The sequence below is a fragment of the Cricetulus griseus genome, chromosome 8 (genome assembly GCF_003668045.3).
Source record: "Cricetulus griseus strain 17A/GY chromosome 8, alternate assembly CriGri-PICRH-1.0, whole genome shotgun sequence".
Lineage (NCBI taxonomy): Eukaryota > Metazoa > Chordata > Mammalia > Rodentia > Cricetidae > Cricetulus > Cricetulus griseus.
The window spans coordinates 82415901-82487989 of NC_048601.1; the positions used below are offsets into that span (position 1 = coordinate 82415901).

A 72089-nucleotide genomic window follows, 5' to 3' on the forward strand; every position below is an offset into this window, starting at 1 on the left:
GCCCATCCATGTACCGGTAAATGTTCCTCGATGGTAGACACCAGACAAGCTACAGCAATAAGTAGAAGAATCTTCATCTTTAGAAGTTTCTCTTTCATCTGAGGTGGAAAACCAGGGCTTTTCACCTGCCAGTGAAATGATGTACTGATGACAAATGCAAAGAATTTTAGATTGCACAATGTGTGATGATCCTGCTTTCACTGAGCCTTTTATTTATTTCTTTGTTTTTAATTTTCAGAACAGTCTGATTGTCATTATTTGTATGTGTCTAGCATTGCTTTATTGAAAACCATGCTATAAGAATTTAGTTGAACATAATGTTCCCGACTATACCAGGAACACTACCTTCCACTGAATTCTAATCCCATGATTATGACAAGCTAGTTTGTTGACATTTTATGCATGAATGAACACAGCATGACATATCCAAGAACAGCAATGTTGACTGATTATATTTCCTTGTGTATGTAATCTGGTATTCCTTTAATCATCTTTCAATAAACATCTTAAACATACATCTGACCAACAGCAATTCTTTGAATATTATGTTAATATAAAATATGCAATAGCTGAATAGTGGTTAAATGATGAAATTATCTATGTTGAATTTCAAGATTAACTGTATGAAGTTTAATTGAAAAAATTCTTTTTGTAACAGAAAACCAGACGAATATTTCTCTGAGATATATTCTCATGTGTCAATGGGTTGGCTTCAACCTGTGAGGCTGTACAGGGTTTCTTCATATTTCTATGCTCTCTGATCATACCTGGGAAGTGCTGATACCACAGAGTGCCCCAACATACCTAGCATAGACTGGAATTGCTAATATATAATAGAATGTAGAAAAATAAAAATAAATAAAATAGCAAAATGGTCATATACTAAAACTTAAAATATTTTCATTTGTTTCACCTTTGTGCTTTTCAAACATAACCCCCATTTTTCTTATGTAATGTGAAATAAATTCAAAAAGTAGTGTTTTTTGTTAGATATACAATACATAGTAGACATTAAAGATACTCAGAATAGTGTTGCCCCTTCAGAAAGAACATGGCCAAATGCAAGCATAATAAAAAACCAAAAGAATGAGTTGGAATGCTCTATTATATACTTCTCTTGATTCTTTGGGAAAATTGAAATGAAACTAGAGAATTTTACCCCAAAGACATTGATACTACATAACATGGAAAGCTTTTTAACCCATGGACTATATATAAAAATCTAAAATGTGTGATAAAATATCTAATATTGTATGCTTTAATGAAAATATCTGAGTGAATAGAGGGGCCAATAATGAAGATATTCTAAGAAAGAGGTCACATTATATGTCTAATTCTGAAGATGAACATGAATACTATAATTTATATTTACATATTGTTTTGCACATTAATTGAATGAACTCTTCTGTTCTGCAATTGAATTGAGAGCTTCTTTATACAGACCAGAATCTTAAACATGTAGGGAAACAGATACATATCTGATTTACATATGGCAATGATGAACTGCATCAAATTTATGAGATGTTCTGTCTTCATAGCATAGATACATGATTCAAAGCAGTATTCTGAAACATTGATCATATTTTCTATTCAATTTAAAAAGATTCATTTTGTCTGTTAATAAAAAGCATTTTGTTAAACTAATTTCACAGCCCATGTTATTTACATATATTATCCTAAGCCATAGCCTGTTCTCTTCTCTGGATTTACTGTTCGATGTTTAAATGTTTGGATTGACTTAAAAATATGCTTTATAATTTTGGTTGTGAGCCTAGCCTTTAACGGCTGAGCCATCCACAGACGCCCATAGCTAAGCATTCAACCATACTACTGGAATTCAGTTGTGGAGAGGGAGGAGGGTTGAGCAAAGGAGCCAAGACAGGGATGGAGAGACCTGCAGAAACAGTTCACCTGACCTACTGATAGAATAGAAACCATAATCATAAAGCTGGGGAAAAAGCATTGGACCAAACTAAATCCTCTGAATGTGGGTACCAGCTAGGAGCCCGAGACAGTCTATGGCTCCTCTGACAGTGGATCCAGTCTTTATCCCTAGAGCACAAATGGACTTTGGGAGCCCATCCCCAATGGAGAGATACTATTGCAGCCCAGATGCAGCAAGGAGGGTCTAGACCCTCCCCCAAACCATATGACAGACTTTGTAGGTCCTTGTTAGAGGGTATCACTATCCCTGGAGAGGAGTCAGGGGGTGGGTTGGGTGGGGAACATGGGAAGAGGGGAGGGTGAGGGAATGGGGGGATTGATATGTAAATATGAGTGATTAAAAATAAAAAATGCTTTAATTCCCATTAGCATAGATTATTAACTATCAACTTTGTTCTCACAATGTCAACGCTTTCATTTAGGCCATAGGTCTGTGAGGGGAAACTAATATATGACTACTTAAAAGTCCATTTAATTTCATTAGCACTTTTTTTTGGTATTTCGAGACAGGGTTTCTCTGTGGCTTTGGAGGCTATCCTGGAACCAGCTCTTGTAGACCAGGCTGGTCTTGAACTCACAGAGATCTGACTGCCTTTGCCTCTGCCTCCAGAGTGTTGGGATTAAAGGTATGCACCACAAATATCTGGCCCATTAGTACTTTTAATCACTATTTTTCTAAACTAGCTTTGGAATCAAGAATTAATGAACTTCTCTGACATCAGTTTATTTGGTAGAGAAGAGCAGTGGTATTACCTGTTTTACAGACATTCATAATGTTTTAATAGGAATTTTTGGATGTACAGGGCAATTTTACACATTCTGCCCTCATTTCTTCAGGAGGCTTTGTTCCCTCTGCTGTGTTTGATGGAGGAGTTAGAAAAGATAGCCTAGAATCATGCCTGGTGTACAGGTTGACAAAGTTGGCTGTCAGTTTATAAAAAAAATAATCATCTTTTAGATTTGGAGCCTATCCTGGCACTCACTCTGGAGACCAGGCTGGCCTCGAACTCAAAGAGATCCACCTGCATCAGCCTCCCAAGTGCTGGGATTAAAGGCATGCACCACCAACACCCGGCTACAATTAACTCTTTCTAAGCCACCCATCAAAACACTGGGGAACGTCTCCTGAAAATAAGGGGACATTATATGTTTGAACCAACAATGTTATGTGATGTGAATCAATTTTTAAATCAATTAATAATACAGATATTTAAAGACATCTTTTAATGCCACATTTTCAAGTCCACAGATGTTTTTAAAACCCATTAAAGGTTTGGTGATGTTTTTATCTGGCCATTTCAGATGTTGCACATTTCTTTTGTTTTCAATCATAGAATTATTTAATTCATCATCGTTAAATGTATAACATGCATGGTTCATAACCAATATTTTTTGGAAAGCCTACATGTACTCATATTTTAATATTTAATATAACTACCTTTAGTTGGGAACTCCTCCAAAGTTGTATATACATTGTTAACATCAAATCCCTTTCCATTTTTATAATTCTTATTTTTTCTCCATTTTTTATTTAAATTAGAAACAAGAATGTTTTACATGTCAATCCCAGTTCCCTCTCCCTCCCTTCCTCTCCTGTTGCCCCTAACTAACACCCTACCTATCCCATAAGCTTTCTGCTCCCCAGGGAGTGTGAGGCCTTCCATAGGGGGGGGTCTTCAGAGTCTGTCATATCCTTTGTGATAGGGCCTTGGCCCTCCCCCATGTGTCTAGGCTCAGGGAGTATCCCTCTATGTAAAATGTTGTACCTTTTAATTTTACCTGTTTTTGAGTTTTAGAATCCATTGGGTGATAATCCTGTGAAAAATCCAAACATGAAGTATGTGTGTTCTAAATGGTTCACCTAGTACATCAATCACCCATGTTTCCTTATGAGCTACACAAAACAAATATTCCAAATCCTTCCCTTCTTCTTGGTCAGAATAAATTTCTCTCTCAGTGTATCTAAAATGTTGATTTAATATCAGGAACGTTAAATTTATTTGATCAATGAGTGCTTGGAGATGGAAAAATAGACCTCAGATCTGAAGTAGAGTCTAAAGTGAAACAAGTTATATTTGTTATTGCCCAACTAATTTTCTTGACATAAATGGATATTTCATTTTGTTCCAGATGTGTGATGGTGGTGTAGTTAATTAAACTCAATGTCATATTCTGTTATATTCTTTTATATATAGCATACATAAGCAACACTCTGTCGAGTACTCCATGAAGGAGGTGCATACACATTGAAAATAAAAGGTCCTTTTATGAAGCATTATGATGCTTGAAAATATACAAGTGAATACGTCTCTTCACTAGTGCAATTCATGCAATAACAAAGATGAAAATTATTTTCTTTCATATTAAATTGATAAACAGAGTAATAAGAAGCCCCAATAAATATGGCTGTGTTTTTGATACAGAATATCTTATAATGTCAAGTAGGAAGAAACAGGTTTTACTTGCTTAGATCACAGTATGGATTCTACTGTTTGAGTTTTCTAATTTTAACATACCATTGTCAACATATTGATAATAGTCCCTAAATTGCTACTGGACCTGATGATAAACTTATTTTTTATAAAGTTAAGACATAGGGGAAATTTTTCTCTTATGTGATGTAGACCACACTGGTGATGTATCTTCCCAGATCTGCCAGACTGCAATGAAACCTATGTAGATTCACCACTGTAATGTACAAAGGGGCAGAAATTACGCTGACTCAGGAAAGGTGAGTATTTTCTGTTAATATTCATATTATTAACAGTTTAATATTTATCTTATTGTAATAGTTAATGAGTTTTCAATATTTTAATTAGTTGTGAGAATTTTTAGATTATTGAATTATATGATAAATAACAGTTACCATTGCCATGAACAGGAACATCCAGTATGATTAAGCATACTTAATATAAAATTATTTCATATCTTGCTTATTATCACTCAGGGATAATAGCAGTGAAATCATAGTTGATATTCAGTACTGAAAGATTCTCCATAGACTTGTAATATAATTTTGGTATGCTTAAACAATGAACATTCCAGTGTAACATGTAAAATATACTGAGTTTCAGAAAAAATCATGAAAAAAGCTGATTGTATTTGGTAAGTTACATTACATACTGTTTTGTGTTTTCTTCTTATATATTCATGCTTACAACATTCATCTTTATTTTACAAATGTATTTATCATTAAAAATTTAATTTTTTTACATGGGACAAAATATAGAGTGAATTATGAATAGAATTTATAATTATGATATTATTTTTCAATTCCCAGCATTATGTGGTGGTTGTATCAGATATTCCCAGTTATTTATTACATATTTATTTGTGTTTTATGTGCATTGTTGTTTTACCTGAATATATATCTGTCTGAGGGTGTTGGATACAGTGGAAAAAGAGCTATAGTCAGCAGTGAGCTGCCATATGGATGCAAGGACTTGAACCTTTGTCTTCCGGCAGAGAAGCTATTGTCTGGCTGATAGATTCAGATATTGTCCACATGTAGGTATGAAGGACATATTAAAGCATTTATTATACCTAGCTGGCTCCTAGGTTTCACCCATCTACATGCTACTATAAGCATTCAGAGCATTATTATGACAGGCAAGGATAATACAGTAAACAAGCATTTTACATCGAGTTGTGCCTTATGGTATCTTCAATTTATCTTGTATTTGTTGGGATATAGCCCTATTATAAAGCAAGAATTATCACCATCAATATATCAAAATACAATACAGTGATCTAAAACCACATAGAGAGAACTATTGTCAATTTTGAAAAATGGAGGCAAAATACAATGTAAATAGAAGGTTTTTCTCATTATTTCAAGGTTCATATTCTCTCCCAAAAGCACTTCTAATACATGTCGCAACTCTAGTATGACTTCCATGACAAAACACCCTTGCTTTTATGAAAATACTTTTATATATGTAGACTCTAAATGTATAGCCCTAATTTTTCCAATTTTAATTCCCCTTATTTTTTTAGTTGGTATACAAGGGGGAGGCCTCATGCTGCCTTTATTCTCCAACACTAGGCAAGTCTCCTTTCTCCCTCCAGAGAGTCCTGCTTCATGTCACATTCTCCCTTGTTCTTCTTCCTTCTTACAGACTCTTTCCTCCCTGTTCATAATACTAACTTCAACTTCCATGTCCTAGTTCTATACAGAAAGAAAGACAGAGACACAGCAACAAAGACAGACAGAGAGGCAGGTAAAAAGATAGAGTCACAGACAAACATGCATATATACTTCAACTTGCACTCTGTATTTTGAAAGAAATATAATTCTGTGCCAAAATCTAGCTTACTTCACTTAACATGATAATCTCTAGATAGTTCTATTTTCCTGCAAATGCTGAGAGCTTTTTTTCTCCACAGTTAAATGATAATCTGCTGTGTCATTGTACTATATGTTATTTATTCAATCATCTCTTGATGGACATCTTAGCTGATTACTATTGATGGGGGATTCCTTCTGTATATATGTTTCTCTTATAGGTTGATGAATAAAACACTGATTGGCCAGTAGCCAGGCAATGATTATAGGTGGGACTACCAGACAAGGAGTATTTTGGGGAGAGGAAACACAAAGAAGCTGAGAGGGAGATGCCATGGAGCAAGTGGGAAATTAAGTCCTGACATTCTCTTTAAGAGATGACCAAGTGGAAAGTCTTAGATTAATAGAAATATCTTAATAATTAAGAAAGAGCTATTGCATAAGAAGCCTGAGCCATCAGCCAAAAAGTTTATGATTATTATAAGTCCCAGTGTGTTTATTTGGGGTAAACTGCTTCAGGACCAGGGAGAACAGAAACCCCCTCCACACCCTATGTTAGCTACTATGAAGAGAAAAGCATCCACTGGAGTCCTGATCTGCAGTGAACAGCCATATGTGTAGAATACAGAAGGCATATTCTGATTCTGGACCTATCAGATACAAGTGGTTCATTAAAAACAACTGAAACCACAATGATGAACACTTATATTGTGGTTTCATTCTTTCCAGTTAATTTATTATACTTCACATTTATATGAATGAGGCTTTATATAAAATGAAGCCACACATAACATACTTCAGGGTAAACTCCTATATATGATTTAAACTTTCAAAATTGTCAGGTGAGGAAAAAAATAAAAAAAATCAAATTTCCTCTCTTAGTCACTAGTTTTCTTGCAATAGGTTTTGACATTTTTATGTTGATTAATTTGTATCACTCCTTAGTATGCAACCCTGATGGTCTTATTTCACACCAGTTAGTGCTACAATATTGATTCTCTGTATCACTGTCCTAACAATTGTTTAAAGAAATTATAGGATTTCATTGATGTGTTAAAGAGTAAAGAACTGCAATCAATTACATTGTAAGGAGAAACTTGATACCTTCTAGCATGTTTTATTTACAACAAAGTGATTCATAGGATAATGAAATACATTTTTATTCTGTCAAAATTCAGGCTTCCCATTAAGAGCTAAAAAGTGGGAGATCATCTGTTAAATTTCCTGGAAATCAGACTGTGATTACAGCAAATGTTACAATGTTCCTTTGGCAAGTCTGCAAGTTGCCTTAAGTAACAAAGTAAGCCTGACACCTCAGGGTACCTGAAGCCAGATTTCTGAATGTAAATTAAGGATGGTCCACCATGGGATGAAGGGACCTATGAAAGGCTTTCTTGGAGACAACTTTGCATAATGATAGAAACTTAGACAAAAAACAAGGAAGAGATAGTTTAGAAAAACATCTTATGGTATGGTCTTCATCCGATTGAAAATTTCAAATTTTAATTAAAAACCAAACTATTTTACATACATACTAATCCCAGTTCTCTTTCCCTTCTATCATCCCAATTCCCCCACCATTTCCCCATCCCACCCTCCATCCACTCCTCAGAGAGGGTAAGAACTCCCATGGGGAATCATTAAAGTCTGTCACATCATTTGGGGTAGATTTATCCCAGGCAGGTTCACTGTATATTTATATTTTGCCAATGCTGTTATTGTCTCCTTGGTATATTCAGAGTAGAGTAGCCTCAGCCTGAGTTGTGTTCCTGACTTCAGCACAACTGAATGCTCTATTTTTCTACAGTTCAAGAGAATTGGCCAAATCTGATTGAATCCAGTCATAATTAGAAGTGGTGGTGAGACAAAAGGACAGAGTCTTCACTTAAAAGTCAAGATTTACTGCTCATTCCAATCTTGACCCCAAAGTCTGTTTCAGTCATCAAAATCTTGTTTATTTGCCCAAATTCATATATTTCCCCAAGGGAGTTAATGCTGCACACACAACAAAGAAACACTATCAACCCCAAAAAAGTAAATTCAGAAACATGGCTTGGTTTTGTTTTAAGGGAGGAACACTAGTGCCAGACTCACACAGCTGAAGAAAGAAAAGATATAGATGGCCTGTGAATATGTGATTACTTAACACAACGGATAATTCAAAATATGTTGTCTGTCTGTGTGTGTGTGTGTGTGTGTGTGTGTGTGAGAGAGAGAGAGAGAGAGAGAGAGAGAGAGAGAGAGAGAGAGAGAGAGAGAGAGAGAGAGAATATGAGTACTGTCATCAGCCCAGGCCACATGCAAAGGGGCAAGGGTTGAAGAATAATTTAATCACATAATTTCTGGTGCAAGTTTCAAAATTCAAATGAAACTTCCAAACACTTAAAGGAACATGTGAAGCTAAGATGAATTACATGTTCTCCTGGGAAAAATTATTATGACAGACATCTTAAAGTAAATCATAGCCTATCATTGATAGGGTGAATCTTTAATCCAAGCACTTGAGAGGCAAAAGCAGGCAGATCACTTTGAGTTCTATGCCAGCCTGCTCTACAGAGTGACTTCCAGTATAATCAAATTGAACAGAGAAACCCTGTCTTGAAATTAAAAAAAATCCTAATAATTAAATCTTTCCTATGGAGCAATCATGAAGAGAAAGTTTTGCTGCTGTCAATCATTCAGGGAAACTGGAAATGAACTTGGAAGTAGCAACTGAGCCTTACTAACTTAGTCCTCATGGCTTGCTCAAATTGCCTTCTTATAGCACCCAGGACCATCAGCACAGGAATATCACTGCCCAAGTAAGCTTGGCCTTCCCACATGAGCCATCAATCAGGAAAATACCCAAGAAGATGTTTCAAAGGCCAATTTAATGGAGGCACTTTAAGCATCTATTTAACTTTTTCTTTTGTTTTCTTTCATGAAGTTAAAGTGGCTTGTCTGTACTCAAAGGCACATTCCATTCTTATAACCAAGAAGCATGAATATACCCTTATTGGCAGACTTGAATACTATTGTACCATGAATATTACACCTTATGGGGGCATTCAGTGTTCTGGATTTTATCTCATATTTAGAGGACAATAAAAAGTGATGTCAAAAAAACAAAACAAAAACAGCTTGCAAAAGCCACACCTCATACCCATTCTTGTGCTGCACTTTGAGGAAGGGTCTACCAGTTCTCTTTCACAAGAGAAATGTTATCAATCTCCTGATTTTAAAAACCAAATAAAACCAATTACAAGGGAAAAACATATTATGAAAATAAAGTCAATTAACTCAAGAAACAGATGCTCCCCAAATTTTCCCAAACCCATAGAGTGTAGAGATTTGAAGTGTCCGTATAGATGAGTTGGTATTAGGTTATGATATCAAGGAAAAATCTGCATATGTATGGGTAGAATGCTTAATCATCTATAAATTGTTAACAAATTATATTTCATGCAGCAAACCGAGCCTTTTCAGACTAACACAGTCATATATCTGCAGAATGACACTAAAGCACACACATAAAACTGAAAAACACAAAATATTAATTATTCAATCTTGCTACATTAGGCAGAGGGCCAAGACCTCCCCATCAATCTGTCTTTAGGGACCTAGTATTAAGTTTAGTTATAAATACATAAATAGCATGCATAGCTAGGCTTTCTCAGTTCAGGTGTGAATGTCTCAATGTTTATAATCTCAGTTCCAGACTCTCCTGCAGGTTGGTCTGATACGTTGTCAAAATTGTGTGTACACTGTCTGATTGGATTCAGGCTCCTCTTCTCTGGACCCCGGGATCCATTCTTTTTCTTTGCTCATCATGCAATGTCTGAGGAAAATTTTTAATTTCCTTTTTTTATTGATTATTTTCAAATTTCTCAACTTGCATCCCAAACCCACTCATCGCTGAGTACTCCTCCAGTACCTGCCATTCACTCTTGCAGTGTCCCCACCAAAGGAAAGCTGAAAAGAATGAAAGTAAGATTAAAAAGACACAACAGAGAGAAACATTTCATCCCCCTGTCTTTCCCACCACTGCTTCACCTCTTCATTCATGTTAGTGCTATTGAGATCTGCTGTGTATCATGGAATATACCGGTTAGATTTTTGTTTAAACCATGGAATATACCTGTTAGATTTTTGTTTAAATTAAAGATAAAGAAAAAAAGGAGGAAGGCACAAGAAGAAACATAGGGTGAGACATATTAGACATATTAACCAGTTTATTATAGGCCCAGCAGAGTAGGGAGACTAAAGCAGAAGAGAAACAGGATGAATGGTTGATCGCCATGGCCAGTCTCCAGAGAGAGAGAGAGAGAGAGAGAGAGAGAGAGAGAGAGAGAGAGGGGAGAATCAGAATCAGACAGAGAAGAGAAGAGTAGAGAGTGTAGAGAGAAAAGAGAGAGAGTAGAGAGAGCATAAATGGGCATGGATCTATCTTTTAAAGGGGTCCTCTGTACCTGAGTGCAGAAAGGTTCCTCATATAATCCCCTGTGCACATGGAGCCACAATAACATCAAAACTCAACTCAAAGTGCATGTGTCTATGAAGATAGATTCTGTGATGTTAAGTGCCTATGATCTGGTGTGGTCTCTAAACCTAACAGCAATGGTCAGCGAGTTATATAGTACGTGTGAACTTCCCCCTAAGAATGGGTTCTATTCACCGAGAAACAAATCTAAAGATAAAGGTCTAGGAACAGAAAGTCCAATAAACATTTTGGTGAGTTTGGGTGAAATCTGGTGCTGCAGATAGCAAATGTCACCAGGTCATTAATGGCAGCCACTCCCAGCCTTCTGGGTAGAAAAATGGTATTTTTTCTTTGAGAAAGCAACCCTGAGGGATTAACATTCCTTGTTTCTCTAGTGATCTGTGGGTACAGGGACCTTTGTGTTTCCAACACTTTTACATGGACATAATTTCTTAGCCACCAGACATACTATGGGATGTTTTTGGTGTCTTTTTAGGAGTCAGTCAGATGTGGCTAGTGGGTTTATTTCTGGGGTCTCTATTCATTAACCAACATGTCTGGTTTGGGGGCATTGCCATAATGGCTCTTTACACACCTTAAATGATAATTAATCAGATTCTGTGACTCCTACAACAGCCCAGCTCTTCTACTCAGGATTGCTTTGGTTATTTAGAATCTGAGAGTTCCATACAAACTTTGGAACTATTTCCTATTTCTATGCAAAAAAAGAACAACTGCCATTTGATTTTTTTTATTATTATCCAAACGAGATTATCTGTATTTTTATATTGTAGAATACATTATATAGATCTTTTTGATATTTAGTGAGTTCATCACAACAAATAGGAGATATTTGCTTATTAAGTATTAATTTTATAATTTATAAATGTAATTCTTACATAAAGTTTAAACCTAGGAAGGTTGCCTAGCATGTAGGTTCCTCCAGTTGCACCCTCCAACAAAGATAAGCCATGAATTCTCCTCTCTAATGGTCATATGAGAAGATAAGGAAACAAATAATGCAAGCTCTGAAAACACTAAGGCTGCAGATGATCCAGCAAGCTGTGTGAAGAAAACAAGGCACTGGTGGCTATTATCACATGGTTAATTTAGAATTCAGGAATATAAAAGATGTTTGTTAGCATTCTTTAACACACTTTCATCACAAATTCTCTCTGAAAATAGGAACGATTTCATTTCAGTAGCAAATTCTGCTTAAACGTGAGTTTTATGATTGCTCACTTTCTTTAGTCACTCCATCTCCCAGATGTAGCCAGCTGTCAAAGAAGTCCATGAGTGTTCAGTCTTTTTCCTAAGCCTCAAGGCTATTCTTCCAGCTGTTCTGAGCATAAGATGACTGCATCAACATGAGCTGTATTTACAAGTGAAACACTATCAGTACTATAGATGACAGCAGAAGGAATTTCTGAAGGCATAACATGCTCAATGACCATATCAATATTTGCAATTATACTCATCAGTTTTTTGTGTGTATGTGTTTATGTGTGTGTGTGCATATGTGTGTCAGTGGATGCCTGCACACAGTGTGTGTGTGTGTGTGTGTGTGTGTGCATATGGAGGCCAAATGTCAACACTGGGTTATCTTTTTCAGCTTTTTCAGTCACTCTCCTCCCTATTATTTGGGACACTGCATCACTGAACTGGATCTTACAAATTGGTAAGAGTGTTTACACAGTGAATCCCAGGTATCTTATTATCTCTACTACCCCACTGCCTATGCAACCAAAGTAGCTTATGCTATGAACCCAGGTCCTAAGGATTGCACAACAAGCATTTTCCTAACTGAACCATCTTGACAAATCTCATATTTTTACACATTGAGCCAATATGGATCCGTGTAAGATCTAGCAACCCTCAGCAATCAACCTTCTAATTCTCAGCTGTCAGATCAGAAATAGAGATTGTGATTTAGAGTCTTATACACACAGACTGATAAAAGTAGTTAGGCTCTAATAATCAACATGAAAAATATCAGTTTCATTAACATTTTTTAAATTTCTTGTTGATTTATTTTCTTTTTTAATGAATTTTGTTTAAATTAAAAACAATCTTTTTCAAAAGTTTTTGAAATTAGTAAAAAGCTTGCATCACACATCAATTCCAGCTCCCTCTCCCTCGCCTCTTTCCTTATCCCCCACCAATGCCCCCAGCCTCCACCCCATCCCCGCTCTGCTCCCCAGTGAGGGTGAGGTCCTCCATGGACCTCACCTCATTACATTTTTAAAGGTTTGTAATTATGAATAATAACATATATAAAAATGAAATAATCCTAATTTGAACTATGATTAGAGAGAGCCTCCAGTGGTTTGTGTTTGCTTGGACACATAGCACTGAGTGACAGAGTAGAGGTTGGATTTTCCTTGTAGTCTATAAAGAACCAGAAAGAATATTACATGGCAGGAAGAAATGATCTTGTGGAGGTCAAGGCTATCCTCTCAAGGATAAAGCCACCCCTTCTCCCAGAAATGCATTTTGCTTCATCATTCTGGAAGAAAGTTTAAGTGTCTCTAGAAAGAGTCAGAATCCAGGTCAACTTGAGAAGAAAGCACAATTTATGCTTCTAAACTGGAGTGTCAGATGCTCACAGGCTCACATATACATGCTTATATTTTCAAGGAACATCTCTGAAATTACTTTTCACAATCAATTGCAATCTTTGTAAATAAACTATGTAAATCCTCCTGAGACTTCCCTCTCTTAAAGAAAAATGACTCCATCCTATTTCATTCTGAAATATATCCAAAGAAGAGTTTGTGGAATACAGCTGCTGTTTGGGGGGAAAGAGAAAAAAAATGGAAGTTGTAGCTCCAGCTGAGAGACATGATTCTCACCTCTCAGTTCATTTCACATGCAGCTTATTCCTTAGGGGGTTATTCAATAACCACTACTTTTCAATCCATCTTTCTGTCTTCAGTTTCTCATCATCCCCAAATGCTTTCACAATCTGGACCACTTTTGGCTTCAATGTAAGTTCTGTTATAGCATGCATCTTGGAGTCACAGAATTCATAGTGTTCTGTGCCTCCCAGATATTGAATATTTGACTGTATAGACTAGACTCTAAGTGGGCCTTGCCATACCTGAATGCAAAGATTCCACTTAGTGACATTTCATCACAAAGAAATTTCCTAATGTTTATCTTGCTCTCTAGTCTGAAGAACTATGGAATCCATAAGGCAAGGAAAATATAAATACTAACTAATGTATTCTCTAAATGACATTAAAATAAATTAAATGGATACATTAGTTTAAGGCTTTCCAAAAGATGAATGGTTATATTTAAAAGCTTCAGGCAAAGGTAGCATCTTATAAGTTAAGACCTAACTGGTGTTCTTCAAAGACCCCTCTACCATGGATGAGGAAACATTGTGTGGATGCCCATCACATGGGAGAGTGAGGAGAATATCTTCACCAAAGCTGAAGCCTTTGCTCAGTCACAATTGAGAAGCCAAAAGAATCATCTTCCCATGAGACAAGAGCATTTCCACAATTTTTTCCCTTAGCCCTTATACTTTCTCAAGTTTCTTTCTCTGAGCTTTCTTCTATGCTCTGTCTTCATATAAATCATCCACATTCAACTTCTACTACCCCCATTCTTTAGAATACCATCATTTAATCCACTACTAATTATTCCCCATCGTAGCTCATTTTTTGTATATTACACACAAATAAAAAGTGAGGGGAATTGATTAAAAATATAGATACACATAATTATAAGATGGAATATACAGATTTCTACACACCAAGGAACACCAAAAATTTTCAGCAAACACGAGAAACCAGCAGGAACAATATGTCTTCTATGTTGCCTATCTGATATGAGGACCCTCATCCCATGTAAGTGGGATACCTTCTTTCCTGCCATCGGTCCTAAATGTTGGGTCTGCCTTGAAATTACCAGAAATTGATCACCACACATGCAGGTCCTCCATATAGGTCATACTAATTAAGGAAGAGATATTCTTACTACCTCTAGAAAGAAGCAAGGTGCTGATACCTGGGATTCTGACTTTTAGCCTCCTCTACACAGAGACTATGAATTAGTGTTAATTAAGCTATCATATGTGGTTATCTGTCAAAGCATCTCCAGATAACTGGTATAATAGTCTTCACATTCTTTTTATTACCTCAGATCCTCATACAGGAACCAGTAACAGGGTACAGATTATTAAAAAAATAGATATTTATCCTAGAAGTAGTATGACTGCCCTTACTTCATGCCTCTTTATGAAGTTTAGAAAGAACTCTAGCATTATATATTAATATAAAGGTAACCTCAATTTTAAGCTAATATTCATATTAGACTTATTTTCAGTAAACCAATTTTCCACTAACTTTCAATTGATGAGAAAACAAATTTATTTAATGTTTGTTCCATACCATATTCATTGATTAATATGGAAACGCAAATATGGTAAAGTGAAAATGAAATCATGTCTTCAAGGAGTTGTAATTACTTGAAAGTAGTCAATGTGTAAACCAACTTATAAATTGATCAGATTCAATTGCTAGTGGATTTTTAAATAAATAGATTCAACATGTCAGTGTACATGCCCACGTCATATTCAGTATCCAGAAGAGAAACCAGCCCTAAAAATCCATTTGACTGAAGTGTCTGCCTGTCTGCTCTACTTATTTTATGCATTAGGTACTTTTTTAATTTTTGCAATCTGACTGGAAAATGTAATTATCACCCAAATGAATTACTGGGAAATCAAACAGCACACTTTTAAACAATCAATTGGTAAAATAAGAATGCAAATTTACTAGTAAAACATATTGAGATAAATGAAATAAAAAACACACACAAACATTTTCATGGTTCAATTTACAGACTTTTGACATCACAAAAAACAATGGTAATTGTTTAGTGGAGGGTATTCCATCAGATTTGAATTTGGATCATTTCCTGGCATAGGGATTTGATGAAAAAAAAAAAAAAAACCCTCTTGTGATGCCAGGAAGCAAGAAGCAACATAGCTGTTGTAAGACATGAGGGCATGCATCATCACATACCATCCAGAATTCTGTTTTGTCTATAGACCCAAACATTTTGCTCACATCTGTGGTCATGTAGGACATATAAAAAACATCTCTCTCTCTCTCTCTCTCTCTCTCTCTCTCTCTCTCTCTCTCTCTCTCACACACACACACACACACACACACACACACACACATCAATCCCTAATTGGCTATCTCTCTTCTTTATTTAAGATGAAATCTTATAAAATTTTCCCCATCACTAGTGATATATCAACTATGCCTGATATTATGAAGGCCATGTTTAGGCAACCATATTGTTGAGATTTCACTGGTGCAAAACCTTTGTCGTATGAAGAAAATGCAACCTCAGAGCTCATGTCCTGGTTATTTTTCTCCTATGATGATTCTGCTTTCTGTTCTGTAAGATTCCCTAAGCCTTAGATGTAGGGATTTTGTTGTAGACATATTATTTGGGTTAAGAGTCCCACAATCACTTGTATTTTTTGAAAATATATATATCTGTGTGTGTGTGTGTGTGTGTGTGTGTGTGTGTGTGTGTGTGTGTGTGTGTGTAAATAAAGTTAAAGAATAGGCAATAAACTTGAGAGGGAGTAGGAATACAGAGGAGATGCTGAAGCGGTTTGAGGGTGGGTATTATGTAAATAGATAATTCATATAAAATTCTCATTAAACTAAAACAGCTATTGGTTACACAAAAATAATTTGCACTATTTCACCTTTAGGGCATTTTGCCATTGTAATCATTGTGATGTCTCATTGGTTTTATAGCTGGATAGGACTATTGATGTTTTTCTCACTTGAATACTCCATAATTTTCTCACTGGAACTTTAACAGCATCTTAGGATACTATGTGATCCAGTCCTTAGGGAAGAAGCTTCTGGGTTATTTCTATTCTGATGACTTTAAGTGCTGTGCACACTGTGTTGTCAGGAAGAGTTTCACCTTTAAGTTCAGAACCTAGGGATGAGTATGGAGCTCTTGGTTAATGGTCCCGCTCCAGGAATGCTGCCCTGGTCCCTGCCATGGTTATCATAGACCAAATATCTAAAACTTTAAGAAAAGCCACAATTAAACACTTTCTCTTATAATACTTGCCTTGGTCATGGTGTCTCTACACAGCAACAGAACTGTGAATAAGAGAGAAGGTGAACATCAAAAGTTAATCAAGAACCTATATGAAAATCTCATCACATTAAAATATGCTGATAAACTGCAGGAAGGCCAACATTATAATCCCTGTCAAGTAGCATCTCTTCCTAAAGATCAAGCATGGAAACATATAAGCCTATTGGCTTTCATTACTGTTCAAACAAATACAGTACAATTATATGTTATCTATAAAGACATATAAGATATGTTTAATTTATTTATATTAATACCTAAATATTAAACACTATTTAAATGTATATGTTTTATACAAATAAGTAAGAATTAAATCTATTACCCAAACATAAATTCTTTATATAATATATAATAAATATATTATTAGAAAATGCATGTTATATAATAATGTTATATATTAAAACATACACTTCAAAATTATATAAGATATTCAAATATAGTTACTTCATTGATCCCCACACTCTCCTCTTTCCAAATACTCATATCCTGCTTATTCCTATTCACATTCACAGACTAATTATCATTGCTACATTTATAGACATAAATGCTTATGTAAATATATCAAAAGTACTAGCTGCATCCTTTTCTTGTTCTCTGGGTATATATGATTTCAGGGCTGATCATTTTGTACTGGATAAAAGACTAGCAATCTTATCCCTGAGGTGACAATTATTCCATACTCAGGGCTCTGTATTTGTTTATAGTTCTTTGTATATTAAAATAAGCCTATGGATCCACACCAAACAAGAAAAATCTTGAAGTGTCACTGTGCATTATTAAGCACAACACAGAATGACATAGAAGTAGAGGCAATGTTTCTAATCATGACATTGGGTGGGCTGGACCCTGTGAGATGAACACACACACCCACCCCCACCAAAATTCAAGTTTGCATGACCAAAACTGTTGTAATTTTCCCACTCTTATTTCAGCCTCAGCCAAAATTATGAATGTCTTATAACAACTCACATCAATAGGACACTCTGTTGTATAGCTTTTTATTGTTTAATAAAATTTACTTTATATTATAGTGTGAAAGAAACTGAAACGGTGTGGATTTGGGTGGGTGGAGAGGATCTGGAAGGATCTGGGGTAGGGAAAGCTATAATCAGAATATAATTTTTGAAAATATCAAAGTTGTAATGAAACTTCTTTAATAATTGATGAAATTCTTAGAATTTCCTCATAGCACTGGGCATGCCTACACCAGAAGCAGCAGCACATGTCTAGTGAAGACATTCTATCTCCTGTATGTGTGTACATTAAATGATCTTTTCAGGGAACTCCCGTCCTGGGGTCTGCAGGCAGATTGATTTGGCCTTTGAGGACCAAGAAACCCTGAGTCCTCTGAGATTGCTGGGCTATTCCTACCCCCACTGAGGGCAGAGGTGAACTGGTTCAACCCCTGCCTTGGGCCCAACTTGTACCTGCCCACTCTGTGAACTCCCATCCTGAGGTCTGCTGGAAGATCCACTAAACCCCTGAGGACCAAGCATGCCTGAGTCTGATGACATCTCTGTGCTAGTCCTGCTCCCACCCACCTGGAGAGGAAGTGCCTCAGATGGGCCTACACCCACCCAAAGACCCCACCAGAGTATGGGACTCTCTTGCCCTGATGGGAAGACAACCTTGGACCCATACACACAGGAAAGGAAGAGACACCACCTGTACCCACTGGAAGAAGAGATGGGAAAAGAACAATATAAGAACACATCCAACAACAGGAAAACCAATATGACATCACCAGAGTCTAGGGACTCTACACCAGCAAGACCTGAACATCTCAACACAGATGAAGCAGAAGAGAGAAATCTTAAAAACTACTTCATGCAGATGACAGAGACCTTAAAAGAGGAAATAAGAAAGTCCTTCAGTGAAATGGAAGAAAACACAAACCAAAAGATGCAAGAAATCAAGGAAAGACATGGAAATACAATTAAACAGCTGAAGGAAGCAGTCCAAGACCTGAAAATTGAAATAGAGACAATAAAGAAAACCCAAGATGAGGGAATACTGTAAGTGGAAAAGCTGAGTAAACAATCAGGAACCACAATGCAAGCATAACCAATAGAATATAAGAGATAGAAGACAGAATCTCAGATGCTAAAGATAAACTAGAGGAAATAAATTCATCAAACAAAGAAAATCTTAAGTCCAACAAGTCCTTAACACAAAATATCCAGGAAATATGGGACACCTTGAAAAGACCAAACCTAAGGACAATAGGTAGAAAAGAAGGTGAAGAAACCCAACTCAAAGGTGCAGAAAACATTCAATAACATCATAGAAGAAAACTTTCCCAACCTAAAGAAAAACATGCCAATGAAAGTAGAAGAAGCCTACAGAACACCAAATAGATTGGACAACAAATGAAAGTCCCCTTGTCACATAAATTTTAAAACAGAAAACGTAAAGAATAAAGAAAGTATATTAAGAACAGCAAAGGAAAAAGGTCAAATAACATATAAAGGCAAACCTATCACAATTACACCAGATATCTCCATGGAAACTCTGAAAGCCAGAAGGACCTGGATAGATATTTTAACAACTCTAAGAGAACACAGAATCCAGCACAGATTATTATACCCAGAAAAGCTTTCAATCACTATAAATGGAGAAAACAACATATACTATGACAAAACCAGATTTCAACAATATGTAACCACTAATCCAGCCCCACAGAAAGTACTGGAAGGAAAACTCCAAACTAAGGCAATTAACTACACTCACAAATACATAGGGAATAGATAATCCCACTTTACCAAAACCCCAAAGAAAAAGCAGGGTAAATCCACATACAATACCACTAACAAAAACAAATCAAAAACAAAAATGAATAAGCCCTCAATGGTCCTTAATTTCTCTTAATATTAATAAAATTAAGTCACCAATAAAAAGATAGAGGCTAACAGAATGGATATGAAGACAGAATCCATCCTTCTGCTGCATCCAAGAAACACACCTCAACCTCAAAGACAGACATAACCTCAGAGTAAAGGGTTCAGATACAATAATCCAATCAAATGAACCCACAAAACAAACTGGGGTAGCTATCCTGGTACCTGACAAATTAGACTTCAAACTAAAATCAATCAAAAGAGATGAAGAAGGTCATTTTACACTCATCACAGGAAAAACCCATCAGGAAGAGGTCTCAATTCTAAACATCTATGCCCCAAATACAAAGACACCAACGTTCATAAAAGAAACATTATTAAAACTCAAATAAAAAATAAGACCTCACACAGTTATAGTAGGAGACTTCAACACCACACTATCACCACTGGACAGGACCAATAGACAGAGACTTAACAAAGAGACTAAGGAAATAAAAGAATTTATGTCCCAATTGAGATTAACAGATACCTATAGAATATTCCATTTAAACACAAAAGAATATACCTTCTTTTCAGCATCACATGGAACATTCTGTAAAATCAATCACATACTCAGCAACATAGCAAACCTCAACAGGTACAAAAATATTGGAATAACCCCCTGTGTCTTATCAGACCACCATGCTTTACAGTTAGAATTCAAAAATAAAACAAACTGCATAAAACTTACCAACTCATGGAAACCGAACAATGTGCAATTGTATCACTACTGGATCAACGAAGAAATAAAGAAGGAAATTAAAGACTTCCTAGAATTCAATGAAAATGAAGAGACACCTTACCCAAACACGTGGGACACATTGTTAGCAGTACTAAGAGGAAAGTTCATTGCTCTAAGTGCTCACATGAATATCCTAGAGAATAGTCACAAAAGAATTGACATCACAGCAGAAAGCTCTCAAACAAATGGAAGCAAATTTCCCCTGGATGAGTACATACCAGGAAATAATCAAACTGAGGGCATAAATGAAATGATAAGTTGAAAAATCACTTCCATTAAATGCTTACAGTTGCTGTGGATAATTAGTAAAGTAATAATAATTGAATTATTGTACTTTATTATGTAAACATTAAATATATATATCATTAAAGAATATTAAACATATTTTTTGACTTCAGTGTCTATCTCCTTCTAACAACAAGAAAGAAAGCAATGTACTTGCCTAATAAAACTTTAGCATAAAACAACAATCTTTCAATAATTGTTGTTTCATAGATATATAGATATAGATAGTTGTAGGATTGCCTCTAGTGAAACAACTCTGAAAACATCTGTTATAAATCCTGGTCAGATGTGTACATATGAGAATCCACCATTTGGGGGACACTTTACACTGTGTGTTCCTATAAAATACTTTAGAATTTTTTTCTGAAAAATTCACATAGATAATATAAAATACATGACATGCTTAGGAAATTTATAAATTTCTACCTGCCAAGTTTTAAAATTTACAGTGAGATGATTGAGGCAGCCACTATTTTGGTTCTTAGTAGAATCCACTGCATGATGCACATTGGGTACTTTTTGAAAACACTTTTGCAATATTTGAAATCGATGTATTTAATCAAAGATGAAATCAGTATTAATTATTGATAAAAGGAGTATACACAGAATTTCCAGAGTGACAATATGAATACTTTTAGATTACATGATTGAATAGACCTCAAAAATTGATTTCAATGAGTAGCCAACAATGACATGCTCCATGCTTCTGCTGACTGAGTCAATGCTCCCACTTAGGACATGCATCTGTGAATTGAAACAAAAAAGGAGAAAATTTAAAAATATTACTGTATTTCTTTCATATATTCTCCAAGGATTTTACATTGCTAAGACAAAAAAAGAATCTTTGTGATTTGCTCTAATTTCAGATCAGTTTACAGAAACTGAAATACCTGCTTCATAGACATTCTCAATATTTTTTAAAGGGATTTTGTAGTCCTGTGTCAGCTTCACATATCTTTTCCATGTTTCTTCAGTAATATTTGTTCCCTTTGCTTCATTTCATGGAGGAAAAGTTAGAATACATGTTTGTTATCATCAAACCTAAAAGTCTGAATTCATCAAATTGTTGGTAAATCCCATTACTTTGTTATACCCACCTGAATGAGGATTACATTCAGACAAATCATTCTGATGTCAGGCCAAACATTCTTTCTGTGAATGTATCAATAAATTTCTACCCCCTCATATCTAACACTCTTATTTAGAAATCAAGAATACTAAAAGTATTGTTAAAATTATTATCCTGTACAATTCCAATCAACTTTACACAATACTGATCGTGTTTGAGAACACATGTGTGGACATCTTCCTGCATGAATGCATCACACAATGAAATGTTGGACCAGAGTTATGTTGTAACTAACAAACAGAAAAATACTTTCTCCCATATGAAAATTACCAACCAAATACTCCAGTCAGCCTCTGTGCGAACCCCAAATCATTAACATATTCAGCTTCAAATATGATGGTGGTGTTCGAGAAAAAATGTATCGAAATAAGAAATTTACTTGGATCTGGGAAGAAACAATTTGTGCTTCATTAAAACATGATATAGAATCTCTTATTTACTTATTTATTGAGATTTTAATATAATTACATCATTTTGCCAGTTTCCTTTCTTCCTTATATTTACAGTGTCTGCCCCTCCACAATCTCCTTGAAATTAGTGTCTTTTTCAGATTATCATTGCATGCTTATATAAATTATATATAATATAGATTACATAAAATATTACTGCATAAAATAAATACAATTTATAATTTTTCATAAATATAATTTTTTGAGTCCATATAATGCTACTCATTTGTATCTGGTGGTTATTTTTAATTATATTATTTCTAAAAAACATCAAAAATTCTTTCATAATAATCGCAGGTTTGCTAGGACAATAAAAACTATAAGAAATTTTGCATCAAATTATTGACAGGGAAAATTCCATTATCTTGTAACACAAAATACCAAAGTCATGTATATGACTGTACATGATCAACTTTAGAATCACTTGTAATTATTTATTAGTTTGTTTGTTAATTTTTTTTACTACGTAATTACTCATATGTGCATTTTATTTCCTCATGGTTGTGGAAAACAGATAATGGAGACTTTACTTACGTCTGATTAACCCCCCCTGTAGCTGTGGCTCATAGTAGATTTTTGGGAAATGACGAGGGACATCACGCAACACCCAGATCCCAACGATTTTCTCAGCCCCAACCTTTTCTTTGTGTTTTACAAAGAAATCTCTCCCTGTAATGTAAGGTACAACAGAATACTTCTCACCTGAAGATACTCCATATAAAGATGGGATTAGTTACAGAAAATGTAAATAACACCACCAATCCTTGTCCAGAGACACTCACATGTCCGTAAGTAGCAAATTTGTGGTGGTCTCTCGGCCCAAACTGTGTGTAGTTGGCACTTCCTATTTTTCCTAAACAGAATACAATAAATAATAACCACTAATTATTTAATATTCATTATCCCACATGTTTCTGCCTCAATAAGTCTATTCTTGCTGAAAGGAAGACATATTCATTGTCATGTTTACAGTTTCTTTTGCTATGCCATGGTTTGTAAATTTTTTCATTAATAGTATTTTTGATATGTTATTTCCTACACAAATTGGGATGTGTGGATAGGAATGTGGCTCAAATATAAAACTGCTTGTTTTCCCAGTCACATAAGTGATGCCAGTGACCATGTTAATTCCATAGTAAGTGTATAATTTTCAGGATGATTTTCAAGAGAAGGAACATTTTTCACAGTGAGGTTGTACATACTACTTTACTGTTACTATCTCATATTTTCCTTTACTTATATTTACATTTATTAATACTTTACTTTCTGCAAGCATTGGTTTTTTCCACAACGTAGTTTTTAATCCCTGAGTTCAGTGTTTTAACTATTTTAATAGACTAAATATTAAAACATCAAGATATTAATGCTAAAACCCAATATTTTTGATGCAGTGACTCTCAACTCCAGCTTTATTTGAATTATTATAAGATCCCCATAATCTCATTTCAGAAATATATGCTGAATGCTTTGAATCCCATTTTAACAAACCATTAATTCTACTTGAATAAAAGGTTCTTACCTAACATAGAATGTCATGCTCATGAGTGTGTAATTCTCAAAATACTTCACTTCACGCATCAAAATCCTCACTTGACTATTTTCTTGTGTCAAGATCACATGTTTGGCTGCTAGGTAGATGGTATAAAAACTCCCTGAAAACTAAGTATCAACTGATATTAGATTCATCACTCAGAGGATCTGGGATAGAGTCTGGGCATCCATATGTTGGCACACAACCTCTTTTGATTTTATTGTTCATAATATCAAATGGCCTTTGTGAGTGCTGCATAAGTATAATGCAACATGCAGCCCAAGTACCCACACACATACAATGATAAAAAAATTAATAAAAATTCTAAGAAAAAACAATGGTTAGGAAAACTAAGTAAATTATACTATTTCAACTAAAGAAGTAGACAGCATTTTATAGCATACATAGTGTGATAAGAGCATTATTGTGTATTTCTATTTATACCTTAAAATACCAAAATGTTATTTGAAACATATATATGTATATACATATAAACTTAATTAATAAAGGATAATAGATTTTTATCATACAGAATAAGATGGAGAAAATGTAAAATACAGATCAGAGCTTCCTATTATAAAGCATCTTCAATGCATATAAATAATGCAAAAATATAATAAAATCTACCTACAAATGCATGCAATGCATATATGAATGATAAAATGTCTGTATGTCAAGGCATTTGGCTTTATTTTCCAAGGAGAAACCACTGTAATCTGAGGAAATATGAGGTAAAACTGTCCTGCTAGTTGGTTTTGCTCTGATTACTATACCCTTGCTGCATTTTTATGAACCTGCAGTTGTCATGGACAATTACACACACACACACACACACACACACACACACACACACACACACACACACACACGCAAACTTCAAAAATAACCAAGTCTTTTTATTGGATATGTAACTGGATTATAATTCATGTCAGTGATATCCCACACATTGAACATAGTAGGATGACTTTCAAACATAAAGAGACCGAAGCATCAAATGCATAATATACAATGTATTTGTCATGCAAGTATTAGATTGATTAAGTTTTTCTATGGTGTTTATCAAAATTCATCTCTGACTTATTTTAAGACAGTGAAATACTGTATGAAATTATGGATGAGGTTTTAGCTATGAAAATATTATTAATTGTGGTAAAGTATATATGGTATGTAAAAAATGGTATTATAAAAGGTGATTTTCTAACCTTTACCCAAGAAAGGAGGCAATATAGGAAGCACAAATGAAGTAATTGTATCCTTAAAACAAGAAGTTAGGCAATAAAGGAAATGCAAATGAAGTAATTAAAATCTCGAAACTAACACAAATAATTTTTAAGACATGGAGGTGCACAAATTCATAGAATCACATTGATCATCAGTTGTAAAATTTGGAAATTCACCACAGCACCCTTTGCCAGTGTATAACCCCCTGAAAGCCCATCCTTGTACCAGTAAAGGCTCCTTCATGGAAGACACCAAACAGACAAGAACAGCAAGCAGAATAACCTTCATCTTCTAGAAGTTTCTCTTTCATCTGGGGCTGAAAAATCAGTTTTTCATCTGCCAGTGAAATGATGAACTGAAAGAGAAACACAAAGGATTTCAGATTCAATAATGTGTGATGAGCCTGCTTTCACTGAGCCTTTTATTTAGTTCTTTGTTTGTTTTTAATTTTCAGAACAGTCCCATAGTCATTATTTATATGTGTGTAGCATTGCTTTATTGAAGGCTATGTTATAAGAATTCAGTGGAGCATAACATTACTGAATATGCCAGAAACACTGTGTTACAATGAATTCTATTACCATGATCATGACAAGCTAGATGGGTGACATTATATGCATGAATGAGCATAGTCAGAATGAGATATCTCAGAACAGAAATATTGACTGATTGTATTTCCATGAGTATGCAATCTGGTTTTTCTCTAATCATCTTTCAAATAAATATTTTAAACATATTTCTGACCAACAGCAATTCTTTGAATATTATATTAATAGTAAAATATGCAATAACTTTGTAGTGGTTAAATAGTAAAAATGTCTATGTAGAGTTTCCAGTTCAACTCTATGAAGTTTAAATGTAAAAATTCTTTTTTAACGGAAAATCAGATGCATATTTGTGTGAGATGTATTCTCATGTGTCACTGGCTTACATGAAAGTAGTGACTTTGAACAGAATTTCTTCATGTTTCTACACTCTCCGATAATACCTGGCAAATGCTGAGACCACAGAATGTCCCAACATATCTAGGATAGATTTTGTAACATCTTTATAATTGAATAGAGAAAAATATAAATAAATACAATAACAAAGTGGCCATATACTAAAACTTGAAGTATTTTTATCTATTTTTTCACCATTGAGCTTTTCAAACACAACCACCTTTTTTCTTATTTAATGTAATATGCAGAAAGCAGTGTTTTTCTTTGATATAGAACACACAGTAGACCACAAAGATACTTGAAATGTGTTGCCCCTTCAGAAAGTATATGCCCAAATGCAGGCAAAAAAAAAAAAATCTAGATGCCTCTCAATTTAAGAATAGATAAAGAAAATGTGGTGAATTTACACAATGGAGTACTACTCAGCAGAAAGGAACAATGGAATCTTGAAATGCACTGGCAAATGGATGGAATTTGAAGAACAATCCTGAGCAATATGACCCAGTCACAAAAAGACGGACATAGTATGAACTCACTCAAATATGGATTTTAGACAACCAAAAGATTACTAGCCTAAAAGCTACACCTCCAGAGAAGCTAGGAAACAAGGAGGACCCTAAGAAAAACATACATGAAGAAAGGGACAAGATCTCATGACCTAATTGGGAGAATTGTGGGAGGGGAGCTGGAGCTAGAAGAAACAGAAGGAGAGAAAAGGAGGGGAGAGGAGGACATGAGAAAGCAGGAAGACTGAGTTGGGTGAAGATTAGAGGAGAGCAAGATAAGAGATACCATAATAGAGGGAGTCATTATTGGTTTAAAGAGAAATCAGGCACTAGGGAAATGTCCAGAGATCTAGAAGGATGACACCAACTAATAATCTAAGGAATAGTGGAGAGACTACCTTAAAAGACCTTCTCCAATACTGAGATTGATGACTACCTTATATGTCATCCTAGAGCCTTCATCTAGTAGCTGATATAAACAGAAGCAGACACCCACAGCTAAACATTGAACCGAACTCCGGGAATCCAGTTACAGACAGGGAGGAGTGATGAGCAAAGGGGTCAAGACCAGGCTGGTGAAACCCACATAAACAGCTGAACTGAACAATGGGGATCTCTTGGACCCCAGACTGATAGCTGGGAAACCAGCATAGGACTGTTCCAGACTGCCTGAACTTGGGTGTCAGTGAGAAGGACTGGTCAATCTATGGAGCCTCTGATAGTAGATCAGTATTCATCCTTAGCATAGGAATGGACTTTGGGAGCCCATTCCACATAGAGGGATACTCTCTCAGCCTAGACACACAGGGCAGGAATTAGGCCCTGCTCCAAATGATATCACAGACTTGAAGATCTCTCAGGGAAGGACTCAGCCTCCCCGGGGACCAGAAAGCAGATGGGTTAGGGGGATAATGCAGGAGAGGGGAGCAAGGTAGATAGAGGGAACTGGGTTGACATATAAAACAAGCTTGTTTCTAATTTCAATAAAAGTAATAGAAAAAAAAGAATGAGTTGGAATGCTCTACTATACAGTTCTCTCTGATATTATAAGAAAATTGAAATGAAACTAGGCAGTAATACCACAGACACATTGATACTGCATTAATGGTAAGCTTTTTAATCCATGGACTATGCATAAAAATTTCAAATAGGTGATAAAATTTCTAATGTGTTTTGATGAATATCTCTGAGTGAATAGAGGGATCAATAGTGAATATATTCTCATAAAAAAAGTCACATTAGAGTTCTAAATCTGAAGACGGGATGAATACTATAATTTATGTTTACATATTGTTTCCTATGTTAATTGAATGAACTCTTCTGTTCCAGAATTGAGTTTAGAGCTTCTGTTTTTAGACCAGCAATTTAGACATGTAGGGAAACAGATGCATATCTGATTTACTTACGGCAATGATGAATTGCATCAAAATTATGAGGTGTCTGTCTTTATAGCATAGATACATAATTCAATACAGTATCCCAAAACATTAATCATATTTTCTTTTCAATTTCAACAGATTAATTGTACTGTTAATAAAAATCATTTTGGTAAACTAATTTCAAACTCCAAGTTAATGATATATATGATCCTAAGCCATAACCTATTCTCTTCATCTGTATTTCCTTTTTAATTTTTCAAATGGTTGGATTGACTTAAAAATATACCTTCAACCCAACTTCTGCCTGTCCACTCTAAGAACTCTGGGCTACTCCCACCCCCACTCAGGGTAGAGGTGAGCTGATTCAGACCCAGCCTTGGGCCCAACTTCTGTCTACCCACTCTGGGAACAACCATCCTGGGGTCTACAGGCAGGATGACTTGGTCCCAAGGACCAAGCATGCTTGAGTCTGCTGACATCTCTTTGCTAGTCCTGCTTCCACTCACCTGGAGACAAAGTGCATCAGACCTGCCTGCACCCACCTTGAGACCCATCAGAGTATTGGACACTCTTGTACCCACCGGCAAAGAATGATGGACCAGGAAAGTAAGAGATACCACCTGCACCCACTGGAAGTAAAGATGGAAAGATGACAATATAGGAACACATCCAGCAACAGCAAAACCAAAATGATGCCAACAGAGCCTAGAGACTGAACATTCCAATACAGAAGAAGCAGAAGAGAGCAACCTTAAAAACAATTTCATGCAGATGATAGAGACAATAAGAGAAGAAATGAGAAAATCCTTTAGAGAAATGGAAGAAAAGACAAACCAAAAGATGTAAGAAATCCACAAATCTTTTAAGGAACCCCATGAAAATACAATGAAAAACTGAAGGAAACAATTCACACAGTTCAATACATGAAAACTGAAATTGAAACAATAAAGAAAACATAAACTGAGGGAATGCTGGAAGTGGAAAATGCCTGAAAAGCTGACTGAACAATCAGGAACCACAGATGCAAGCATAACCAATAGAATACAAAAGATGGGAGACAGAATCTCAGACAATGAAGATAAACTAAAAGAAATAGTTTCATCAAGCAAAGAAAATCTTAAGTGCAACAAATCCTTAACACAAAATATCCAGGAAATACGGGACACAGTGAAAAGAGCAAACTTAAAGATAATAAGTATAAAAGAAGGTAAAGAAACCCAACTCAAATGTGCAGAAAACATATTCAACAAAATCATAGAAGAAAACTTTCCCAACATAAAGAAAGACATGCCAATGAAAGTAGATGAAGCCTATAGAACACCAAGTAGAGTGGACAACAAATGAAAATCCCCTAGTCACATAAATATTAAAACACCAACATACAGAATAAAAAAAGAGTATTAAGAGCAGCAAAGGAAAAAAAGTCAAGTAACATATAAAGGCAAACCTATCAGAAATATACCAGACATTTCCATGGAAACTCTGGAAGCCAGAAGGACATGGATAGATAGTCTAATAACTCTAATAGAAAACAGATAACAGCACAGACTACTATACCCAGCAAAGCTTTCAATCACTATAAATGGAGAAAACAAGATATACCATGACAAAACCAGATTTCAACAATATGTAACCACTAGTCAAGCCCCACAGAAAATACTGAAAGGAATAATCCAACCTAAGGAAATTAACTACACTCACAAAAACATAGGCAATAGATAATCCCACTTTACCAAACCCAAAAGAAAAAGCAGGGTAAAGCCATATGCAATACCACTACCAAAAATGAATAAAAAACAAACAAGAATAAGCACTCAATGTTCATTAAATTCCCTCAATATTAATAAACTTAACTCACCAATTAAAAGATAGAGGCTAACAGAATGGATATGAAGACAGAATATGCATCCAAGAAACACACCTCAACTTCAAAGACAGACATAACCTCAGAGTAAAGGGTTCAGATACAATATTCCAATCAAATGGACCCACGAAACAAACTGGGGTAGCTATCCTGGTACCTGACAAATTAGACTTCAAACTAAAATCAATCAAAAGAGATGAAGAAGGTCATTTTACACTCATCATAGGAAAATGCATCAGGAAGAGGTCTCAATTCTAAACATTTATGCCCCAAATACAAAGACACCAACGTTCATAAAAGAAACATTATTAAAACTCAAATAAAAAATAAGACCTCACACAGTTATAGTGGAGACTTCAACACCCCATTATCACCACTGGGCAGGACCAATAGACAGAGACTTAACAAAGAGACTAAGGAACTAACAGAAGTTATGACCCAATTGAGATTAACTGATACCTATAGAACATTCCATTTAAACACAAAAGAATATACCTTCTTTTCAGCATCACATGGAACATTCTGTAAAAATCAATCACATACTCAGCAACATAGCAAACCTCAACAGGTACAAAAATATTGGAATAACCCCCTGTGTCTTGTCAGACCACCATGCTTTACAGTTAGAATTTAAAAATAACACAAACTGCATAAAACTTACCAACTCATGGAAACTGAAAAAATATGCAATTGCATCACTACTGGATCAAAGAAGAAATAAAGAAGGAAATTAAAGACTTCCTAGAATTCAATGAAAATGAAGAGACACCATACCCAAACACATGGGACACATTGTTAGCAGTACTAAGAGGAAAGTTCATAGTTCTAAGTGCTTACATGAAGAAATTAGAGAATAGTTACACCAGAATTGACATCACAGCAGAAAGCTGTAGAACAAATGGAAGCAAATCCCCCCCCCACCGAGGAGTAAATTCCAGGAAATTATCAAATTGATGGCAGGAATCAATGAAGTTGAAACAAGGAAAACAATTTAAAGAATCAATATAACAAAGAGTTGGTTCTTCAAGAAAATCAGCAAAATAGACAAACTTTTATCCAAACTAACCAAAACGCAGAGAGAGATCATACAAATTAAAAAAATCAGAAATGAAAAGGGGGACATAAAAACGGACACTGAGGAAATCCAGAGAATCTTTAGGTCATACTTTGAAAACCTCTACTCCACAAAATTGGAAAATTTAAATGAATTGGACAATGTTCTGGACAGGTTATCACCTAACCAAATTAAATCAAGAACAGATAAGAAACTTAAACAGAACTATATTCCTAAAGGAAATGGAAGCAATCATCAAAATCTCCCAACCAAAAACAGCCCACGATCACATGGCTTCAGTGCAGGATTCTACCAGAAATTCAAAGAAGATCTCATACCAATACTCCTCAAATTGTTCCGTACAACAGAAGCAGAATGTGCATTGCCAAACTCTTTTTTACTAGGCTAAAATTACCTTGGTACTCAAGCCACACAAAGACACAACTAAGAAAGAGAACTATAGACCAATATCCCTCATTAATATCGATGCAAAAATGCTCAATAAAATACTGGCAAACCAAAGAACAGAAGAAAGCAAGATAAGAGATAATACAATAGAAGAATGCATTATAGGTTTAAAGAAAAATCAGGCACTAGGGAAATGTCTGGAGATCTACAAAGATGACACCAACTAACAATCTAATCACTAATCCAGCCCTACAGAAAATACAGGAAGTAAAACTCCAACCTAATGAAGTTAACTACACTCACAAAAACATGGGGAAAAATAATCCTGCTTTACCAAAAGCCAAAAGAATAAGTGGGGTAAATCCATACACATTACGACCACCAACAACAAATCAAAAACAAAGAAAAGTTAAAACACAATGGTCCTTAATTACCCTCAATATTAATGGTCTTAACTTGCCTATAAAAAGACACAGTGCTAACAGAATTGATATGAAGACAAAATCCATCCTTCTGCTGTATACAAGAAAGACACCCTAATTTTACAGACAGACATTACTTCAAATTAAATGCTTGAAATAAGATTTTCCAATCAAATGGACCCAAGAAACAAGCTGATGTAACTATCCTAGTATCAAAGAAATTAGACTTCAAACTAAAATCAATCAAAAGAGATGAAGAAGGTCATTTCATATTCATCACAGGAAAAATCCACCAAGAAGAAGTCTCAATTCTGAATATCTGTGCCACAAATCCAAAGCACCCATGTTCATAAAAGAAATATTACTAAAACAAAAATCACTCATAGGACCACAAACAGATGTAATGGAAGACTTCAACACCCTACTCTCAACATTAGACAGGAACACCAGAAAGAAACTTAACAAAGAGACAAAGGATCTAACAGAAGATAAGCCCAATTGGGATTAACAGACATCTATAGAATATCCCAACAGAACACAAAAGAATATAATTTCTATTCAACACCAAATAGAGCCTTCTCCAAAATTGGCCACATACTCTGCAACATAGCACACCTCAACAGGTACAAAAAAATTGTAATAACCCCCTGTGTCTTATCAGACTACCAACTGTTAAAGTGAGAATTTAACAACAACACAAATTGTAGACCCTATAAACTCATGGTAATTTATCATGGGTGATTGCACCATTTATGGGTCAAGGAAAAAATTAAGTAAGAAATTAAAGACTTCCTAGAAATCAATGAAAATGAAGATACAACATACCTAAACTTATGGGACACTTCAAAAGCAGTACTAAGAAGAAAGTTCACAGGACTAAGTGCTTACATGAAGAAACTGGAGAATAATCACACTAGACAATTAACAGGACAATTTTAAGCTCTAGATCAAACAGAAGCAAACTCAACCTGGAGGAGTATATGCCAGGAAATAATCAAACTGAAGGCAGAAATCAACAAAGTCAAAACAAAGCAATATAAAGAATCAATGTAGCAAAGAGTTGGTTGTCTCAATAATCAACAAGATCGGCAAACCTTTATGGAAACTAACCAAAAGGTAGAGAGAGAACATGCAAATTAACAAAATAAGAAATGAAAAGCAGGACATAACAACAGAAACTCAGGAAATTCAGAGAATTTTTGGTCATACTTTGAAAATATATACTCCACAAAATTTGAAAATTTAAAGGAAATGTTCAATTTACTGGAGATATATCACTTATCAAAATTGTATCTTGTGAACAGATAGACAACTTAGACATATAACCAGTAATGAAATAGAAGTAATCATCAAAAGTCTCCCAACCAAAAACAAAAAAAAAGTTTCAGTGCAGAATTCTTCCAGAAATTCAAAAAATTACTCAAATGGTTCTGCACAATAAAAGGAGAAGGTTCATAACAAAAGTCTTTTTAAGAAGATACAATTACCTTGGTACCGAAGCCACACAAAGATACAGCTAAGAAAAAGAACTACAGACCAATATCCCTCATGAACATTGATGCAAAAATATTCTATAAATTACTGGAAAATCATTTCTAAGAACACATCAGAAAAATCACCCACCATGATCAAGTAGGCTTCATCCCAGGGAAGCAGGGTTGGTTCAACATAGCCAAATCTATCAATGTAATCCACCATTTAAACAAACTGAAAAAGAAAAACCACATGATCATCTCACTAGATGCTGAAAAAAGCCTTTGATAAAATCCAACACACTTCATGATATAGGTCCTGGAGAGATCAGGGATAACAGAAACAGAACTGATAGAGTAAAAAAAAAAAGCCAACATCAAACTAAATGGAGAGAAACTCAATGTGATTCCTCTAAAATCAGGAACAAGACAAAGCTGTCCACTATCTCCATCTCTTCAATATTGAATTAGAAGTTTTAGCTAGTGCAATAAGAAAACACAAGGAGATCACAAGGATACAAATTGGAAAGGAAGAAGTCAAACTTTCACTATTTGCAGATGTTATGATAATCTACATAAGTGACCCTAAAATCTTTACCAACGAATTCCTACAACTGTTAAACATCTTCAGAAATTGGCAGGATACAAGATAAACTCAAAAAAATCAGTAGCCCTACTATATACAGACAATAAATGGGCTGAGAAAGATATCAGAGAAACATCACCCTTTACAATAGCCACAAAAAAACATAAAATATCTTGGGGTAATGCTAACCAAACAAATGAAAGACCTGTATAGCAAGAACATTGAGTCTTTAAAGAAAGAAATTAAAGAAGATATCAAAAATGGAAAGATATCCCATGCTCTTAAATAGGTAAGATCAACATAGTAAAAATGGCAATCTTACCAAAAGCAATCTGCATATTCAATGAAATCTCCATCAAAATACTGGCACAATTCTTCACAGACCTTGAAAGAACAATACTCAAGTTTATATGGAGAAAAACAAGACCCAGAATAGCCAAAACAACCCTGTACAATAAAGGAACTTGTGGAAATATCTCCGTCCTGAATTCAAACTGTATTATAGAGATATAGTCCTGAAAACAGCTTGGTATTGGCACAAAAATGGATAGGTAGAACAATGGAATTGAATTGAAAACTGTGATATTAATTTACACACCTATGAACACCTGATTTTGGCAAAGAAGGTAAAATTATACGATGGAATAAAGAAAGTGTCTTCCACAAATGGTGTTGGCATAACTGGATGCTGGCATGTAGAAGACTGCACATAGATCTATGTCTATCACCATGCACAAAACTTAAGACCAAATGGATCAAAGACCTCAACATTAATACAGCCAGACTGAACTTATTAGAAGAGAAAGTGTGAAGTTCCCTTGAATGAAATGGTACAGGAGACTGCTTGTTGAACGTAACACCAGTAGCACAGACACTGAGATTGACAATTAATAAATGGGAATTCCTGGAACTGAGAAGCTTCTGTAAGGTAAAGAGCACACTCAAGAAACAAAATGGCAGCCTACAGAATGGGAATAGATATTCACCAACCCCACATCCCACAGAGGGTTGTTCTCCAAAATTTACAAATCACTTAAGAAACTAGTTTCCCAAACACCTAATAATCCGATTAAAAATCGAGGTAGAGTGCTAAATAGAGAATTCTCAACAGAAGAGTCTAAAGTGGTCCATAGACACTTAAGAAAGTTCTCAACATCCTTAGCCCTCAGGAAAAAGCCAATCAAAACAACTCTGAGATAACATCTTACTCCTGTCAAAAACAGGAAAGACAGTTTATTCTGGAGAGGATGTGGAGAAAGGGGAACACTCCTCCACTGCTGGTGGGAGAGCCAACTCATACAGCCAGTTTGGAAATCAGTATGGAGATTTCTTAGGAAAATTCTAATCAATGTACCAGAAGATCCAACAATTCCACTCTTAGGCATATACCCTAAAGATGCACATTCATGAAACAAGGACATCTCTTGAACCATGTTCATAGCAGCAATATTTGTAATAACCAGAACCTGTAAGCAACTTAGATGTTCTTCAATTGAAGAATGGATAGAGAAAATGTGGTACATTTACACAATGGAATACTACACAGTGGGAAAAAGGGAATCTTGAAATTTGCAGGCAAGTGGATGGAACTAGAAAAAACAATTCTGAGCAATGTAACCCAGTTAAAAAAGACAAACATGGTAAGTAGTCACTCATATATAGATTTTAGAGATAGAGCAAAGTATTACCATCCTACAATCCACACCGCAGGGAAGCGAGGTAAGAAGTAGGACCCTAAGAGATACTTACATGGTGCCCAAGAGAAGGAGAAAGGGACAAGAGCTCCTGAGAAAATTACAAGCATGGGGTGCTGGAAGAGAAAGCTAGAAGAATGAGAATGTGTGAAGGGGATGGGAGTGGAGGTTAGGAGGATAAGGAAGTTCCAGTAGGGGGAAGAATAGAGGAGTTAAGATTAGAGATACCATAAAGAGGGAGCCAGTATAGGTTTAAAGAAAAATATGGCACTATTGAAATGTCCAGAGATCTGCAAGGATGACATCAACTAACAATCTAAGCAACACTGGAGCGGCTACTTTAAATGCCTTTCCCTGGTAATGAGATCCTAGAGCCTTCCTCCAGTAGCTGATGGAAGTAGCAGCAGACACTCACAGCAATAAAACACTGAACTGAACTGGAATCCAGTTGCAGAGAGGGAGGAGTGTTGAGGAAAGTGGTCAAGACCAGGATGGAGAAACCCACAGAAAAAGCTGATTTGAACAAAGGGGAATTCAATGAGCCCAAACTGATTGCTGGTAAACCAGCACAGGACTGATCCAGACACCATGAAGGTGAGTGCAGTGAGGAAGCCTTGGAAATCTATGGGGCTTCTCATAGTAGATCAGAACTTATCCCTAGCATATGAATGGACTTTGGGAGCCCATTCCACAGAGAGGGATCTTTCTCAGCCTAAACACACAGGGGAGGGCCTTGGCCCTCTTCCAAAGGGTATGACAGACTCTGAATATCCCACATAGAAGGTCTCTCTTCCCTGGAGAGCACAAAGGGTAGGGATTAGGGTGTTACTGGGGAGCAGGTAGGAATGGAGGGAGAGAGAAATGGGATTGTCATGTAAATCAATCCTGTTTCTACTTTAAATAAAAAATGGAAAAAAATTAACATCTATAACCACAGTAATGAAGACCACTTATTTGTAGTTTAATGCTTTCCAGTTAACTTATCAAACTTCTCATTAATTGTGCTTTATATACAATGCAGCCACACAAAACATACTCCAGGGTAAACTCCTATATATGATTTAACTTTCAAAGTTATCAGTTGAGGAAAGAAACAAAAGAATAAAATTTCCACTCTTAGTCACTAGGTCTATTGCTAAACATTTTGGAATTTTTTGTTGATTATTTTGTTGTTATGATAAATCTTTCTGCCAAAAGCTGCCTAAGCCCCACTGCCACATGTGAGCTTTACGCCAGCCACCCACCTGAGTTAGGGCCCAAATGAATACACAGAAACTTGTATTAGGTACAATGCTGCTTGGCCAATGACTAGGATTCCCATCTGTTAGCTCAGTCTTAATTATCATCAATCTATATATTATATAAGACTTATCTTATTGGACTCCTTATTGGCATCCCTCCTTGCCAGTGGAACACATTGTGTTGCTGTAGGAGCAAGGGGAAAAGGTACCCTTCCTGTTTCTCCTTCGCTTAAATATGAGTCTCCTTGTTATGTCACTTCATGTCTGGATCACCACTTCTCTACTATATTTCCCAGAATCCTCTTTGACTCCTAGTCCTGTCTAACTTGCTGTCTCATTGGCTAAACGGTATTTTATTTAACAATCAATAAGATAAACATACACAGAAGTACTTTCCCCATCATTTTGTATTAGTCCTTAGTATGCAGCCATGATGCTCTTATTTCACCACAGTTAGTGCTTCAATATTGATTCCTTGAATCGCTGTTCTCACAATTGTTTAAAGAAATTATAGATTTTTCTTGATGGATTTAGTAAAAGTTTAATAAAGAACTGCAATCAATTATATTGTAAGGAGAAACTTGAGACTATCTAGCATGTTTTATTTACAACAAAATGATTCCCTTTAAATGCACAGTTGCTGATTTAGGGTTTGTTGGGGATTTTATAGTTGTTGCTTATGGTTCTTTCTTATGTTTTTATAGATTAATGTCAGTATTCATGAATATATCAAGAAACTGACCTAGAAAGTTCACCATTCATTTTGGCAAAGTTATGTAGAAGTGGAAGAAAGAGATGGAAGATATAGTATTAAGTATATATTTTTAAAATATATTACTTAAAGAAAGGGGAGGGATAGTATTAATTATGATGAGATTACTACAGATATATAATTTTTTGCTGTTTTTTTTTTTGTATCAGGGTTTCTCTTTGTAGCTTTGGAGCCTGTCCTAGAACTCATTCTATACAACATCCTGGCCTTGAACTCACAGATATCTCCCTGTCACTGCCTCCTAAAGACTCAGTTTAGCAGACTTTACCACTACCCACAGGGTGAGATACAAGATTTTTTTTTTTATGTTTTTTTCCAGTGCAGTTTTTTTTATTTAAATTAGAAACAATCTTATTTTACATTATCAATCCCAGTTTCTCTCCCTCCCATCCTCTCATTCTATCCCTGATCCCCCCAGTCCTGTTCCCCATCCATTACCCAGGGAGTGTGAGACCTTCCATGAGAGATCACCCAAGTCTGTCAAATCATTTGAGGAAGGGCTTAGGCACTCCCAGTGTATCTAGGCTGAGGGAGATCCCTCCATGGAGGTTCCCAAAGTCCATTTGTGCACAAGGAATAAAAACTGGTTCCACAGCAAGAGGCCACAAGGACTTTCCAGTCCTCCTAACTGTCACCCAGTTTCAGGTGGCGTTGTTTGGACCTATGTTGGTTCCCCAGCTATGTGGATGGGGTCAATGAACTCACACTTGCTCAGGACAGCTGTTTCTGTAGGTTTCCCCACCATCGTCTTGACCCCTTTTTATCGTCATCACTTCTTTTTATCTACCACTGGATTCCAAGAGTTTCACTCAGAGCTTAATGAATCTCTGCTTCTGCTTCCATCACCTACTATGAAGTCTCTAGAGTGGCACTTAATGTAGTCATCAATCTCATTTTGGGGGAAGAACATTTAAGATAGCCTCTCCACTATTGCTTTGATTCTTAGCTGCTGTCATCCTGGTGAATTTCTGGACATTTCCCTAGTGCCAGAATCTTTTATACCTATTTTGGTTCCTTCTATTAACTTATTTCTTTCCTTGCTTTCCTCATTCATCCCCCTCCTCAATCTTCTTGATCCCTCATTGTCTCCTCTCCACTCCTCTACTCCTTTCCTCTTCTTCCTTCCTCCCTTCCCATCCCCCACCCAACACGCTCCAATTTGTTCAGGAGCTCTTGTCCCTTTCCCCTTTTCCAGGTGACCATGTTTGTCTCTCTGAGGATCCTCCTTGTTTAGCTTCTCTGGAGTTATGGATTGTTGGCTAGTAGTAATTTGCTCTGTGCCTAATATCCATATATAAGTGAGTTCATATGATGTTTGTTTTTCTGTGACTGGGTTACCTTGCTCAGAATGGTTTCTTCTAGCTCCATCCATTTGCTTGAGAATTTAAAGATTTTATTGTTATTTTTCCCCTGAGTAGTATTCCATTGTGTAAATGTACAGCATTTTCTTTATCCATTGCTCAACTGAGGGGCATCTAGATTGTTTCCAGCTTCTGGCTATTACAAATAATGCTGCAATGAACATACTTGAACAGATGTCCTTGTTGTACAAATGTGCTTCTTTTGGGAATATGCCTAAGAGTGGAACTCCTGGGTGTTGAGGTAGAGTGATTCCCATTTTCCTGAGAAACCACTGTACTGATTTCCAAAGTGGCTGTACAAGTTTGCAATCCCACAAGCAATGGAAGACTGTTCTACTTTATCCACATACTCTCCATCATAAACTGACATTGGGGTTTCATTGGGGTTTGGTTTTAGCCATTGTGATAGGTGTGAGATGGTATTGTAGAGTTATTTTAATTCACATTTCCCTGATGGCTAAGAATGTTGATCAATTTCTTAAATGTCTTTCAGCCATTTTAGATTCCTCAATTTAGAATTCTCTATTTAGCTCTATACCTGACTTTTTAATTGGATTATTTGGTGTTTTGGTGACTAGCTTTTTGTGTTCTTTGTATGCCTTCGAAATCAGCCTCTGTCAGATGTGGAATTAGTGGGGATATTTTTCTGATTCTGTGGGCTGCCATTTTGTCTTCTTTACTGTGTCTTTTGCTTTAAAGAAGCTTCTCAGTTTCAGGAGGTTCCATTAATTTTTAGTTTCAGTATTTGTGCTACTGGTATTATGTTCAGGAAGTGGTCTTCTGTCCCAATTTGTTCGAGGGTAGCTCCCACTTTCTCTTCTAAGTGGTATAATGTGGTTGGATCACTGTTAAGGACTTTGATCCATTTGGACTTAAGTTTTATGTATGGCATCCTGTTGTGCCAACACCATTTGTTGAAGATGCTTTCTTTCTTTCCATTGTATAATTTTAGTTTCTTTTTCAAAAATCAAGTGTTCATAGGTGTGTGGGTTAATATTAGGGATTTCAATTCAATTCCATTTTTCTACCTGTCTCTTTTTGTGCCAATGCTAAGCTGTTTTCATTACTATAGCTCTGTAGCAGAGCTTGAAGTCCAGAATGCAGATGAATCTGGAACTTCCTTTATTGCACAAAGTTGTTTTGGGTGCCCTGCATTTTATGTTTTTTCATATAAAGGTGCATATTGTTCTTCAATGTCTGTGAAGATTTTTCTGGGGTTTAATGGGGATTGGATTGAATATGTAGATTGCTTTTGGTAAGATTGATATCTTTACCTTTAAAAAGATAGTGATGTGGATGCTTCTAAAAATATAGACATACATATTTTAGGATTGTGTACATGATAACAAAGTCCCCATTGGACACTAAAGGCTAACAAATTTAAAGTTGCATTCCCTCAGTTGATTAGATCTTCCCATAATAATTAAGGTATGCCCAAAGACCAACACAATATTCACAACATGTCAGGGAAAATCTATTTCCAGATAAATCTAACAAGTGTCAGGTTGACAGTTGAAGCTGCCTGTCATCTATCTATCTATCTACCTACCTAACTGCCCAACTAACTACCTACCTATCTATCCATCTATCTATATATACATTTATTATGTATCATTTATAATTCAAATATTGTTGAACATTGGTGTGCCTACCTATTTGTCTACCTACCCACCATCTATTATCTATTAATCTATCTACATACAAACGCACACACATGGTTAAATGCATACATACAACCTATTGAATCCATTTAGTGTTGTTAATATATTTATTTTTAAGGCTGACTAACTTTTATTGCATAAAAACTTATGGGGCTCATTGCTGGGGAAAATTCTCTCTCACTCTCTCTCTCTCCTCCCTTCCCCCCTCTCTCTCCAGTCACCAATTGGCTATCTGTCTTCTTCATTTAAGTTGATGTTTTATGAAATTTCCCCCAACTAAATTGACTTGTCAACTAAGCCTGACATTATGGAGATCTTGTTTAGGCAACAATATTTTTCAGATTTAATTGGTGCAACTTCCCTCTCATATGAAGAAGAGCCAATCTCAGTGCAAGTTTCCTGGTACTATTTTTCCTGTAATAATCTGTTCTCTATTCTGTGGCGTTTCCTTAGCCTTAGATATAGGAACTGTGCTGTCAAAATATTATTTGGGATTGGGATCCCATGGACATTTCTATTTATACATTTAGTCACACACATATATTTATGTGTGTATATATGTGACAATACAATTAACTAAGAGGCAGTCAACTTGAGAGGGAGCAAGGAGATAGAGGAAGTCATGTTGTGGGTTGGGGATGGGAATTAAATAAATACACTATTTACTTATAAAATTACAATAAATAGATAAATAAAACAGAAAGACACAAAAATGTAAGTGGCATGATGTTGTACAAGTTCTAAGAGGTCTTAATAATAAAAGCCAAGAGTAGGGTGTAAGGTTAAATGCTGAAACACCAGAGAGACTAAGGAACAAGCCACACCTTACCTCAGTAACTTCCCAGCTGAAAAGAGAACAAGCTCCTGTCTCCTCCTGCCTTATAACAACCTCTCTCTACTCAGTCATATCACATCCTGTCTGTCTGTACAGACCTCCAGACATGTATGATTAATGACTCGCTAGCTCCACTCACTAATCTTCAAGCAAACTTTATTTGAATATAAACAAGGTACAACTACATTTCCCCCTTTTTGTCTAAATTTAAAAAGTTGTAATAATATATGAAAATATATATACAATAAGTACATTGACTATATGCAATATATACAGGCAATAAATACAGGCAATGTTGTCTAGTACAACTAAATTTAGAGAAAATACTATTGGATATTGGTAAGTCCAAAAAGGTGTACCTAATTCACTTGCCATTCAAAAACACAAACTATATTTTATGCCTCTCAAACTTAAACATGATACATTTCTTCAGTGAATTACTATTCTGAATGTGAAAAAGGAAAACTATAACTATGTTTATAAAGTCCTCAACCCCATCAGAGACCTTAGAAGGAAATAATATTACCTGAGTAAACAGAAAGTGAAAGCAAGCAACTTCCAAAAACTGTGAGAAATGACAGAAACAGATGGCTGCTTGAATAGTCACCCCAGCATCCTGTGTAACAGTGGTAAATCCATCTTCAACCTGCATGTCTAGAATATCTTACAGACTTTGCTGTGAAGCAGGATATTCTTAAGGACTGTCCTAAATTGTCATGGCAACTTTTGGCAGTCCTTTTTTTGTGTGTGTCTTGCTCATCCAATTTAGACAGCCTATTGTCAGTACTCTAGACAAGATTTTTTGTCCAGTAGCTAACCTTTTTTGAAGAAGTTAAGATTTATTTGTTACAGTAAAAACAAGATTGCTACTGCAGAACTACTGCACTTTTAGAGCTTTTTGGCCATTGGGATTTTTGTGGTGTTTAATTTTCTTTAGTGCTGAAGTTTTTCTCACTTCAACACTTGCATATCACATGCTATGAGACCCAGCCATTAGGGAAGAAGCTTCTGGGTTATTTCCATTTTGTTGCCTCCAAGAACTATGAACAATGTGTTCACAGAAAAATTTCACTTTTAAGTTCATGGCCTAAGAATCAGCATTAATCTCTTGGCTACTGTTCTAGCTCTAGTCCTGCTGCCATAGTCCTTGCCATATGATAATATACTAAATATCTAAAACTGTAAGCATACCCCAATAAAGCAATTTCTCTTTTAATAGTTGCCTTGTCATGGTGTCATTTTATACCAATAGAACAATGACTAATAGTCAATGAATGTCTAAAGGGGATTAGGAACCAGTTTGAAAAGCTCATCAAAGTAAATTGAGGAGACTATGAGGAACTTGCAAATTTCTAAACAGTTAGCAATGTCTTCTTTTTAAAGGTGAAATTATGTATTGTTATAAATTTTCCAAAAGTTATATAGGGTATCTTGGTTATATCCATACTCATCCTCACCCTCCAGATTCCCAAGTATCTCTCCCAAATACTGTCATCTTTATATCAACTTCAGTTTTGTTTTGTTTTTTTCCTCACCCACTAAATCCAATTATTGTTTCCCGTATGTGTCCATGGGTGGACTCATCCACCTGTCTATAGGCAACCCATACCAACGGACATTGCTTCAATGAAAAGCTGAAACACATTCCTCCATCAGTAATCCTGAACTGAAGGCATGTAATGATACTTTTCTCCTAAGTAAACATTTGCCTTGTATAACATAAAATATATCTATAGAAATATATAATAAAAATATAATATGAATATATATAACATGTATTTTAAACTATAGTTACATAATTGACTCCTTTCCAAATCCTCATACTTGCTTAATTCTTTTCACATTCACAAACTTCTTTAATTATTATTTTTGTCTATATAAGCATATATGTCTACATAAGTGGATAAAAGCTACATGGGAAGTCTGTTTCATGTTGTTTGGGTATATACGATTTCAGGCCCCATCACCTGGTACTGAGTAACCAGTGAGGGAGCTTATTCATGAGGCCGAAAAATTCTTCCACTCCCTTGGCTGTTTATTTGCCTGTAGTTCTTTGTATATTTAAATGTGATTTTAAATCAACAACGACCAGAAAAATATAGCACAGAATGTCTTAGGGACAATGTTTCTATTCATGACAATGGGTATGGTGGTCCCTGTGAGATTCATGCACACACACACACACTCTCCACCCTCTTTCAAGTTACCATGGCTAATGCTGCTGTCATTTTCCCGTTCTTTTGTCATCCTCATCAAAAATCCACACCTGAGGGAGCTGCTACAATAAAAACAAGAGTAGAGGAGAAGAGGAGAGGAAATGGAGGGGCAGAAATATTGAGTTCGGGGAAGAATAGAGGAGAGAGAACAGGATGAGAGATACCATATCAGAGTGAGCCACTATAGGTCCGAGAAGAGATCTGGAACCAGGGAGATCTCCAGAGACCTAAAAGGATGACACTATCTGACAATCCAGGCAACGGTGAGAGGATAACCTAAAAGCCCTTCCCCTAAAATAAGATTGATGACTTCTCTTTATGCCATCCTAGAGCCCTCATCCAGTGGCTGATGGAAGCAGAGACAGACATCCACAGATATACACTGAGCTGAAATGGGAATTTAGTTGAAGAGAGGAAGGAATGAAGAGCGAAGGAGTCTGTGCCAGGTTGGAGAAACCCACAGAAACAGTTGGCCTGAACAAGGGAGAGCACATCGACCCCAGATGCTGTCGGGAGGCCAGTACAAGACTGATCCAGACCCCTGAACATGGATGTCAATAAGGAGGCCTCTGCACTCCAGGGAGCCTCTGGTGGTGGATTAGTATTTTTCCCTGGTGCAAGAAGGGACTTTGAGAGCCCATCCCACGTGAAGGGTTACACTCTGGCCCTGGACACATGGGGAAGGGCCCAGGACCAGCACAGGAAGATTTGGTGGACTTTGCAGAGCCCCCGTTGAGGGCCCTACCCTGCCTGGGGAGTGGTGGGTGGATGGGGTAGGGGTAGGCTGGGGGTGGGGGTGGAAGGATGGAGGTGAGGGGAGGGAGAGGAAGGGACTTACATGTGAAACAAGCTTGTTCTCTAACTAGAACTAATAAATAAATTAAACAAAAAAAGAAATGAAAAGGGGGATATAACAACGGAAACTGAAGAAATCCAGAGAATCTTCAGGTCATACTTTGAAAACCTGTACTCCACAAAATTGGAAAATTTAAAGGAAATGGACATTTTTCTGGGCAGATATCACTTACCAAAATTGAATCAAGAACAGATAAACAACTTAAACTGACCTATAAATTCTAAGGAAATAGAAGCAGTTATCAGAAGTCTCACAAGCAAAAAGAGCCCAGGGCCAGATGGCGTCAGTGCAGAATTCTACCAGAAATTCAAAGAAGAACTAATACCAATACTGCTCAAATTGTTTCACACAATAGAGGCAGATAGTTCATTGCCAAACTCTTTTTATGTGGCTACAATTTACTTGGTAATCAATCTACACAAAGACACATCTAAAAAACAGAACTATAGACCAATATCCCTCATGAACATAGATGCAAAAAACAGAACCAAATGGACAATTCTCAATAGAGGGATCTAAAATGGCTGAAAGACACATAATAAAGCATTCAGCATCCTTAGCCATCTGGGAAATGCAAATGAAAACAACTCTGAGATACCATCTTACTCCTGTCAGAATGGCTGAAATCAAAAACACCAATGGTAGTTTATGCTGTAGAGGATGTGGAGAAAGGGGAACACTCCTCCACAGGTGGTGGGAGTGCCAACATGTACAGCCACTTTGGAAATCAGTATGGCAATTCCTCAGAAAAATGGGTACCAGTCTACCACATAATCCACCAATTCCACTAATAGGCATACACCTATAAGAATCACATTCATACAACAAGAACATCTGTTCAACAATGTTCATAGCAGCATTATTTGCAATAGCCAGAAACTGGAAGCAGTCTAGATGCCCCTCAACTGAAGAATGGATAAAGAAAATGTGGTACATTTACACAATGGAGTACTACTCAGCAGAAAAAACAATGGAATCTTGAAATTTGCAACCAAATGGATGGAACTAGAAAAACCATTCTGAGCAAGGTAACCCAGTCCTAAAATACAGGCAAGGTATGTACTCACTCATATATGGATTTTAGACATAGAATAAAGGATTGCCAGCCTGCAGACCATGCTGCCAGAGAGGCTGGTAAACAAGGAGGACCCTAAGAGAGACATACATGGCCACCTGGAGCAGGGAAAAGGGACAAGATCTTCTGAGCAAATTTGGAGCATGGGGGAGCAGAGAGGGAACTAAGAGAATGAGAAGGGAAGAAGAAGAGTGGTGAGGAAGACATAATGGGCCCGGATGTTGAGTTGGGGGAAGAACATAAGAGAGTGAGATAAGATATAGCAGAGGGAGACATTATAGGTTTAAAGAGAAATCAGGCACTAGGGAAATGTCTGGAGAGCTACAAAGGTGACACCAACTAACAATCTAAGCAACAGAGGAGAGGCTACCTTAAATGCTCTCTCCTGATAATGAGATTGGTGACTAACTTATGTGCCATCCTGTGGCATTCATCCAGCAGCTGGCCGAAGTATAACCAGATACCCACAGATAAATACTGAACTGAACTGGAATCCAGTTGCAGAGAAGGAAGAGTGATGAGCAAATGGGTCCATAACAGGCTGGTGAAACCCACATAAACAGATGTTCTGAACAAGGGTGAGCTCTTGGTCTCCAGACTGATAGCTGGGAAACCAGCATGGGACAGATCCAGATCCCCTGAATGTGAGTGTCAGTAAGGAGACCTTGGAAATCTATGGGGCCTCTTGTAGTGGATCAGTACTTATCCCTAGCATAGGAATGGACTTTGGGAGCCAATCCCTCATGGAGGGATACTCCCTGAGCTTAAACTCAAGGGGGTTGGCTTAGGCCCTATCCCAAAGAATATGACAGACTCTGAAGACCCCTATGGAAGGCCTCACCCTCCCTAGGGAGCAAAAAGGGTATGAGATATGTAGGGTGTTATTTGGGGTCGCAGGGGAGGAGGCGAGTGACAGTGAACTGAGATTGACATGTAAAATAATTTTCTTTCTAATAAAAATATGTTTGTATGGGAAGTTTTAAAAAATCCACACCCACAGAACACTCTGGTGTATGAGGTTTTTTTTTAATTTCATTAATATAACATTAATTTGTAGTCTTATAAGAAAGAAACAAAAAGGCCGACCCTACCTCTCCTGAGAGCCCTTATCCAGTGGCTGGTGGCAGCAGATGCAGATACCCACAGCTATACACTGAACTAAATAAACTCTGGAACCTAGTTGCAGAGAGGGAGGAATGAAGATCAAAGGGGTCGGGACCAGGCTTGGCGAAACCCACAGAAACAGCTGGCTTGAACAAGGGGGAGTACACGGACCCCAGACTGCTGTCTGGGAGGCCATCAGGGGACTGATCCAAACTCCTGAATGTGGATGTCAATGAGGAGGCCTCGGCACTCTATGGGGCCCCTAGTAGTGTGGGTCAGTGTTTATCCGTGATTTAAAAAGGGACTTTGAGAGCCCATCCCAATTGAAGGAATGCTCTTTCAGCCTGGACACATCCTAGGCCTTCCCCAGGATGATGTGGTGGCCTTTGGGGAGCCCCCATGGAGGGCCCTACCCTCCCTGGGAAGCAGAGGGGGGATGCTATATAGAGATGGTGGGAGATTGGGGGGAGGGGAGAGAGAGGGAGAAGGGATTGACATGTGAAGCAAGGTTGTTCCTAATTTGAACTAATAAAAAAAAAAAAAGAAACAAACAAAAAGCTTGTCAATTTTGGTGGATGAGGAGGTGGAGAAAATCTGGGAGGGGTTGGGCAGTGGAAAGTGTAATCTGGAAAATAGCATATGAAAAGAAACTATTTGCAACGAATTAAAAAACTCATTAAATTGTCAGAATTTCCTCACAGCGTTGGGCATGCTTCCTTCATAAGCAACATCATGTATCTAGTGATGACTCCCTGACTCCTTTGTGTGTGCATTAAATGGTGACTTTTGTTTGCATGGAAACATATGAATCTCCTCCATCACCCTATACTATATTCTTGATACAGGGGCTCTCTGCATCTCACTGACAGTTGGGTTCTTAGCTGTTACCATGTTTACATGCACATTATCCACCCTTCTCTATCTAGTGCTAAGATTGATGTTACCATGATGATTCAAGCCTTTATGTGATTGGTGACAAGTGTTCCTAGTGCTATTATTTCCAATACTATAATTATCATTTTTCCTTCCCTCCAAATCCCCCATATTTCCCCTCTTGCTCTTTTTCAATTAATTGATAAAGCATGCATTAATGTATGTCTATATTCACAAGCATATTTTGTGAAACAATTCTACCATTAAGTTTAATAAAAACAATATTTTCAATAATTGATTTTGCATATATGTATATTCATGTATATACTTGATTGCTTTTTGTGAAAAAAAATCAAATCCTACCATTATTGGTAATTAAGCCAGTTCAGATGTGTCAACATGAGAATCCACCATCTTGGCAACACTGTACATTTTGTGTACCTTTAATGTATTTTTGGAAAATTTCTGAAAAATTTACACAATAAATATACTAAACTTGATATCCTTAGGAACTTTATAAATGTCTAGAATCTACAACATGATGCACATTAGGTATTTTGTTAAAAACAATTTTAAATATGTGAATTCAACACATTTAATCATACATGAAGCCACTAATGAGTTTTGACAACAGGAGAGTTTCCAAATTTGCAGTGTGAGAATTACCAATACTTTGTATTTTTGTGACTGAATCAATCTAAAAATTTAATTTCAATGAGTCAAGAACAGTGAATAATAACAAGTTTCTAATCACAGAATCAATGCTCCCATTTAGGGCATGCATCTCTGAGGTACAACTTAAAATGAGAAAAATTAAAAGTATTATTGAATTTCATTCATATTTTCTGTAAGGATTTTCTGTTGCTGAGCTGAAAACAAGAATCTTTTTGATTTGCTAATTACAGATCAGTTTATATAAACTGACTTACCTGTTTTGTGGACACTTTTAATAATTCAAAAGGGATTTTGTAGTGACTTCCCAGGTTCACATAGTCTTTCCATATTTGATAAGTGATATTTTTCCCCTTGCTCTATTCTGAATTCATCAAATTGTCATCAGTAGGTAAATCATGCTACCTCGCCCCACCCTTTCTAATGATGATGTTAGTCAGACAAACATTCTGAAATAGGGTCAAACATTCTTTATTCTGATAAATAAATTTCCATCCCATTATATCTAAGATGCTGATTTAAAAATCAGGAATATTAAAGTTATCTTCATGCACAATTTAACTCGAATTTCATACAATCATGGTTGTGATTGAAAACATTTAAGCAAACACTTTCCCTAAACCAGTGCACCTACTTTCTCTCCTACCTTCCTCACCCCTAGTCCCAGGCTGCCAATTTGCTCAGGAGATCTTATCCCTTTCTCTTTCTTGGGTAGTTATGTATGTCTTGCTTAGGGCTATCTTTTTTTCCTAACTTCTCTGGGATTGTGGGTTGTAGGCTGGTTATACTTTGCTCTAGGTCAATATCTACTTATGAGTCAGTACATACCATGTTTTTCTTTCTGTGTCTGGGTTGCTTTGCTCAGGATATTTTCCTCTAGTTCTATTCATTTTCTTGTGAATTTCAAGATGTCATTTTTTTATCACTGAGGAGTTTTCCTTTGTAAATGTACCACATTTTCTTTATCCATTCTTTAGTTGAGGGACATCTAGGTTATTTCTTGGTTATGGATATTAAAATTAATGTTGCTATGAACATCGCTGAACAGATGTCCTTGTCATATTAATGTGCATTTTAGGTATATGACCAAGAGTGTTATTGCTAGGTCCTGAGGTTAATCAATTCCCAATTTTCTGAGAAACCACCATATTGATTTCCAAAGCAGATATAAATGTTTGCATTCCCACCAGCAGTGCAGCAGTGTTCCCCTTTCTCCACATCCTCTCCAACAAAAGCTTTCTTTGTGTTTTTGATTTTAGCCATTCTGACAGGTGTAAGATGGTATCTCAAAGTACATTTGATTTGAATTTCTTAATGGCTAAGGATGTTGACCAATTTCTTAATTGCCTTTTGCCATTTGAAATTAATCCATAGAGAATACTCTATTTAGACCTATACCTCAAGCTTTAGTTTGGTTATTTGGTGTTTTGGTGTCTAGTTTCTTGAGTTCTTTGTATAATTTGGAAATCAGCCCTCTGTCAGATATGGAGTTGGTGAACATCTTTTCTCATTCAGGAGGCTGCATTTTCTTCTTGTAGACTGTCCTTTGCCTTACAGAATATGCTCAGTTTCTAGAGATCCCGTTTATTAATTGTCAATCTCAGTGTCAGTGGTAGTGCAGTTATATTCAGGAAGTGGTTTCCAAGGCTAATGCAATTAATGGTAATTCTCACTTTCTCTTCTAACATTTTCTTGTGGGGCTAGATTTCCATTGAGGTCTTTGATCCCCTTGGACTTAAACTTTGTGCATGGCAATGGATAGGGAACTATCTGCAGTCTTCTACATGTCAGCATGAAGTTATGCCAGCACCATTTGTTGAAGATGCTTGATTTTCCATTGTATAATTTTATCTTCTTTGTCAAAAATCAGGTGCTCATAGGTTTGCAGATTAATAGCATGGTGTTTGATTACATTTGAATTGTCCAAATATCTGCATTTTGTTTTTTCAATGCCAAGCTCTTTTTTTTTTTAAACTATAGCTCTGTAGTAGAGCTTGATGTCACAGATGGCAAAGACCGTGGAGGTTCCTTTATTATACAGGATTGTTTTGATCTATTCTAGGTTTTTGTTTTCCTATATGAAGCTGAATAGTGTTCTTTAAAGCTCTGTGAAAAATTGTGATGGGATTTTGATAGAGGTTGCATTGAATCTTTAGATTGCTTTTGGTAAGATTGCCATTTTTACTATGTTGACCCTACCTATCCAAGAGCATGGGAGATATTTCCATTTTCTGGTATCTTGTTTCATTTCATTCTTTAAATAATTGAAGTTCTTGTCCTACAGGTCTTTCACTTGTTTGGTTTGAGTTACCACAAGATATTTTATGTTGTTTGTGACTATTGTAGAGGATGATGTTTCGCTGATTTCCTTCTCAGCCCATTTATCATCTATATATAATAGGGCTACTGATTTTTTGATATAATCTTGTATCCTGCCACATTACTGAAGGTGTTCATCAGATCTAGGGGTTCCCTGGCAGAACTTTTAAGGCAACCTATGTAAATGATCATATCATTTGCAAAGAGTGACAGTTTGTCTTCTATCTTTCCAATTTTTACCCTCTTGTTCTACTACTTTTGCCTTCTTGCGTTAGCTAGAACTTTGTGTACTATATTGATTAGATATGAAATGAGTGGACAGACTTATCTTATTCCCGATTTTAGAGTAGACAGAGGGCTGATGTCCAAATATACAAAATATACAATGAACTCAAGAAGCTAGCACCCAAAACACCAAACAATGCAATAAAAAGTGGAGTGTAGAACTAAATAGAGAATTCTCAACAGAGGAATCTAAAATGGCTGAAAGATGTTTGAGAAAGTGCTCAACATCCTTAGCCATCAGAAAATGCAGCTCAAAACCATTCAGAGATACCATCTTACTCCTGTCAGAATAGCTAAATTCAATAACACCAACGACAGTCTATGCTGAAGAGGATGTGGAAAAAGAGGAACACTCCTCCATGGCTGGTGGGAGTGCAAACTTATACAACCATTTTGGAAACCAGTGTTGCAGTTTCTCAGGAAAACAGGATTCAGTCTACCTCTGAATCCAGCAATTCCTCTCTTGGGCATATACCCAAAGAATGCACATTCATACAATAAGAACATATGTTCAACAATGTTCATAGAAGCACTATTTGTAGTAGCCAGAACATGGAAGCAACCTAGATGCCCCTCAACTGAAGAATGGATAGAGAAAATGTGGTACATTTACACAATGGAGTACTATTCAGCAGGAAAAAAATGGAATCTCGAAATTTGCAGGCAAATGGATGTAACTAGAAGAAACCATCCTGAGTGAGGTAACCCAATCACAAAAATATAAACATGGTATGTACTCACTCATATATGATTTTTAGACACAGAGCAAAGAATTACCAGTCTACAATCCATGCTGCCAGAGGAGCTAGGAAACAAGGAGAACCCCAAGAGAAGATTGTATATTCCCTCAAAGAAAGGGAGAGGGACAAGAACCCCTGAACAAAGTAGTAGCACAGGGCATGGGTGTAAAGGATGGAAGTGGGAAGGGAAGAAGGGGAGGGGAGAATAGAACAAGAGGACTAAGACAGGGGAGGAATAGAGGAGGGCAAGAAAGGATATGCTAGATAAAGAGAGACACTACAGGTATGGAAAGAGGTCTGCTGCAGGGGAAATGTCAGGGTATCCACAGGGATGACCCCAACTAAGAATCCAAGCAGTGGTGGAGAAAATGCCATTGATGCCCTTCCCCTATAATGAGATTGGTATCTACCTTGGTTACCATTCCTAGAGCGTATATCCAGTAGCGGTTCCAAACAGAAACAGGCACCCACAGCTAAGCACTGGGCCATACTAATGGAATTCAGTTGTGGAGAGGGAGGAGGGATGAGCAAAGGAGTCATGATGGGGCTGGAGAGACCTGCAGAAACAGTGGACCTGACCTAGTGAGAGCATGATGACCCTAGTCATAAAGCTGGGGAAACAGCATTGGACTGAACCAATCCCTCTGAATACGGTTGGCAGCTAGGAGGCCAGGGCAGTCTATGGGACTTCTAACAGTGGAGCCAATCTTCAACCCTAGAACACAAATGGGCTTTGGGAGCCCATTCCCTATGGAAGGATACTGTTGCAGCCCAGATACAGCAAGGAGGGCCTGGGCCCTCCCCGATTTATATGAAAAAGTTTGAAGGTCCTTGGTGGAGGGCCTCACTGTCCCTGGGGAGGAATTTGGGGATGGGTTGGGGGGTTTAGTGGGGAACATGGGAGGATAGGAAGGCAAGGGAATGGGGGGATGGATATGTAAATATGAGTGTTAATTAAAGAATTTAAATAAAATAATAGTAGAAAGACCTTCAAAGATATCAGATTTCCATGCTCATATTTTGAAAGTGATTTATAAAAACCTAAATGTTTTATTAATTTTGACTGTAAGTAATAAATGGCTCTTTATCTGCTCACAGAATCACTTACATATTAGTTAAATCTATTTTCCACATTGATAGGAATATATAATTGTCATATTTCATCAGATAAATGCAGTAGAGAAATATATTATTACACATTGCAAACTTGATGGCTTGCCAAAAGAGCCATCAATCAAGAAAATGCCCCACAGGTTTTCCTATGAGTCAAACTGGTGGAAAATTCTCCTAAGTTGGGGATCCAATTTCACAGATAACTTGAGCTTGTATTAAGCAAAGTACATCTCACCTGTATGTGCACCAATGGATATATTTTGTTACTTTTGTAATTTTGTAGCTAATAAGGTTCAAAACTTGAATATCTCATAGAAAATCTTAAGGATGTATAAGCTCCCTAATATGAAGACACAAGTATTTTAAGAGTGTAAGCAGAATTATTGTGTGTAGCACAACAAGAGCCTTACTGAACACTACCTGCTAACAAATTTGAAGCTTATTGACAAGAGTGGGAGATGTTGCCTTGAGTGAACAAGGTCATCTTTAATAAATAAGACATCCAGAAGTCCAAACTAATCTACACAATGCTTCATTTTAAATCTATCCACTGACTAATCTAGGTCATTTCAAGGTGACCCTTAAGCTGTCTATCATCTATCTCTATCCATCATCTAGGTATCAATCATCCATGGAACATCTAACTGTTTATCTACCTATTTGTGTATCTACCAACCTATCACCTATCTACTCTCTATCATCCTATATATCTACATGCAAACACACACACACACACACACACACACACACACACACACACACACACACACCACACACACACAAATGCACGCACACATGCACACATGCATATGTTATGATAAATCTTTTTGCCAAAAGCCGCCTGAGCCCCACCGCCACGTGCGAGCTTTACGCCAGACGCCCGCCCGAGTTAGGACCAAATGAATACACAGAGAGACTTGTATTAGTTACAATGCTGCTTGGCCAATGACTAGGATTCTCATCTGTTAGCTCAGTCTCAATTATCATACATCTATATATTTTATAAGACTTATCTTATCGGACGCCTTATTGGCGTCCCTCCTAGCTGGTGGACCATATCTTGCCGCTGGAGCAGGAGCCGAGGGGAAAAGAGGGCCCTTCCTGTTTCTCTTTCACGTAAATATGAGTCTCCTTGCTATGTCACTTCCTGCCTGGATCAGCACTTCTCTACTACATTTCCCAGAATCCTCTTTGACTCCTAGTCCCGTCTAACTTGCTGTCTCATTGGCCAAACAGTATTGTATTTAATAATCAATAAGATAAACATACACAGTAGTACATTCCCCATCATCTCCTCTTTTCTGTCTAAATAAAAAGAAGGGTAACTTATCTTTTATAATAACTGAAGATGTTCATTTTGGATACTTTAAACTTTAAGTTTTAATCCTCTTTTAGACTAAAAGGGGAATTGTAGGGGAAGCTGTAGCCACGCCTACTTAGGGGCTGGCTACACGTGTGCCTGACCACGCTTGTGAGGGCGTGGTCAGAGTGACATAGTGTGACTGTGTTTGTGCTTTCACTTTCACTTTGCTGCTTGCTGTACAGACCGCTACCACGCCGGCTGGCTAGGTTGCTCTGTAAGTAAGGCTTTTCCCTATTAAATACCCTTATATTTCTACCTGACTCCATACTGGTAATTTCCCACTATATGCACACACATGAATAAATGCATTAATGCAACCTACTGAGTTCATTTAGTTTTGTTCATACATCTGTTTTTAAGTCAGAACATCTTTTACTAGAAGAAACATACATTGCTGGAGAAAATTAGTTCTCTTCCACATTCTTTCTCTCTCTCTGTCTCCCTCGCTCTCAATCACTAATTGTCTTTCTCTCATATTCATGCAAAGTGAAGAATTATCAAATTCCCCAACCACATTGACATGTCATTTAGGCATAACACTATTAAGACCTTGTTTAGGCAGTCATATTGTTGAGATTCCATTGCCTCCACTTGTCATAGAAGCTTCAAATTATTTGTATTGGTATTCTGCCTCCTGTGATCATTCCATTCTCTATCCTGTTCAATTTCCTAAGCCTTAGATATAGGGATTGTGTTGTGGACATATAATTTGTGATTGGAAACTCATGAACACTTGTATTTATGTGTTTGGACACACACACACACACACACACACACACACACACACACACACACACACACACACCAACGCATACATTTATGTTTATGTGTATGTGACAATAACAAAGACGAAGCAATGGTTTCAAGAGGGAGTAGGGAGACAGAGGAGAGGTTGAAGTGGGTTGTGGATGGAAATGATGTAAATAGACTATTCAATTATAAAATTCCCATGAAGTATATCACAAGTCCAGTTAGACAGCTGTTTGTTACACCAAAATATAAGTGGCATTATTGCTCCTCTAGGATTTTTAGTCATTCTAATCATTGGGGTGTCCTATTGATGTTACAGCTGTGTAAGGCTATTGATTGTTTTTCTCACTTATACTCTGCATAGCATCTTAGGATAATACATGAGCCAGTCTTTAGGGAAGAAGCCTCTGGGTTAGTTCCAGATCAATACCTCCAACTTTGTGTACACTGTATTCTCAGAAAGAGTTTCACAATTAATATGATAAGCTAGGATTCAGGATGTAGCTCTTGGCTACTGCTCCAGCTCCATACCTTCTGCCATGCTCCCTGCCAGGATGATAATATACTAAATCTCTATAACTTTAAGCAAACCTCCAATAAGACACTTTCCCTTATAATAGTTGCCTTGGACATGATGTCTCTTCACAAGAATAGAATCCTGAGTATGACAGAAGGTGAACATCAAAAGATAAATATGAACCAGTTTGAAAATTTCATCATAATAAATTGAGTATGAGGTATTTGCAAATCAATACAGTTAACAATGTCCTTCTTCATTTAAGGAGGATTATATCTATTTTTTTAATTTTATAAAGTCATGTAGTGTGTTTTGGTCATATTTAACCTCAGTTTCTAGCTTCCCAAATGTCTGAATTTTGTGTCAACTAAATCCAATGCATCTGTGGTCTTATACATCTGGCTATAGGTTACCTACACTAATTGTGTTTGCCCACAATGAAAAGCTAACCCCCATGCCTCCCTCAATAATCTTGAACTGAAGTCATAACATAATACTGATTTCCTCAATAAACATTTGGCATTGCTGCCTAAATCTACAGAGCCAACTATGACACAAGAGGCATTCAGGCTCCAGCAATAACAATCTGCTTTCGGCTGTTGTTCTACTGATGTGGGTTTGTCACTCACATTCAACTTAGGTTCCTCCTTTGGATTTGGTTCAAGTTATAAAAGAATTAACAGACAAGAGTAAATACCTGGTAGTTTCAAAGTATGAAAGAACAGTGAATCATCTGTTTGCAAAGTGTCAACCAGGGTTATTATTTCCTTGTTTAGGATTTAGAGAACAGAGCCAAGTGTTCTTATGAATGGAAGTTTTGTGTTCTCTACTGACCAAACAAGATGCAATATTTAGGGCAGATGTTTATGAAGGAAAGGAAAGGTGATTGCCTTTATTTTTCTGAGAAATTTGTTTCTTTCATACAAGAATTTTCAGTGTAAGCAATGAAAAGAAAAAGAGGAGGGTGAGAGGACCCAAACACAGCCATAAACCTTGAGGGTGAATATTAAATTGGGCATTTTATACATGATAGGAAAGATTCTTAGAGCTGAACTCATAAATTTAGGCACAACAACACTGTACAGCTGCCTAAATATTTGAAAGCCTTTATGATCACTAGTTTGCTAACTCAACTATTTTTACTGGTGATCCGCATTTTTTACTTCTGGAACTTTCTAGATTCTCCATTTCAGCTTAATTCACTTTAACAACTTCCTCTAACAAACAAGCAATAAAAGTATTTTCTGTTTTGTTTTTGTTTCTTACTTTGTTTGATTTTTAGATTTTTTTTTAAGTTCTAATGCAAAAGCAGTTATGGTACAATTCTTAGTCAGTGTTCTATTGCTTTAATGAGACACCATGACAAAGCCAACTCTCATAAGTGAAAGTGTTAAATTGGGGCTTGAGTAGAATTTCAGAGTTTTGGCCATTTTTATCAACATGGTGGGTAGCATGGCCACTTGCAAGAATAGTGCTGGAGGAGCAGAGAGTTCTACATACTGATGCTCTGTTAGCAGGTAGAGACACTGAGCCTGGCTTAAGCATTTGAAACCTCAAGTCACACCCCTGTGACACACTTCATCCAACAATGCCCCATGTACTCCAATAAGGCCAACCTTCTAGTCACTCCCCATTACCATCACTCCCTAGTGATCAAGAATTCAAATATATGAGTCTATGTGAGCTATTGCTATTCAAACCACCACAGCACAATTATAAGCTATGCATGCATATATGTAACATATTTAATATATTTATGTCAACATGTAAATATCAAAATATAAATATATATTTTATGTAATTGAATCTTTTCCTTTTCTTTGCTTACACTGAGAATTCTTGTATGAAAGAAACAAATATAAATATATAAAATATATGATATAACATAAAATATATATTTACATAAATATATATAACTTAAATATATTTATAACCTTGGCCCCAAAACTCTTGTCTTTCCAACCACTCATATACCCCTTACTCCTTTTCACATTCACAAACTTCTTTACTTATTATTGTTACATTTATAAATGGATACGTTATATAAATATATCAGAGTCATGTGCTAATCTGTTTCATGTTGTTTTGCTGTATATGATTTCAGGGTTTTCCACCTGGTACTAGATAACCAATGAGAGATCACATCCCTGAGCCAACCAATTCTTCCACTCTCAGGGATCTTTGTTTGCCAGCAGTTCTTTGTATATATAATATTATTTTAAATCAATACTACTCAACACAAAAATCTTAGAGTGTGAATTTGAATTATTAACCCCAGCTCATTAGTGGCACAGGAGTAGGGGCAATCTTTCTGTTCATGACAACTGATGGGGTGGGCCCCATGAGATTTGTGTCCTCATCCCACCAACCACCTGCCCACCACTGACCTACCACCTACTTTCAAGTAACCATGGCTAATGCTGTTGTCATTTTCTCTCTGTTATTTCACTCTCAAAAAAAAAATCCTGTGTGTCTTATAATAATTCAAACACACAGAGTACTCTAATGTGGGGGGGTTATTTAATAAAGCTTCAGTTTGTATTCTGATGAGAAAGTAACAGAAATGGTGTTAATTTGTCTGCACGGGCAGATTGGGAGCATCTCAGAGGTGTGGGGGGGATTGTAATCAGAACATGATGTATTAAAAAACTTTTTATAATAAAGATACTTTTAAAATTGATGGAAATCTAGGTATTTCCTCACAGCATTGTGCATGCTTCCTCTATAAGCAGGATCACATGCTTAGAGATGAATCCTAACTCCTGTATGTGTGTGCATTAAAATGTGTGTGCTGTTTGCATGGATATATGTTTTCAAATTGTAATAGAATGTTTCCTCCATCACCCTGCACTCCATTCTTGAGAAAAAGGGTCTGCCTGAACCTAACTGAAAGTTTGTATCTGAGCTGTTGCCATGGTTACAAGCATAGTCTTCACCCTTCTCTATCTAGTGCAGGGAATGATGATACACAACTGATGCTTCAAACTATTTTTGTGAGTTGTGACAATTGATTTTAATCTCTTTATATTCTATGTTGCAATGTAATTATAACAATCATCTTCCTCCAAATCTTCCCATATGTCCCCTATTGCTCTTTTTCAATTACTTGGTGCAAAATACATTTATTTTTGTGAATATTCATGACCACAAATTTTTAAATTTCAACAATTAAATTTTATGAAACAATATTTTCAATATTTGTTGCTACATGTATGTATACACACATATACATATGCATATATATACATATATATATGTATATATATATATATATGATATCTTTTTGTGAAACAATTCTACCGTGGTTTCTAATAAAGCCAGTTTAGATGTGTACATATGAGAATTCACCATCCTGTGCACTCTGTACACTATTCATTTCTTATGTTTTTTGGAAATTTTCTGAAGAATAATTACACAGGAAAATAATAACTGATATCTCTAGTAACTTAATTTTCTAGCTGATAAGTTGGACCCACAGAAAAGAGGATAGGAACAAGAACTCTTGAGCAAATTGTAATCACAGAGGTGGGGGTAGAAAAAGGAAGGAGAGTGCTGGGGAGGAGAACATGAGGGATCAGGAAGGTCGAGTTTGGGGAAGAACAAACAAAGAGAGCAAGAAAAGAGATACCTTGATAGAGAGAGCCATTATGGGTTTAATGAGAAATCTGGCACAAGGGAAATCTTCAGGATCCACAAAGATGACCCCAACTAAGTATCTAAGCAATAGCAGAGAGGCTACCTTAAATGCTCTTCCCCTAGAATGAGTTTGCTCACTATCTTAAATGCCATCAAAGAGACTTCACCCAGTAGCTGATGAAAGCAGAAGCAGACATTCACAGCTAACACTGAGGCAAACTCCTGGAATCCAGGTGAAGAGAGGGAAGAGTGATGAGAAAGGGGTCAGGATACTTGGGAAACACACAGAAACAGTTGACCTGAGAAAGTGGGAGCTCACAGACCTCAGCCTGATAGCTGTGAATTAGTATGGGACTGAACCAGGCCCCCTGAATGTAGATGTCGGTTGGGAGGGCAGGGTATCTATGGAGCCTCTGGCAATGGAACCAGTTGTTATCCCTAGTGCACAAATGGGCATTGGGATCCCATTCACTATTGAGGGATACACTCGAAGCCCAAATACATTGGGAAAGGCCTAGGTCCTGCCCCAAATGTAGTGACAGATTTTGGTGATCCCACGCATCCTTAGTTGTAGATGTGGATGGGATGGAGAGTTGCTGGGGAGAAAGGAAGGATGGGTGGGAGAGAGAATTGGGATTGGTATATAAAATAAGATTGCTTTTAATTTAAATAAAAATAATGTCAAAAAATTTCAAAGTTCTCAAACAATTTCCATTCATGATGGGTGATTAAGGAGGCCACTGTTTCAGAACCCAAAAGAATTCAATCACTATTTCAGAACCTAGAAGAATACTCTGCAAGATGCACATTAGATTCTTTATTGAAAACTCTTCTACAATGTATGAAATCAATGCATTTAATCAGACTTGAATCCAGTAGTGATTTTAAATAACAGGAGAGTGTACACAAGTTCCAGAGTGACAACCATGAATATTTAATGTTTGCATGATTGAATCAACCTCATGATTATTTCCAATGAGCCAAGAATACAGAATAATACCAGGTTTCTACTACCAGGATGAATGTTCCAATTTGAGGCATGCATCAAAACACAAAAGAAAATTTTAAAATATTATTGGATTTCCTTCATGTTTTCTGTAAGGATTTTACTTTGCTGAGATGAAAACAAGAATCATTGTGATTTGCTCTAGTTTCAGATCATTTTACAGAAACTGACATAATTGCTTCATATACACATTTAATATTTTCAATAGGGATGTTGAGCTGATGTGTTAACTTTACATAGTCTTTCCCCATTTGTTATTTTTCCCCCTTTCTGCATTTAATGGAGAAAATGTCAGAGGAGATGTTCATTATATTCACACCTAATAGTGTGAAGTCATCATATTGTCATCAGTTGGTCAATCCCCCTTCCTTATCCCACCTCCCTAGTGATGATACCAATCAGACAAATTTTTCTAAAATCAGATCGAACATTCTTTCTGAGGATAAATAGACATATCTACATTCTTTTATATCTAAGATGCTGGTTAAAAATTAAGACGATTAAAATTATTATTATTAAAATGATTATATGTACAATTCAACTTAAATTTCACACAGACATGACATTTTCCAAAAAAACAACAACAAAAAAAAACAATCACCTTCCTGTACCAGTAAATCATAGAGTGAAAGGCAGGTACACATTTATGCTTCAAAAAACAAAAAGGAAAAAAGTTTTCTGCTATGTGGTGTTTACCTACCTAGTGCTAAAGTCAGCCTCTGCTGTTCCCCATACCACTAATAAAGTAGGCTTCAAATAGGATGGTGGTGCTTGAGACAAAATGTATTACAATGTAAAAGTCACTTGGTCCTGGAAAAAATAATTTTCCTTCATTAGTACGTGATGCAGAATCACATATATTCTACTATTTACTTATTTATTGTTTATTTTGAGATTTAATAGTTACAACAATTTTGCCACTTTCTTTCCTCCTTATAATCATAGTGTATGCACCTCCACATCCTCCTTCAAAGTCATTTCCATTTTTACTGATTATGGTCACATACTTATATGCATTATATAAATACATATTATATAAATCCCAGTATTGCAAGGACAATGCAAAATATCTTACCATTTTTTTGCATTAAATTATTGAGTCTGGGAAAGATTCCCTTAACTCCTAGTATAAAATACAAAAGTAATGTACATTCCTGTACTTGACCAACTTCAGCAAGACCTTTATTTATTTGTCAGTCTGCTTCTTGTGAATTTATTTTTGCAACACTTTTCACAATTCATATGTGCATTATTTTCTCAAACTCTGTGAAAGGTAGATTATGGAGATTTTACTCACTTGTGGTTAAGCCTCCCTGTGTCTGCAGGTAATACTAAATTTGCAAGAAATGACAATAGAACTCAGGAAACTTCCAGGTGCCTATAAAATTCTCAGCCCCATTCCTTTGGGGGCATTTTGCTTTATTGAATAAAATCTGTAACATGAGACAAAAAGACCAATTTAACTGTGAAATATGCTCATGCTCCTGATAAAGATTGTATTGATTACAGAAAATATAAATAACACCACAAGTTTTCAGAGATACTCACATTTCTTATAACAATAATTAAAATTATTTTAATTACACAGCCCAAACCTTGTGTAATTGGCATTTCCCCCTTTTCCTAAACACAATATAAAAATAATAATCACTCATTATTTAACATTTACCATCACATGTGTGTTTCTGATACAAGAATAAACTTCTTGAAACTGTTGTATGTTCACTGCCATGTGCCACGATCCATGCCAACATTTGGTAACATTATACACATGAAAGAGGACAGTTGGCATTAAATGTTTCAAGAATGGCAACATTGACTAATTCATATATCCTGATTTATACGAGACCAAGATCTAAGAGCTACATTTTAATTCCAATTTAATATGAATAATTGAATATATCTGTATGACTAAAATTATTTTCCAACTACAAAAGATTTTCTTTGTTATGAGAAAGTTTAAATTGAATATCAATAGCATAGATTCAGGTTAAAAATTAGTCCCACAAATGAATCTGTATGAATTTTTGAATTTTGTCTGATTTTAAAACCTTAATAAAGCTACATACAAGAAGAAAGCATAATCAGACTTTAAAGTAAATTTGCTTAGCAAACAGATGGTCCCCATCCTTTCCAAAACCCATAAACTGTTGAGACTTGAAGTTAATATATACAAGGGGTGGTTTTAGGCTCTGATATCTTTGATAAATGTGTGTTAATATGGATGGAATGCTTACTCATATATGAATTGTGTATTATGTTTCATGAAACAAACCCAGACTATTTAGACTAAGAAGCCAGGCTTGGTCATGTGTCTTCAGTAGTCATCTGAAACACTCATGAAAATGTGGAAAACACAATAATGACAATTATGCATTATGGACACCTAAGAAAGGGGTAAAAACACAACCAAGGACCTTCCCTTCCCATGGTTATCTTCAAGGCCCTAGGAAAAATCTTTAGTAATATACAGAGGAATATAATGCATTACCAAGCTGTCCTTGTTGTGGCGTGAATGTCTCAATACATATCACCATTTCCACTCTCTCCTGCAAGTTAGCCTGATAAGTTGTCAAAATTGTGTGCACTATCTGATTGGATTTAGACGCCTCTCCTCCTGGGTACTGGGATCCATTCATTTTCTTTGCCCATTATAAAATGTCTGTGGATTTTTATTGATTCTCTGTCAATTTCTTATCTTTTTTTTTCTTTTTTAATAAATTTATTTTTTTTCTTTTTTTATTAAATTAAAGATCCTACTCATCTCCTATTCTACTTGTATCCTCCCCTCTCTCTTGTTTTGTCCCACAAAAGGAAAGATAAAAAGAGTAAAAATGAGATAAAAACACAATAGTAGAAGAGAGATAAAGAGAAAGTATGTGTGTCTGTGTGTTTGTGTTAGTTTGTGTGTGTGTGTGTGTGTGAGAGAGAGAGAGAGAGAGAGAGAGAGAGAGAGAGAGAGAGAGACTTTTTTCAAATCTTCATTCCTCTTAGTCATACTGGGAGCTTCTTTGTATTATATTGGTCCAAACAGTTTTACATACAAAAGTCAATGTGTAATGAGTTGTTGTTGAGGTTCCAGGCCTCTGGATGTAATACATCACCAATACTGGACCCACACCAACATTTCTCTTTATTATACTGCTGTTTGCCCAGGTCATTAAGATCATGTTGCTATGTTTCCACATTATCAGTCCTTTCTCACCTTCCAGCAGGTCAAGGATAGAGTAAACATTTGTATTTAAAACTCTAGGCCCTGAATTTGTGCCTGGGTGGATGCTGATTTGGTCAATCCAGGCCAGGAGAACCATGCCTCTCAAGTGAGGTATGGAACCTAATCTCCGAAGGTGGTGGTAAGGGGTGGAAGACCCTGTCCAAGAGTGGAGGCCAAGGTCTCCTATTAGAGATGGGAATAGATTTACAATTCAAGGGTAATTGGGGTCCAATAACCCAGGGCTGGGTTAGAGTTAGGGTCAACTATTTTGGGCAGGGGAGCTCACCATGACCAATAAAGGTTAGGAACAAATCAGCATTGAACTTGTATGTCAACACTTAGTTTAACACATGATTTTCCTGTGCCTCTGTGGTAACACCGGCAATGGGCATTCACCAATACCCCATCTTCTGTAGGACCATAGACCTAGATGTGGTCAATGGCATCAAGTAGTTGCACCTAGATTTGAACATAGTCCTAGGTGGTAGTATAGTTCTCTCAGATCCCCATAGGCCTAGTAGCAGTATGGTCTTCAAGTTTCAAATTGGCCCCATATGATAGTTCAGATCCAAGCCAAGGGATCCAATGTTAACAGGAACCCCACACACCTCAACACAGACTCTCTGTGGCAGGACACAGACATTTAGGGAAATTCTAATTTTTGAGGATCCTCACCTCAATAGACTGTTAGCAAAAAAAAATGCTAATGACTCCTGAAAATACTATCATCCCAGCCAAGATATTGTAAGATGATGAAGAGGTGCTTGACAGCACACAGATTGGGGTAAGTGAAAAGATTATAAAAATCCTCTGACTCTGCAACTTAATCAACTGCCTAAACAGATCAACAAATTCTGAATCAAGAAAATCTGCTTTAGGTGCAGAAATAAAGCCCAATTGTCAAGAGAATTTGCTGCTCTTTCAAAGGAGCTGAGTTTGAGTCCCAGCACCTTTCTTTAACATTTTTTTATACAAAGTAACCCAGCACCAAAGTTTCTATAAATCTCACTCATTCTCCTTTGGTTGAATGCTCATTGATGCAGGGATCATATCTGTCAAAAATGTGGTAGATCTTCTCCCTAAATAGCATGCATAGAATGATAACTTCTTAGCCGGGCATAACAAGGGTTATTACTTCCTTGTGTAGAATTTCGGGAATAGAGCCATGTGTTCTCATGAATGGTAGTTTTGTGTTTTCCACTGGCCAAAGAAGATGCAATATCTAGGGCAGGTTCTGATGAAGAAAAGGAAAGATGATTGCCTTTATTTTTCTGAGAAATTTGTTTCTTTCATACAAGAATTCTCAATGTATGCAAAGAAAGGGAAAAGAGTAAGGTGAGAGGATCCCAAACACAGCAATGAACTTGCAAGGTGAATAAGAAATAGAGAATTTTATGCATGATAGGAAGGATTCCTAGAGCTGAACTCCCAAATTTAGGAGCACCAACTCTGTAAAACTGCCTGGATATTTGAAATACATTATCATCACTAGATTGCTATCTCAAGTTATTTTTCACCAGTTATCCACATTTTTGACTTCTGGAACTTTCTAGACTCTCCAAATCACCTTAATTTACTTTAGTAACTTACTCTAAAACACAAAAAATAATTTTCTGTTTTATATTTTTTAATTATTTTTTAATTCTAAGGCAAAATAAGTACAATTCTTAGTGTTCTGTTTCTGTAAAGAGACATCATGACAAGCCAACTCTCATAAATGAAAGCATTTAATTGGTGCACGCTTAGAGTTTCAGAGTTTTGGCCATTTTTGTCAGCATGGTGGGTAGCATGGCTCCTTGCAGGCATAATGCTGGAGAAGGAACACAGATTTCTACACCCTGATGCTCTAGTAGCAGATAGAGAACCTGAACCTGGCTTGAGCATTTGAAATTCGAATCATACACACAGTGACACACTTCCTCCAACAAGACCACATGTACTCCAATAGCACCAACCTTCCAATCCCTTCCAATACCATCACTCCCTAGTGATCAAGAATTGACATGTATGAGCCAATGGGATTTATTTCTATTCAAACAGACACAGTACATAATATGTTATGAATACAAATATATAAAATATATTTAATGTATTTATATAAATGTATAAACATCAAACTATATTTAAATATATTTACTATAACTAAAAAATTAGCATTTAAATATATTAGTTATATGAATATAAATATATTATATAAAATTTATGATATAACAAAATATATATTTACTTTACAAGAATATATATAACATATTCAAATATTGTTATATCCTTGGTCATAAAACTCTTCTTTTTCCAACCACTCATATACCCATTACTCCTTTTCACATTCACAAACTTATTTAATTATTATTGTTACATATATAAATATATATGTCATGTAAATGTATAAAAGATACATGCTGTGTCCATTTTGTGTTGTTTCAGTATATATGATTTCAGGGCTGACAATCTGCTACTGGATAACAAATGAGAGATCATATTCCCAAACCAGACAATTCTTCCACTCTCAGGGATCTTTATTTGCCTGTAGTTCTTTGTATATATAATATTTTTTTAAATCAGTACCAATCAACATAAAAATCTTGGAGCATTAATGTTAATTATTAACCGCATCACTAAATAGAACAGGCGTAGGACAGTCTTTCTATTCATGACAGCTGGTGGGGTGGGCTCCATGACATGTGTGCACTCATCCCACCTACCACCTACTTTCAAGTTACCATAGCTAATGTTGTTGTAATTTCTCTCTCTTATTTCACCCTCAACCCAAATTCTGTGTATCTTATAACAATTCAAACCCACAGGACCCTATTGTGTATGAGGGGTTTTATTTTTTTGATAAAACACTAGTTTGTATTCTGATTAGAAAGAACAAAAATGGTGGGGATTTGTGTGCCTGGGGAGCATTGCAATGGAGTTGGGAGAGGGGAAATTACAAATCAGTTTTTCATACAATATATTCTGATTACAATTTCCCCTCTCCCAACTCCATTGAAATCTAGGTATTTCCTCACAGTGCTGTGTATGTCTTCTCTATTAGCAGCATCACACACTTGGTGACATCCTAACTCCTCTATGTGTGTGCATTGAAACATTTGTGATGTGTGCATGGATATATGTGTATCTGGAAGCATTTGTCTATAAAAGAATGTTTCCTCCATCACCCTGCACTCGATTCTTGATAGAGGGTCTGCCTGCAGCTAACTGAAAGTGGGTATCTGAGCTGTTGCTATGGTTACAAGTATAGTCTTCAACCTTCTCTATCTAGTGCTAGAATTGATAATACACAACTGATGCTTCAAAGCCATTTTTGTGAGTGATGACAATTGGTTTTTCTCTCTTTATAGTCAATATTATAATATAATTGTATAATTTTCTTCCTCCAAATCCTCCCATATGTCCTTGTTTCTCTTTTTCAATTACTTGCTGCAACATGCATTTATGTATGTGCATATTCGTGAGCATATTTTTAAAATAATTCAACAATTAAATTTATAAAAACAATATTTTTTTCTTTTTTATTAGAAAGAAAATTATTTTACACATCAATCCCAGGTCCCTCTCCCTTCCCTCCTCCCCTGCCTACCCCCAAAAAACACACTACCCATCCCCTACCCTTTCTGCTCCCCAAGGAGGGTGAGGCCTTGCATAGAGGCCTTCAAAGTCTGTCATATTCTTTGGGACAGGGCCTAGGCCAATCTCCTTGTGTCTAGGCTCAGGGAGTATCCCTCTATGTGGGATGGGCTCCTAATGTCCATTCCTATGGTAGTGATAAGTACGATCCACTACAAGGGGACCCATAGATTTCCAAGATCTCCTTACTGACACCCACATTCAGGGAGTCTGGACCCCTTTGCTTATCAGTCCTCCTACTCTGCATCTGGATTTCAGTTCAGTTCAAGGTTTTTCTGTGGGTGTCTGCTTCTACTTCCACCACCTGCTGGATGAAGGCTACACGTTGGCATATGAATTAGTCATCAATCTCATTATCAGGAGAGGACATTTAAGGTAGCCTCTCCTTTGTTGCATATACTCAATTTCTTTTTGTGAAACAATTCTATTTTGGTTTGTAATAATGCCAGTTCAGATGTGCAAGTATGAGAATTAACCATCCTGTGGACTCTGAATACTATGTATTCATTAGTGTATTTTTGGAAATATTATGAAAAAAATCACACAGAGAAAAATACCTGATATCCCTAGGAACATTCTAATTTTCAAACTGATAAGTTTCAAAGTTCACAAACTATTCCTCTTCATGATGGGTAATGAATGTGGCCACTATTTCAGATCTAGTAGTATCCTCTGCATGATGCACATTAGATTCTTTACTGAAAATACTTTTGCAAAGTTTGAAATCAATGCATTTAATCAGACATGAAGCCAGTAATGATTTTCAGTAGCAGGAGGGTGTGCAGAAGTTCCAAAGTGACAACTTTGAATATTTTGTGTTTGCATGATTGAATCAATCTCAGAATTGTATTCTAATAAGTCAAGAATATAGAATGATACCATTCTTCTACTCCCAGGATCACTGATCCAATTTAGGGCATGCATCTGTGAGGAACAACACACACAAAAAAAAATTTTAAAAATTAAATTTAAAATATTATTCGTTTGCCTCCATGGTTTCTGTAACAATTTTACATTGGTGAGAGGAAAACAAGAATCTTTCTAATTTATTCTAATTTCAGATCAGTTTACAGAAACTGGCTTACCTGACTCATACACATTTTTAATATTTTCAATAGGGATGTTGAGCTGGCGTGTCAACTTTACATAGTCTTTCCACAATTGTTCAGTGATATTTGTTCCCCTTGCTGCATTTAATGGAGGAAAAGTAGGAGTAGATGTTCATTATAGTCACACCTAAATGTCTGAATTCATCATATTGTCATTAGTTGGTCAATCCTGCTACCTGATCCCACCAGGCTAGTGATAAAGCTAGTCAGACAAATCATTCTGAAATCATGTCAAACATTCTTTCTGCGGATAAATAAATATATTTATACCCATTATATATAAGATAATTAGAAATCAAGACAATTAAAATTATTTTTAAAATTATTATGTTACAGTTCAACTCGAATTTCACACAGTCATGACTTTTTCTTAAAAGGGGGGGGTGAAGTCCTTCCTACACCATGACATCGTGGAATGAAATACAGGTACAGATTTATATGGCAATCAACAAAGAGAAAAAAAAAGTTTTCTGCTATGTGATTTTTACATACCCAGTGCTGCAGTCAGCTTCAGAGAGTAGCCCAAATCATTAATAAATGAGGCTTCAAATAGGATAGTGGTGTTTGAGGCAAAATGTATCAGAATGTAAACGTCAGTTGGGACTGGGAAGAAATAATTTTTCCTTCATTAGTACATGGTGCAGTTTCTCATATATTCTCCCAATTATTAATTTATTGTTTATTTTGAGATTTTAATATTGTTACAACAATTTTGCCACTTCCCTTTTCTCCTAATAGTAATTGTGTATGCACCTCCACATCTTCCTTCAAATTCATTTCCCTTCTTCACTGATTATGTTCGCATGCTTATATTTATTATATAAGTATATATTATATATAAATTGTGTATTATATTATGTATTATATTACATAAATTAATAATGACTAATAAGATGAATATATTATACATTTCTTCTTAACTCTTTGAGTCCATATAATGTTACTTAAATGTATCTGATATTTATTTTTAATTGTAATACTTTTCAAAAAAAACTTAGAAAAAAATCCTTTCACAATAATCCCAATATTGCTAAGACAATACAAAATATACTACCATTTTTGCATTAAACTGTTGAGTCAGGGAGACAGTCCCTTAAATCCTAGTATAAAATGCAAAAGTCATGTACATGCCTGTACTTGTCCAACTTTAGCAAAACCTATACCTATTTATTTATTTATTTGTCAGTTTTCTTATTTGGTAATTTATTTTTGCACCACTTTGCAAGATTCATATGTGCACTATTTTCTTCAATTTCATGAAATGCAAATTATGAAGACTTTACTCACTTCTGTATAAGCCTCCCTCTGTCTGTGGGATAGTGTAGATTCGTGAGAAATGATGGTAGGAGTCTTGAAACTCCCAGGTGCCTATAATGTTCTCAGTCCCTTTCCTTTGTGGGCATATTATATTATTGAAATCATCTGATGTGAGTCTGTGGATCAATAGACCTTGAGTGAAGATGATATCTGTAACAGGAAACAAAATGGACCAGTTATCTGCTAAATATGCTCTTCATAAATATTGGATTGGTAACAGAAATATAAATAACACCACGAATTCTCAACTAGAGATACTCACATTTCTTATAGCAATCAAGCAAATGAAAATTTTCAGCCCAAACTGTGTGTATTTGGCATTTCCCATTTTTCCTAAACACAATATAACAAATAATAATCACTCATTATTTAGTATGTATCATCCTAGGTGTATTTCTGACACAAGAATAATAAACTTGTTGAAAGTGATACATGTTCACTGTCATGTGCCTGTTCACTGTCATGCTATTCCATGGTTTTTAAATCTTTTCATTAATAGTCTTTTTGACTGATGATTCCTTTTGGGTGTGGACAGACTTTCTGTGCACACAGGGATGTGTGGATGAAAATGGGCCTCAGACCCATAATTGAAAGGATTTCCCACATCACAAAAGTGACAGCAGTAATCATATTGACTAGGTAAGTATCCAAACAGCAGGATGGTTTTCAAGAAGAGGATCTTGTTTCATGATCAGGTTATATTTCAAATTATCCTTTACTTATATTCACATTTATTAATATTTTATGTAAGCAAACTTTCCATGATGTGTTCTTTACTCCCTTAGTTCATATTTTCACTTTTAATAGAAAGAAAAATTAAAATACCAACATGTATGCTAAAGTTTACAATGCTTAGACACAGTGACTTTCAATTACAGCTACCCTTGAATTACAACCACATTATCTTCCCATTTCAGAAATATATGGGGAATGCCGGACAGTGGTGGCACACACCTTTAATCCCAGCACTCCGGAGGTAGAGGCAGTAGATCTGTTTGAGTTTGAGAGCAGCCTGGTATACAAGAGCTAGTTCCAGGACAGCCTCCAAAACCACAGAGAAACCCTGTCTTGAAAAACAAAAGCAAAAACAAAAGAGAAATAAATGGGGAATGCTTTAATCCGATTTCAAAAACAATCACTTCTGCTTGAATAAAAATTTCTTACCTAACATAGTACGTCATGCTCATGGATTTGTAATTCTTAAAATAATTCACTTCACGCATCAGCATCCTAAATTCACTATTTTCATCTGTCACACTCTCAGGTTTCGATGCTATGTAGATGGTATAAAATTTTCCTGAAAACTAAAAAATAATATAAATTAGAATCAGTCAGAAGATCTGGGTTTAAGTCCCAGCACCCACATATTGGCACACAAAGTACTGTAACTTCATTTCTTAGGAATATTTAAGGCATTTGTGGGTGCAATATGAAATGCAATATGTAGACCAAACACATAAAATAAAAAAATTGAATTAGTAAAAAATTTAAGGTAAAACAATAGTTAGAAAAAATAAGTAAAATATATATTAACTAAAAACAGAGGTATTTTATATTGTAATATAAAAATTTATCACAAATATAATGTAATAACAGCATTAATTCATATTTCTCTCCATTAGTTACAATTCCTGACATATTATTTGAAAACATATATACATTAATTTAATAAAGAATAATAATTTTATATCATGCAAACTACTATTAAGGAAAATGTATAAATTATAATTTAGATGTTCCTAATATAAAGCAACTTCAAAGAACATAAATAATCTAAAAGAAAACACAATAAAATTCACATACAAATTGCATCTCATGGGTATATGGATGATAAAACATCTTTGTATGCCAAGGTATTGGGATCAATTTTCCATAGAGAAATCACTCTGATCAGAGAAAGAAGGATTTAAAACTGGACCTGTTAAAATGTTTTGCCTCTGGTTTCTACAACTTTGCTGCAATGTTTGTGAACCCATGATCAAGGACACACACTCATTCAAACACACACACACACACACACACACACACACACACACACACGCACGCACAGGCACACGCACACGCACACGCACACGCACACGCACACGCACACGCACACGCACACACACACACCACATGGAAACATCAAAAAAATCAACTATTTATATTGAAAATATAAATGGATTATAATTCATATCAATCAATATTTATCCCACACATTGTCCACAGTAGAATGACTCTGTCTCAAATACATTTTACACAATGTGTTTGTCAGGCAAGCATTAGATTATTTTAGAGTTTCTGTTATGTTTATCACAAATCATCCCTGATTTCCTATAGGACAGTAAATTATTTTATGAAATGGTGTTCTAATTTTCAACTATGAAAATATGGTTAATCATGCTAAAATGGATAGAAATTTAAAAAAAGAAAACATGGCAATTTTTTGTTTTAGAAGACAGAGTTTCTCTGTGTAGCTTTGGCTGTCCTGGAACTCACTCTGTAGATGGGACTAGCCTCGAACCCACAGAGATCTGGCTAACTCTATCTTCCTGAGTGCTGCAATTAAGGCATGTGCCATAGCTGCCTTTCAGAAAAATGTTATCAGGTAGCTCAAAAGAGGTAATTATAACCTTAACACTAAAACAAATATTTTTTCAGACTTGGGGTATATTACACTACAAAAAGTTGGGGGGTACCAATATTTTCATAAAATCACATGATTGTCAGGTCAAAAACTATAAAATTCACCACAGTTACTTTTGCCCCTGCATAGCCCCCTGAAAGCCCGTCCTTGTACCGGTAAGGGTTTCTCGGTAGCAGACACCAAACAGGCTAGAGCAGAGAAAAGAAGAACTTTCATTTTCTAGAATTTTCTCTTTCTTCGGCAGTAGAAATCCAGAGTTTCTCAGCAGGGTGAACTGAAGATGCATTCAAAGCGTTTCAGTTATCAGGATGTGGGGTCAGCCCTCTTTCACTGAAATTTTTATTAACTTGTTTGTTTTGAATTGGCAATACAGGCTGATTGTCAGTACTTGCATGTTTCCT

The 72089-nt window shown here is 36.2% G+C and overlaps 2 long non-coding RNA genes across 18 annotated transcripts; both read right to left on the reverse strand.

Moving 5' to 3' along the window:
* Positions 1 to 5456: 5456 nt before the first annotated feature.
* LOC118239273 lies at positions 5457 to 16790 on the reverse strand. The gene is made up of 3 exons (XR_004771126.1): positions 16429 to 16790; positions 11931 to 12060; positions 5457 to 10180 (listed from the first exon to the last, which is right to left on the reverse strand). It is a non-coding gene; the product is annotated as an uncharacterized LOC118239273 (long non-coding RNA).
* Positions 16791 to 16807: 17 nt separating this feature from the next.
* On the reverse strand, positions 16808 to 34083 carry LOC113837161. Of its 17 annotated transcripts, XR_004771122.1 has the most exons (7): positions 33266 to 33328; positions 25294 to 25423; positions 23099 to 23169; positions 21629 to 22985; positions 21396 to 21482; positions 20403 to 20441; positions 16808 to 16840 (listed from the first exon to the last, which is right to left on the reverse strand). It is a non-coding gene; the product is annotated as an uncharacterized LOC113837161 (long non-coding RNA). The 17 variants fall into 17 exon arrangements; XR_004771121.1 differs by having other exon boundaries at positions 21396 to 22985; XR_004771119.1 differs by having other exon boundaries at positions 20403 to 20481; positions 21396 to 22985.
* Between the last annotated feature and the right edge of the window lie 38006 nt (positions 34084 to 72089).